Raw genomic sequence first — 72089 nt, 5'->3', positions numbered from 1 at the left:
CAAAGATGACTTATTGGACACGATCAACCTCAGGTAGTAGGCTACCTCATCGGTTTCAAAACGTTTTGTAACATTTTGTGCCAACTGAACAGGATCCTGTAGGGATTATTGGATGTTTCACCAAGGGGGTTGTTTCAAAGGAGAGAAACCCATTCAAAAACATGAAATACAGGATGAACTTGTACGCTAAACCCAAAGCTCCAGTACACATACAATTGGAAACAGAAACATTTATGGTCGATTAAATCCTCATTGAAGGCTTTACCAGAATATGTGAAGTATATAAAACATGCAGTACATAACATGGTGCCTTTTTTGGCGATATACTGTCCATTTCAACATGTTTATTTGCACCCAACGTGTGGGTTGTTGGCCTTTTGTGCTGAAATGGTCTCACATACTTGATTTTTTGTTTCGTCCCTTGTATATATAAAAAAAAATGACTATCTGATTTGGGCATTATTTATCCACAGACAGACCATCTATTACCAAAGGAAAACTGGCCTTTAGAAATGTCATCATTGTGTCTCATACGATCATTATCCTAATTTATTTAAACGACGTGCACATACCTATACGATAGTAATAATGTCCGTTAGCTCCAATCAAGCCTGTGATGTCATGAAAAATGCAAAAGAAACTTTTATTCTCCTACATCAATAAAAAAATTAAAAAAAGGAAATTCAAGTGTGTTTGTTGACATATTTACAGACACGTCCTGTTAGCCTTTGACCATTGTGGTGCATCTCCTGTTCTGTAGCTGCGTGTTGGCATCTATTTATTACCTTGAAAAAGATTTTTTTCAACTGTCAACCCATATTTAAATGACTGCGGAAATATGATGCACATGTTGCTAAGTCTGAACCCTTTTTAAATGTCTTTCGATATACAGTGCCTTGCGAAAGTATTCGGCCCCCTTGAACTTTGCGACCTTTTGCCACATTTCAGGCTTCAAACATAAAGATATAAAACTGTATTTTTTTGTGAAGAATCAACAACAAGTGGGACACAATCATGAAGTGGAACGACATTTATTGGATATTTCAAACTTTTTTAACAATTCAAAAACTGAAAAATTGGGCGACCAGACTTTGACTATGGTGTGTACGAGGGGGGTGATGTTTTTCATTTAAGTCTATTACAGGCTTTGCAGCACATGATACAATGCTATAGTTGATTTGAACTGTAGCACTTCGAAAATACTAAATGGAACATGTGATTAGTTCTAGACAAGAAGCACCAAGACTGATGAGGGATAGAGATAACTTCTTTTCTGATGAACAGAGCCAGTTCTGTAATATCTATATATATGACAAAGATGTACAGTACACGTCATCTGTCCCCCCAATAGGGATCTGGGTTGAGGGCAGACACACACACACACCACCTACCAAGTGGTGGGTCCTCGGAGAAGCTCTCCACACACATGGGCTTCCCGGGGACCATGGCAACGATGGCTGCGTCGCCAGACTTCAGGGCCTTGGGGTTGTCCTCCAGCTTCTTGCCCGAGCGCCGGTCAATCTTCTCCTTCAGCTCGGCGAACTTACAGGCGGTGTGGGCCGTGTGGCAGTCCAGCACGGGGGCGTAGCCGGCACTGATCTGACCTGGGTGGTTCAGGATGATGATGTGACTCTATGCTACTTGTTGCCTGTTTAAACGGGGTAGTAAGTGATGTGTGAATTGGACAAAAACAGGAATCAGAACACAGCATGTTAATTGGTGTCTCGTAATGACTCGTTTCAATCCAGACACACAATGTTCTCCACAGCGAACTCTCCTATCCAGACACACAATGTTCTCCACATTGAACTCTCCTAACCAGACACACAATGTTCTCCACAGCGAACTCTCCTATCCAGACACACAATGTTCTCCACATTGAACTCTCCTATCCAGACACACAATGTTCTCCACAGCGAACTCTCCTATCCAGACACACAATGTTCTCCACAGCGAACTCTCCTATCCAGACACACAATGTTCTCCACAACGAACTCTCCTATCCAGACACACAATGTTCTCCACAGCAAACTCTCCTATCCAGACACACAATGTTCTCCACAGCGAACTCTCCTATCCAGACACACAATGTTCTCCACAGCGAACTCTCCTATCCAGACACACAATGTTCTCCACAGCTAACTCTCCTATCCAGACACACAATGTTCTCCACAGCAAACTCTCCTATCCAGACCTGTGCAGTGAAGCTGGCCACCTCCATCGGCGGGTCGTTCTTACTGTCTCCAGCCACGTTCCCTCGCTGTATGTCTTTCACCGACACGTTCTTGACGTTAAAGCCCACGTTTTCTCCGGGCATGGCCTCGGTCAGCGCCTCGTGGTGCATCTCCACTGACTTGACCTCCGTGGTCACATTGACGGGGGCAAAAGTCAACACCATGCCTGGCTTGATCACGCCCGTCTCCACCCACCCCACCGGGACCGTACCAATACCTGGGAGGAGGGAGGTGAGAGGCATGAAACCTTTGAGGCAATCTTTCAAGTCTCTCTGAGGCCAGGATTGAATCCGATCGCACTTGTGGAAATTGTAGCATTTAATGGCCATGTTAACGCCTTCGGCAAAGATCACATTCAAGGCAAACGCTGCAGATGTCAATTCAATTGTAAATTCCAGTTAAATGTCAAGCGTGCTAGATCTCAGATCGAACGCAGCTCGGATTGAATCCCAGCCTGAGTGTATAACATCAAAAATAAAATGTATGTAAGAGCTGAAAAAACAACTCAAAACCCTTAGGCTTTCAGTGCTGCACAATAGCCAAATTGACTGAATTTAAATGGAATTGACCCTCGAGCCACTGGCATAGCACCAGTGGTGGGTTTGAACACCTCCCAGGGCCTCACCCCCTATCTTGTAGACGTCCTGTAGGGGCAGGCGGAGGGGTTTGTCAGCGGGGCAGGAGGGCGGCTGGATGGCGTCCAGGGCATGTAGGGGCAGGCGGAGGGGTTTGTCAGCGGGGCGGGAGGGCAGCTGGATGGCGTCCAGGGCCTGTAGGGGCAGGCGGAGGGGTTTGTCAGCGGGGCGGGAGGGCGGCTGGATGGCGTCCAGGGCCTGTAGGGGCAGGCGGAGGGGTTTGTCAGCGGGGCGGGAGGGCGGCTGGATGGCGTCCAGGGCCTCCAGCAGGGTGGTCCCAGAGGCGCTGCCGTCCTTACGGGTGATCTTCCACCCTTTGAACCATGTCATCTACAGGGACCAGACCTAACACTAGGAACAAGCCTAGCTTAAGCGTTATGGCCTGCATAAGTAATATGTAATAAGACCTTGTGAAAACGAACCACTTTTCATACCACGGCAGTAACACTAATTCTAATTCAGTGGAGGTGTGCGCGACTGCATCTGTAACTCTATTGTGTAATAAGGTTGCGTCCTAAGAATATAAAGTGTCCTCCTGCCTTGGAAAAAGATAAGGATAAGTATACAAAGAAGACTACTAACGTTAGGGCTAGCCTCCAGCATATTGTCCCCATTCCAGCCGGAGATGGGAACGAAGGCCACTGTATCCGGGTTGTAACCAATCTTCTTAATATAGGTGCTGACTTCCTTCACAATCTCCTCATAACGTTTCTGGCTGTAGTTGGGCTCGGTGGAGTCCATCTTGTTGACCCCTACGATCAGCTGCTTGACCCCTAGGGTGTAGGCCAGAAGGGCGTGCTCACGGGTTTGTCCGCCTCGAACTCGCCCACGCCTGCCGCTGAGCACGGTACAGTCTGCATGTGGCAAGGAGGAGACGGGGAGCAAACATGTTTCATTTTGTTTGCATTTGAAAGCCGTTTGAAAGCAGAAAGTGTTACATGGAAAAATAATCAATTCTTATTTCTTGTTTTATTAAATGGATTCCCAGAATAACCGTTTGATTTTCAGAGTAGCCAATGTAATCCTGGTCCAAAAAAATGTTTCTAATAGTATAGAAGACATGTTTAATATGTTTCATGTTCTTCCTTCTTCCAGTTTTGGGGCCCATACGTACAAAATAAGAAGGCCCTTGGCTAAACATTCAGTCAGGGTCCATGTTGAGTGACAGCTGGATACAGTAGTGTCTGCAGCCCATACCTGAGAGGTGCCAGTGATCATGTTCTTGATGAAGTCCCTGTGTCCCGGGGGGTCGATGATAGTGACCTGCTGGATATGGTAGTGTCTGCAGCCCATACCTGAGAGGTGCCAGTGATCATGTTCTTGATGAAGTACCTGTGTCCCGGGGGGTCGATGATAGTGACCTGCTGGATACAGTAGTGTCTGCAGCCCATACCTGAGAGGTGCCAGTGATCATGTTCTTGATGAAGTCCCTGTGTCCCGGGGGGTCCATGTTGAGTGACAGCTGGATACGGTAGTGTCTGCAGCCCATACCTGAGAGGTGCCAGTGATCATGTTCTTGATGAAGTCCCTGTGTCCCGGGGGGTCCATGTTGAGTGACAGCTGGATACGGTAGTGTCTGCAGCCCATACCTGAGAGGTGCCAGTGATCATGTTATTGATGAAGTCCCTGTGTCCCGGGGGGTCGATGATAGTGACCTGCTGGATACGGTAGTGTCTGCAGCCCATACCTGAGAGGTGCCAGTGATCATGTTATTGATGAAGTCCCTGTGTCCCGGGGCATTGATGATAGTGACCTGCTGGTCTCAAACTTCCACAGGGAGATGTCGATGGTGATGCCTCGCTCCCTCTCTGCCTTCAGCTTGTCCAGCACCCAGGCGTACTTGAACGAGCCCTTCCCCATCTAAAGACAGACCAAAGAGACACCAAATCAATGGCAAAAGTCTGTGCTGTTTGTTTGTCTCTTTTGTCTTTGTTATGTTGGAACAAAATCGAGAGGTAAATAAGTCAATGCTCAGTTCAATGGTATGGATTCAAAGTGGAATCATACCATATCCCTGAAATACCGAGCTTGGTGTAAAGTTTGACAATAGACTCTAACATATCGATCATGTATGACAACAGGCTAGACCTTAAACACTTTCCCAGCACAGAGTTAAGTCACTTGTGTCTGGCCACCTCCATACCTCAGCGGCCTCCTTCTCAAGCTTCTCAATGGTCCTCTTGTCGATGCCCCCACACTTGTAGATGAGGTGGCCTGTGGTGGTCGACTTGCCTGAGTCCACAAGGCCGATCACCACGATGTTGATGTGAAGCTTCTCCTTGCCCATAGCTGTTCGCTCAGGAAGACACCGGAGTAGATTGTGGCAAGAGGGGTCAACCAAGCTGGCCAAGTTATTAGGAATTACAATGTCATTAACCAAGCAAAATGTTTGACATTTTAGGGGGTATTGAGAAGACAAATATTTGTGAAATTGATTAATACTAGTGACTCGGTCATGGAGAACCATTCACACCCCATAAGATCTCTCTATTCCCTTCCCTGACAATGTGTATAAAGTTTCACTGAGTGGCTTGCCACCATTTTGAGAGTGAGGTCATCAGAATGAAAGAACAGGTGAAAGAAAAGCAGCCATTTCTCAACAACATAGCTGTTATTTTCCTTCCTGGTTCTAAAAAAGCCGACTCCACCATGTTCACGATGGCCCTGGAGACTGGTGGTTGGGTGTAACAGTATTTGGGGCGTTTAATATTTCAAGAGACAGTCACAGAAACAATGGCCAGTCAATCAATCAATATACACCCAGGTTACATTCCAAATAGCACCCTATTCCATATTTAGTTCACTGTGCTTTATACAGGGGATAGTACACTATAGCCTGTAGGGAATAGGGTGCCATTTCTGACGACTCCCAATTTTACCTAGGTAACCCCTCCATCCTCATATACTCCCCTAAACACCTGCTACAATTGACACTGAAACAAAGTTTATTTTTATTTTTTACATAACATGGCTATTAACAAGATAAAGAAATAACATATGAACACATAAGGAACATATTATGTGGCGGACTGCAATAGCATCGAATAATCGAATGCTTGCTGTTTGGGGTTTTAGGCTGGGTTTCTGTACAGCACTTTGAGATATCAGCTGATGTACGAAGGGCTATATAAATCAATTTGATTTGATTTGATTTAGTCCCTGCGATATGCAACTGTTCAGGGAAGTCAGGAACCAATACACGCAGTCAGTCAGGAAAGCAAAGGCCAGCTTCTTCAGGCAGAAATTTGCATCCTGTAGCTCTAACTCCAAAAAGTTCTGGGACACTGTAAAGTCCATGGAGAACAAGAGCACCTCCTCCCAGCTGCCCACTGCACTGAGGCTAGGTAACACGGTCACCACTGATAAATCCATGATAATCAAAAACATCAACAAGCATTTCTCAACGGCTGGCCATGCCTTCCTCCTGGCTACTCCAACCTCGGCCAACAGCTCCTCCCCCACCAAAGCTACTCGCCCAAGCCTCTCCAGGTTCTCCTTTACCCAAATCCAGATAGCAGATGTTCTGAAAGAGCTGCAAAACCTGGACCCGTACAAATCAGCTGGGCTTGACAATCTGGACCCTCTATTTCTGAAACTATCCGCCGCCATTGTCGCAACCCCTATTACCAGCCTGTTCAACCTCTCTTTCATATCGTCTGAGATCCCCAAGGATTGGAAAGCTGCCGCAGTCATCCCCCTCTTCAAAGGGGGACACACCCTGGACCCAAACTGTTACAGACCTATATCCATCCTGCCCTGCCTATCTAAGGTCTTCGAAAGCCAAGTCAACAAACAGGTCACTGACCATCTCGAATCCCACCGTACCTTCTCCGCTGTGCAATCTGGTCACGGGTGCACCTCAGCCACGCTCAAGGTACTAAACGATATCATAACCGCCATTGATAAAAGACAGTACTGCGCAGCCGTCTTCATCGACCTTGCCAAGGCTTTCGACTCTGTCAATCACCCTATTCTTATCGGCAGACTCAGTAGCCTCGGTTTTTCTGATGACTGCCTTGCCTGGTTCACCAACTACTTTGCAGACAGAGTTCAGTGTGTCAAATCGGAGGGCATGCTGTCCGGTCCTCTGGCAGTCTCTATGGGGGTGCCACAGGGTTCAATTCTCGGGCCGACTCTTTTCTCTGTATATATCAATGATGTTGCTCTTGCTGTGGGCGATTCCCTGATCCACCTCTACGCAGACGACACCATTCTGTATACTTCCGGCCCGTCATTGGACACTGTGCTATCTAACCTCCAAACGAGCTTCAATGCCATACAACACTCCTTCCGTGGCCTCCAACTGCTCTTAAACGGTAGTAAAACCAAATGCATGCTTTTTAAACGTTCACTGCCTGCACCCGCACGCCCGACTAGCATCACCACCCTGGATGGTTCCGACCTAGAATATGTGGACATCTATAAGTACCTAGGTGTCTGGCTAGACTGTAAACTCTCCTTCCAGACTAATATCAAACATCTCCAATCTAAAATCAAATCTAGAGTCAGCTTTCTATTCCGCAACAAAGCCTCCTTCACTCACACCGCCAAACTTACCCTAGTAAAACTGAGTATCCTACCGATCCTCGACTTCGGCGATGTCATCTACAAAATTGCTTCCAACACTCTACTCAGCAAACTGGATGCAGTTTATCACAGTGCCATCCATTTTGTTACTAAAGCACCTTATACCACCCACCACTGCGACCTGTATGCTCTAGTCGGCTGGCCCTCGCTACATATTCGTCGCCAGACCCACTGGCTCCAGGTCATCTACAAGTCCATGCTAGGTAAAGCTCTGCCTTATCTCAGTTCACTGGTCACGATGGAAACACCCACACGTAGCTCGCGCTCCAGCAGGTGTAGCTCACTGATCATCCCTAAAGCCAACACCTCATTTGGCCGCCTTTCGTTCCAGTTCTCTGCTGCCTGTGACTGGAACGAATTTGGAGACTTTTATCTTCCTCACCAACTTCAAACATCTGCTATCTGAGCAGCTAACCGATCTTGTCGGTAAATAGCCCACCCAATTTTACCTACCTCATCCCCATACTGTTTATATTTATTGACTTTTCTGCTCTTTTGCACACCAATATCTCTACCTGTACATGACCATCTGATCATTTATCACTCGTGTTAATCTGCAAAATTGTAATTATTCGCCTACCTCCTCATGCCTTTTGCACACAATGTATATAGACTCTTTTTTCTCTACTGTGTTATTAACTTGTTAATTGTTCACACTGCTATGCTTTATCTTGGCCAGGTCGCAGTTGCAAATGAGAACTTGTTTTCAACTAGCCTACCTGGTTAAATAAAGGTGTTTTCAACTAGCCTACCTGGTTAAATAAAGGTGTTTTCAACTAGCCTACCTGGTTAAATAAAGGTGTTTTCAACTAGCCTACCTGGTTAAATAAAGGTGTTTTCAACTAGCCTACCTGGTTAAATAAAGGTGTTTTCAACTAGCCTACCTGGTTAAATAAAGGTGTTTTCAACTAGCCTACCTGGTTAAATAAAGGTGTTTTCAACTAGCCTACCTGGTTAAATAAAGGTGTTTTCAACTAGCCTACCTGGTTAAATAAAGGTGTTTTCAACTAGCCAACCTGGTTAAATAAAGGTGAAAAAAATAAAATAATAATAAAGTTACAAAAACTGACAAAATAATGGTATTGTGGCCATCATGAAGCAATGAAAGACATTACGGGACATCAATAGGTAGGCTATTAAAAGACTACTGCCTTAGTGTTGCGTATATTGACTCCACTATCATGCATGCGTAGTGTAGCTTGCTGGCTTGGTAACTAATTCGCGTTTTCCAAACACATAGGCTACAGCGCAGGTTGATAACGAGATACCCGAGGTATTAACCTGCGCCGTGTAACCTTCGAGAGCAAAACCCCCTCATTGTTTTGCTAAGTGTCAGCCGCGTTGTTATTGTACTTTCCACATGGAGACTGTGTGCAATATATCCAAACCGTTGGACTTGCAGAACACTATTTCGTCCAGCGTTATAACGACCTCGTCAGACCATTCCACAGCACACATTTACAAAATGCAGACCATGATTGGTTAGTACTTTAGCCTGTTGTTAGCTAACAATGGTATCATACCTGGGTTTGTATAGATGCGCTCGCAAAAATTCGGGCATTGATCGTGTGGCAAAAGATGCTGTCTGATTTATTATTAGGGACCCAGTAGTGGGTGCTGCCGGTATTGGCTTCACATCCGACATTAGGTTACCCCCCCCCCTACACCCGTGGAGAAATTAATGTTTTTCGCCACCAGGTGGTGGTGATGTACCATAATCAGAGAATCAGACCACACCATCAATGTGTAACATTGTACCAATTTGTGAACATGATACATATGATTGTCAAACAGCTGTGAATTTGGTGTACATTTACACACAAACACAATAACAGAACACACATACAAGCGCACTCAAACAGAACTATGTCCCTCACAATCACACTACTCTAAAGGCACTTGTTTACCTTGAAATACAGCATCAACCAGACTGTTGCAGTTGCAGTAGGTGCAAACAGATCTGGAGACCAGACCTGAAACATATGACCAAAGTTGGAAAGGTTCTGAAGTTAAATCTCCCATTAGTACATAAAAAAAACAATTATGACCAATAGAAGTAGCTAGGTATATTTGGGTAAAATGTACATAACAATAGTAAATAAACCAAGAGTTGTACTACTGTATACATTTCCAAAACATTTGGTCATCTTAATATATATAAAAAAAAGCACTTTCAAAGAGAAATAAAATGTTTTTAAAAAATTGAAAAACAATACTATACTATGCTACCAAGGGCCTGTACCAGTGTTAAAATGAAAACATTGCATCATCCCTCAGAGACGCTTATAACGTAACCTCACTCCACCAAACTGATAGCTTTTCGCTACCGTAGTTGGCTAAGACGTTGTCAAGAGGCCGGTCACGTGTGTTTGAGCAGAGGCGCCCGTTACAAAGGCTATGCATTCTATCGTGTACATACCGATGTGCAAAACAATACTGTAAAGCTTCTGCAAAAGTTAAATGAGTCGATACTGTAGCAAGACCAGAGGAACGGAGTTAGTAACAGTGTGTGTGTGTCATTTTAGCCTCACTATCTGTTTCTAGGTAAATACTCTCTGGTCTTCCGTTCAAGTGTGAGCAGCCAGGATACTGGAAGGCACTTTACAAATGGTCAAAAGTCAGTGAACAAGTCCAGTTGGCTCAAAGCACGTCAAGTGCTGACGGTCGAGCTGAAAGTACTTTGTCGTAACTTGTTAGCCAATCGTTTCGTATCTTCACTCCAGAGTGTTCCCCATTAGGTAACCTCACTCCAGATTTGGGAAGAGGTCGAGCCAAGAACCACCTCCGGCGAGCAAGGCCACTCTCAATCGTTTATTCTGGAAAGAAGAATAACATTAGCAAATGGACTAATGATTACATTGCACTAATGTAGGCCTACAAATTATGACTACATAGACAAAAAACATATTGGTAACATTTCTCAAAAAAGCTAAAGCAAGAGGGCAGCATATCTAGAGTCTATCTAGAGAATATCTTTCAAGTTCGCAAAACAAATAAAAATCTCCTGTCCCACATTTTACACTGTTTGTATGGTAACATTAACAAGTAACTTTTCTGAGCTTTGATGGCACCAGGACTTACTCTAGAGTCTGTAGTTTGTAGTGTGGGTCATCCCTGATGCCGGAGAGAATTCTCAGTCCTTCTTCTCCCGTGTCGTTTCCCATCAGGCCCAGCTCTGTGACTTTGGAGCAGCTGGACTTCAGGGCTATGGCTAGGGAGGAGCAGCCCTTTACTGTGATCCCACAGCATCTCAGACTGGGGGGGGAGAGGGGACACACACACACACACATTCACCTTCCTCAACAATGCATTATAAATGAATTTGTGTGTGAATATGCTTAGAAGTATTAAAACTGTTAACATGTTACTTACAACAGTCTCTCCAGTTTACAGGTTGTTGAGGTCAGTCCCATGCAGAGTGTTTTCACACCGCTGTCTCCCAGTTCGTTTCCAGATAGATCCAGCTCTTTCAGGACGGTGAGACTGGAGCGGAGAGCTTCGACCAGCTCTGGACAGCATAGCTCTGTCATCTTACAGTCACTCAGTCTAGGTGTGTGTGTGTGTGTGTGTGTGTGTGGGGGCAAATGTTCAACAAATACGCACAACATTAGTATGTTATTTGATTTGAGTATACTGTCCCTGTCCCTGTCCATTGCAAAACTACCATTCCAGTATTTTACTTGCTATATTGTATTTACTTTGCCATCATGGCCTTTTTTTGCCTTTACCTCCCTTCTCACCTCATTTGCTCACATTGTATATAGACTTGTTTATACTGCATTATTGACTGTATGTTTGTTTTTACTCCATGTGTAACTCTGTGTCGTTTTATCTGTCGAACTGCTTTGCTTTATCTTGGCCAGGTCGCAATTGTAAATGAGAACTTGTTCTCAACTTGCCTACCTGGTTAAATAAAGGTAAATAAATAAATAAATAAATAAAATCACACATGATGTGCCTGTTGATGCCATTTCAATGTAAAAATCTATCAATCAACTAAACTATTCAATGGTGAACCATTAGGCCTTCTACAATTGTACAGTCTAATCGCAGTGCTCACCGTAGGGTCTCCAGTGAAAAGCGTACAGTTTTGAGGAACAGGAAAAACGCGACAACACCTGATCCCAGGTGGTTCCTGCTGATATCCAGCTCTTTGAGGAAGGTGGGGCTGAAACTGCACCCTCCAACCAGACATCGACAGCCTCCAGACGTGAAGCCACAGCTCGCCAGACTGGAGAGAGAAGGGCAACACTCATCAATTCAATGATTAATTAATCAATCAATGATTTTATTCTTTAATATGTATGTGTTGTATCCAAGGAGTTTGGAATAAGATAAGAAGGGTATAAATACATACGTCCTAAACAGAATTGGACAAGTTTGAATGTACTATTCAGCTCATATGGCAGGAAAAGCAAACGGGCAGCCAACGGGCCAAATTCGGCCCATGACTGATTTGTTTTTGAATCGCCAAAATTGTCTAATTTGTTTCATAGGGGTGTACATGGGATTGGGCACAACTCTCTGCGAGCTAGCTAGCTTACTTGAGTTTCTCCAGTTGACAGACAGGCACTCCGAAGGCTTTGCAGAGCATCTTGACCCCCTCGTCCTTCAGGTTATTGTTGCTCAGGTTGAGCTCCCTCAGACTGGGGATGTAGGCCAGACACCTAATCATGTTCTCACAGCATTTCTCAGTGAGCTGACAACAGTACAACCTGGTGGTGGAGGGAAAATGTATGGTACATTTACTACAGGGAACATTCCACTTTAGAATCAGTGAGGTGGAATGTGTGAGTGTACTACAATACTCCAGACAGTACTCACTCCAGTTTGTATATCTGGGTTGACTTCAGTATGTCCATGAGCAGCTTCACCCCCTGGTCTCCCAGGTTGTTCATGCTGACGTCCAGCTCTCGCAGGTGTCTGGGGTTGTCTATCAGCAACACCGCCAGAGCGCGACTCAGCTCCAGGCCCAGCTTGCAGTTTGAGAGCCTAACAGAGATTACAATCAAATTTGAAGACAACTATTTCCTTACAGAAGGGAACTTCATTTGCATCAAGTCACAATACTAATTCGAAGGAGAATTTTATTAAATGATATGACAAGTGGGGGTAAAGCAAGCAAAGACAAAATCAGAACAGGTTCCGTGGACATTTACTCACTTCAGGATCTGCAGTTCACACTTAACAACCTTTAGTCCGTCAACGAGATGAAACACCCCCGATTCTTCCGGTTCGTTGCCGCTCAGATCCAGCTCTCGCAGGTGCGAGGGGTTGGATTTGAGAGCTTTGGCCAGAGCTGCAAAGCCATTCTGTTTTACCCTGCAGCCGGACAGTTTCAGTCTCTCCAGTCGGCAGTGGGGCTTGGCCAAGCCGGCCGCCAACAGCTGCACTCCTGAGTCCTTCAGCGTGTTGAAACTCAGGTCCAGAGTTTTCAGATTGGACACCTTTGAGGTGAGCGCCGAGGCCAGACATTCACAGGATTTCTCAGTCAGGTTGTGATACGACAGCCTGGTGGGAAGGAGGGTTTATGGAATCAAGAAGCACATTACATACAAGTCATACTAGTAGCCACTTGAACCACCAAAACTGTAAGACGAGCCCAACAAACTTGAATTAACATGTGCGTTACCGACATGTCATATAGATATGTAATAGCTGGTCTTGTTAAATGACCAAGTACTTACGTGGAGGTGTGGGAAGCTTTGATCACTGGCAGCATCCTCAGAAGTTCCTCGTCTCCTCTCTTCTCTACATCCAACCCAAGCATGTCTATCGACCCAGACAACGATGCCAAAAAGAGAGTGGCCAGGTCGGACCAATGTGCAGGTGGATATTTGGCATCTGGGGGGATTCCCGTCTGGAGAAAGAGCACACTATCGTTGTCTAGAGAGTAGTCTTTCAGTTCCCTCAGGCAGTTCAGCAGGTTGAAGGTCCTCGGCGAAGTGGGATTCTCCAAGACCTTCTTCTTGATGTACACTAACATTTCCGGAAGGGCAGTAGACGGTGTGAAGCCAGCCTCGGAGAACATCTGGTTAAAGTTCTGAGCAATGCCGAGGAGGAAGCGAAGGAAGAGGTCCATGTGTCCGGTCTTGCTCCGCAAAGTCATGTCCACCGCGCTCTTGAGTTGGGTGGCATCTCCAAAAAACCAGAGAGTTCTCTCGATCTGGGTTTTCCGGTTGACAGCCCGGTTTTCGTCTTGGCTGCCAAAAGATTGAAGAAACCGCATTGCGGCAAAGAACTCCTGAATGGTGGTATGCCCAAAGTAGTAGATCTTCTTCTGGTGCAGCCCAATATCCTCCCTGAAGATGGGTATGCTTACTTTTGCATACACAGCTGCCACTTGGACATCAATGTTGCACTCTCGTAGGTCTTCCTCGTAGAAAACAGTGTTGCCTTTCACCAACTGCTTAAAGGCTAGTTCCCCCAATTCGTCAACTATCTTTACATTGTGGTTCCCCATTTGTAACAGGATGAGTAGGTCGTTAAATAATGGAGTTAGTGCGACAGGTTCGCATGTTTTGTCGGGTACATATGTCTGTTTCTCGAGTATTGACGCTGAGATTGAACAGATAAAAGGTATCTGGCACAAGTTGTAGAGGGCCTTCGAGTTCTTCAAGTAGGTGATAACTGCTGTGGCCTGGTTCTCATCATTGATTGCTCTCCTGAAGAACTCCTCTTTCTGGGAGTCGGTGAAGCCTTCAATTTCTGACATTCTGTCAATGTACTGAAGAGGGATGCGATGGACTGCCGCAGGTCTGGATGTAATCCATATGTGAGCGACGGAGGGAAGGAGATTACCGTTAATTAGGTTTGTCAGCAGTGCTGGCACGGAGGAGGGCTCTGTGAGATCGGTCACTATCGGGCTGTTCTTGAAGTCGAGAGGACGTCGAAATTCATCCAGCCCGTCAAGAAAGAACCCAACTCTGCAGTTGTCCAATTTGTAAATTCCAGGTTCTTTCAATTCTGGGAAAAACTCATAAAGAAGTTCAACCAGACTCAGTCTCTCCTTCAGCAAATTCAGCTCCCGGAAAGGAAGGGGAAATATGAGTTGGACTTCCTGGTCTCCTTTTCCCTCTGCCCAGTTAAGAATCATCATTCGCACATGACTAGTTTTGCCAATACCAGCAACGCCCTTCGTCAGAGCTGTTCTGATAGGCTCATCTGAGTTTAGGAATGAACATGTTCCTTGATGTCTTCTCCTGTAACCTGGCTCAGATAGAATATACTCATGTTGGTTCTCTTCACTACTTTTACTAGCTTGATAGTGGAGATCACAATGAATATAAAATGGATGCTCAGTTTCTCCCCCTGGTGGACTTTGGTACTTTTTCTTCAGGATGGCTTTTAACTTACTGCGGAGTTTTCCCACATGGGAGGCAGAAACTTTCCTGGCAAATTGGCAAATAAAAGTATATCTTATTTTCTACATGCAATATGAACGCTTCAATGAACATGCCCTACTGTGTATTCAAAATGATATGAATTTTCAATAGACTAATTTTGATCTGGTCCTCTGTTCTTACTGTGTGGTGAATGTGATTATCATACCTTTGTTCAGTCAATCGTTTTTTCCCCCCAGGGCAAAACATTTCCCTGGATTCAGAGGAGGTAGATCTGTTACTACCAACGTTTGTGTCCCTCCAATTTCTCCAGAGACAGAATCTGTGTAGAATGCAGTAAGACAGGCTAGCTGGTCCCTCATGTGATGACACCTGCAGGGAGGTCACACTACCAACCAACCATTGACCCGTAAAACACACAGAATATTGTGATTAGCAGTAGTGGTACTGCCTGCATGTAGGTACACTAGATCACTGATGTACTGTGTACTGCCATTACTCCCTAAATCGTACTGCCTCTCATATGGGAAATTATTCATTAACATGTTAAACCACAAATTATTCTAGCTAAGATTTCCACCTCAGCTTCTCATTGGTAACCTGGGTATGTGTTAACATTACTCTCCGTGACTTATGCCAAACAGTTTGGCATGACAAGGAGTGGCATGATGCCACAAACAGACTGCCACCCTAGGCTAGCTCGTCAGACGTGCTTTCAAACCTTGATTTTTTTTGTTGAATATTACCTTGTGAAATTAAGGCAAGTCTTAACTAGCTAGCCATTGTAGCTGGCTATCCATTGTTTTAGTCATGTAAATATCAGCTAGCCAAGTTAGTAAGTGCCTTGGCTTGTGCGAGCCAGAACGTCTCATAGGCTCCTGCCCTAACTCCTGTTTCTGTAGCGCGGGGCAGCTTGGACAGGACCCTAGTCTATCGCAGGGCCTTACCACCCAACTATCTCCTTAATATTGAGTGCCGAGCAAAGATGCATCAAATCCTATTTTTACAGTCTTTGGTATGACTCGGCCAGGGATTGAACTCACAACCGTCCAATCTCAGGGTGGACACTAACCACAAGGCCACAGCGTTAGCCAAGTTTGAGGACTGATCAAATCATTTGCTAACTTTAGGGACGGTATCATTATCGATGTGGCCTGTGTAGCTAACTAGCTGGTATAGCTAAATAGCTGACAAAACACCGAATCTGCTTTAGCTTAACTACAGGTCCTGTTAGGAATCAGTCTGGGCTAGAGAACTAAACTCAACTCCATAGCTAAAAGCTACAGTAAATGGCTTCGATAATGTACAGGCTAGCAGCATTCATCACATTCCACGTTTCGTTGCTGTAAATTACAAACAACCACCGAACTAATGCAATTCCATAGTTATGTACTTACATGCTTGCTTTTCTCCGTCTTATTCAATTTCACTAATTCATCTCGATAAAGTCATGTTTTTGAAACCTCGCAAATGGGAAGCAGCCATCTTCTTCTTCTGCTTCTGCTTCTTCTTCTATGATATCATGACGGTCCGCAAACAATCGTTTAAGCGCATGCCGCCACCTACTGTGCTGCAATGTACGATCATTCATGATCTTCCCAATTCTGCACTACCATGAAAATAAAATTCAAAACCAAATGAATCCCTAACTTCTACCATACCCTCCCCCCTCCCCCAAAACCCAACCCCATTAAACTTGATCTATATCATGCTGAAACACTCCGCCCTTGTTCAGCATGTCAACAACCATTTCAACAGTAACACCTGTTACCCTCAATATTTCTGGCATCTCTGCTCTCCACAACCCAAGTCGTATTGATAACCTTACCAATCAAAACTATGTAGTCATCTTTATTCATTATCAAAGTGTCCTTTGACAAGGCACATTCATGAGCACAAGATGTCTGAACAGGCCTGGAGACCATGCCAGGACCATCAGAAGTACCAGCCCTGACACTCGGTCCACTTACTACAGGAACATCCATGTAACCTCCACCAGTCTGCCCTGTAGTTCTACCAATCTGTTTCACGGCCTCTGCATATGATACATCATGACTTATCCCATATCTCTGAGCCTCTAGCCTCTCTCTGTGCCTGGCATCCACTAACAGCTTAGCCTAGGTAGCCTATACCAGAGGCGTCACCGCAGGACCCAGAGTGGGGTGGTGGGGGAAAAAAACATATGGGACCCATAGTTTTTCCTGATTTGCGAACCTAACCAGGTAAAACTCTGGAACGTCTGACGTCATGAATCTAAAAAGGTTTCATCTGGGCTATGATAGGACCCGAGTTTTTCTAATCAGGTCACATGTTTTTTGTTTTTTCATTTCTGAAAAAAATCTAATCAACGTGTATTTGTCACGTGCGCCGAATACAACAGGTGTAGACTTTACAGTGAAATGCTTACTTACGGGCTCTAACCAATAGTGCAAAAAAAAGGTATTAGGTGAACAATAGGTCAGTAAAGAAATAAAACAGTAAAAAGACAGGCTATATACAGTGGCGAGGCTATAAAAGTAGCGAGGCTACATACAGACACGGTTAGTCAGGCTGATTGAGGTAAAGAACTTGACGCTCTCCTGGACTTTGAGGGGGATGAAACCCCTGTCAAAGTCCAGCAAACGTGTACTTCATATGAATTATATTTTAAAGAAGGACTAGGGGGTTTCTTATACACAGAGAAAGCAACTTGATGGACAATAAAACGCACAGGGCTGAGCTTGCTTTATGCAAGTTTGCATCGCATAGTTCTGACAATGAAACTGCAGACATTCTTTTTTTTTTATGTACTCAGTCAGCTATCATGTTTATTGATTAATTCAAGTTAATCATTTTGGATTGAAAAAGTCTTGGTGGCCCAAGAATATAAACCACATTTTATCCCATTCACATTTTCTCACAAACAAAATGGACTATACTGTATTTGAATAAACTAAACCAAAATATTGAAATGCGCTGCGGCAAATGTCGCCTCTCCACACGTTTTCTGGTGACCCTGTTATAGGTCATGCTGCTTGACAACATTTAGAGTTTTAGACCTTTATAATAGCCTAGGTTGTTCTGTTTTAATTGAGGGAAAGAAACACCAACATGTAAATGGTAATTCCATTTTATCTGTAGATTTTAGCGAAAAGAACGATACAGAAATCACATTCACCGTAATTGAATGTAGAAGCATCTTTTTATAACATCCGCTCTTATGTTAGACTAAGTGGTCAACCTAGTAGGCTTATAGGTGTTCCAAAATTCGCACTGTCAATAGGGCTAAATGGGCCGAGAGTCATCTCAATGGAGTGTACAACGAGCAAATGTAAAACGATAACGGTATTATAAAATAACATATCAAGCATATAACAAGTGTCAGTCATATAAACAGCCTGTACTGGTGCCAGTCATTGTGGCCTCTCTCCGGCACGTGCGCCTTTACGCTCAGCAGCAGTTATTCCGTTAAACAGAAGAATATCTTACAGTAACATGGCATGACATTCAACACAAATCTTCGACAAATCTTTATTCTGGATTGAGCACTTTCCGCAGACAAATTTCTTCCCGCAGAAGTCGCAGTTTTCTTTCCGTGCGCATCCGTCCACTGTCTCTTCTTCTCGGGAGAGCGGTGGTGCGTCATTTGGCAGGTCGTGCGCTGCTGCCTTGCCCCTGGCGCTCATGTGGTTCTCACGAAGCGCCAATGCCAACTGCATGATGAAATCTCTCCTCGTGATTGTCTTACTGGTGCACAGGGTGAACAAAACGTGCGCGTTGATTGCAGCCAGGCCAAGCAGGTTGTAGAATACGGCAACGGGCCAGGGCTAGTACCCCCTTTCACCGTGAACTGTCTGGCCATCGTATCCACACCAACCTGGAATAGAATACAATACCTTAGAATTGTTTTGTACAACAGAAGAGCACCGTGCATGGCAGCTGTATGCCAAGATGCGTAATAGCCTAAGTTATAACATACCTGTGTGTTGTTTTAGGTCGTCAGGGTCTCTGGTTCTCTTTGTGTCACCGCCAATGGCAACTGTCAGATGCATAGTACTCAGGATACAGACGTTCTCTCTTGGCTTACATCTGTAAACCGTAAGTGTTGCTTTGTCGTGCTTCAGCACCGCTGTGGATAACAGCTCTGCTTGTGACTGGTTGCATGCAGATCGAGGCAGCTCCCGTATCAACTTATTCACCCCCCCTCGTCTCGTCTGTGTTTACTTTCCTACCCTCGCCAAGGTAAGGTTCTACAAGCCTCATCACCACATTTCCAGGACGCTAAGATTCATCTTTCCCCAGATGTGGAAAGACATTCAGCACGTACTTGCTGTCGACGTCAGCTGCCAACCGAAACTTCATGCCCCACTTGTCTTGCTTGTAGGGGATGTCCTGCGTAAAGTTGCACTTAGCGTTTGCGGGAACCATTGCTCCTCAACGGTAATGTTAACTTCAGGCTTGTAAGAGGAAACACAGTTCTGTACAAACGTTCCCCACACTTCTGATACCAGGGTTTCCAGGCGCATGCGTCGGGTCTCTCTTGCTATCGCATGATCTCTCTGAAGCGGTTCCGTGGCATCAACCCATATTTTTCGTTCTAGGAGCTCTCCAAAGGCGTGTTCATTCCGCCGTACAGTCCTCGGACCAGCCCAGCCTCACATCCAATTCGCGCATATATGTACAAAATCTATTTCAGCAGATTTCGTGCGTTTTTGTGCATTTTTTTGTGTGGTTCAATTCGCTCGAAAATACACGAATTTATGTGCTACTTAATTCGTGCGCGAAGACACGAATTTAACCAGTAGGCACACAAGCCTTTGCAACAACCATATACGCGACTATACCTTACCCTAACCTTAACCATTCTACTAACTATACCTAACCCTAACTCCAACTGGAACTTTGGCCCCTCCGGCCTACGCGCATATGTGTGGAGTGTACCCCCTCCCTTCCCCCTCCGGTTTCCACGTGTCAGAGATGGAAGTGGATCAACCGACTCAAAACCAGAAACCAAACTCCTAGGTTGCACTATGTTTTCCACATCCGTTGACAAGCGGACCTAGAAATCATGACCACACCACTCGATATGGACACATGGCAACCAACCGAGGACCAAACCTGCATAAGGTGTGCAACTCAAGGGATTTTGCCTGATCCTACATCGAGTTTAAGAACAAAAACCAAATATAAACTATCGCGTCTATATGGTTGTTGAAAAGGCTTGTGTGTAGCCTACTGGTTAATTTGTGTCTTTTCGCACGAATTAAGCCAGAAAAACGCACAAAATTTGCTGACATGCATTTTGTACATATATGCACGAATTGATTGTGAGACTGTGTTGCTCGGACCTATAGGAGCGTAATGAACGCTTCCAGCTTATCCACAGACATGTCCCACGTTGTCTCCTTTCGCCTGGTGCGCCTCAGCTACAGTACAGTCCTTGATGTGCTGCAACATCATACTGCATGTCACATTCCAATGGGGTGCCATTCTGTGCTGATAATCGACCTGTAGCGTTGTCAACTCGCTGTTTTATCCAAACCAAACCGTTCCGTCCTTCCCCTTCTCCTCTCGCTCCATCTGAGTTGTTGACACCTGCACGGTGGGCATCGTTCGGGCTCTCTTGCGCCGAAGCTGAAGCAGATCAGGCTCATAATCAGAATCGCAGCCAGCATCGTAATCTATTGAATAATTCACCCCATTCATCATCATAGTCGATCTCAGCATCAAGTTCCTCCCTTCCATCTGACTCCATTCCATCCGAATCTCGTAGCGTTATCAGCGCTTCTATCACCTCAATTCGCGGACTTGCTGTAGCATATGAATTACGCACGCTTCCGCTTCCAGGTCACCTCGTTCTCTTTTCCCTCTGGAGGCTCTTCTCAAAAGGATGTCGCCAGAGTGAAATTTATATAGGCTACCATTCCCAGACCCACTTTAGTTTAGAGATTATAATTAAAAGAATTATTAGCCTAAGTGTTAACTACTACAAAACGAAATACTTATGCACACTAGTTTAGAGACAGTTTATTAGTTATTATTCATGACAGTTAAACCTATATAGCTAATACATTTACGTGTTATAATTATAAAGTTCTATGAAGTTATTATGACGTCTGCTCCCTTCACGTCTAGGATAATGTAGCCTTGTAAACTTACCTTAGCCAGCCTATCTGAAGTCATGGATGTAGTAGGAAAAAGGTGGGTAAACCTTCATCACAAATAAAAGGTGACTAAACTGAGTTTCCTTGCTTCTTACAGTTTTACTATCCTATATTATAACACTATATAACAGTGTTTGTTGTCTATCATAACTCATGCATGACTAAATGCATGTCTGGAGCAGCATTCTGGTCATTGGGGGGAGTGGAAGAGGAGGGCAGGAGAGAGAGGAGGGGAGGAGAGAGAGGAGGGGGAGTGGGGAGTAGGGGTGGTGGTAGGGAAAGATGATAACGTTAAGGAAGTGCCAATGAACTATAGTAGGAATGAATGAATCTGATAGATGACTAAAATGTACGTGAAATTTAAATGAGAGGTTATCACCACCTCCCAGATACACGTACATTTACTGAGACGCAGTGATGGACCAGAATAAAGTGAGACAATCAAAGTAACTATGGAATTGCATTATGTGTTTGATATTAAATTAGAGTTAATACAGTTGCAATTGGATGAATGCATGGCGTATTTTAGCTAGTTATTTTCTGTCTATTCGTGGGCTAGCCCAGCACCAAGGAACGGATGTAAAGACACGCGGAAGCGAGTTCAGTGTTTTGACGATGTAGTCAGAGGTATTTTGGCATGTATACATCATTTGAGATGATTTTCCCCCCTCTACATAATCCACTGCTAGTGTTGAAGGCCAGGGATTACACTGCATTCGTGTACCGTTAAAGCTCCATGTTTTTAGTTTGCAATTCTGTTTTTGAGCTGATCCTAAACGACCTTATTTAAAGAAAAAAAATAGGGCCTAAATGGATAGGTCCTCCGTGTTTTTGTCAGTTTGTGTCTTCTTTAGGTAGCCTATTTAACTGAATTGATTTATTAGCAAATCATTTCTAATCTGTGAGCAGACTTTGAATTGAGGCAGTCTTGCCAGTGCATTACTGTAGCACCATACACACGTCACTATTGCTAATACAGTTAGGAAGACAATATCCAATATCTGTGTTACAGGTCTATGGTTGGTAGTGGGATCTTCCCTTCTTCATCACACGAGGGAGGGGGTAGCCTGCCTTTACTGCCCTCTTCACAGATACCTGCCTCCTCCTTGGAGGGAAACAATCCTCAAGTCATAGGAAATCCGCCTCTCCTGATTTGAGGAAAATGTTTCACCCTGGGAGAGAGAACCATCAGACGGGACCAAGGTAAGACAATTAGTCATTTGAACAGGCCATGAAAAGTCATCGGGACGAAGCCCAAAACAAACACTTATACAAAAACACAGGGATGTAACCCAAACAAAAGAGTGAGGTTAAACCTCTAATAAATACACAGGACAAGACCCGTAATAACAAGTGCACAAAACACGCAGCACGAAAGCTGGAACAAAGCACAGGTAGGAGAGAGCGAGGTAAGTTGTCAAACTGTTCGTACCTCCAACACTAGAGGCGCTATCTCAAAAATCTCATTTGTAATTTCTATTTTACCTTTATTTATACAAGGTTTTTCTCATTGAGATAATATTTCTTTTCCAAGAGTGACCTGGTCCAATAGCAGCAGGGGGAACAACGTTTCAGACAAAACAACTTGCATACACTAACATAACATTAAACAAAACTATAAACACACATACAGTACAACAATTACATATTACATTAAAAACACAAACATCTTGACTAAAAACAGCTGGCCTAAAAACAATTACACATCGATCAAGTGTTTAAACTCCACCAACTAAACTAGATCATCACATTTTAAAATGTTCAGGAGAGAATTCCAGGACCACGGTGCTAAGTAACTAAAACTATTTCTACCATAACCTGTTCTAATTTTTGGTACTGTTAGAAGCAAATCAGAATGGGACCGTAATTTTTATTTATTTACTGACCTGACTAAAAATGAACAGAGATATAATGGCATTTTACCAAATATGGCCTTATAAATCAGTGTATACCAGTGTTTAATCCTATGTGACCGACGTGAAATGGCTAGCTAGTTAGCGGTGGTGCGCACTAATAGCGTATCGATCGGTGACGTCACTTGCTCTGAGACCTTGAAGTAGTGGTTCCCCTTGCTCTGCAAGGGCCGTGTCTTTTGTGAGAGTGATGGGTAACGATGCTTCGTGGGTGACTGTTGTTGATGTGTGCAGAGGGAACCTGGTTCGAGCCCAGGTATGGGTGAGGGGACGGTCTAAAGTTATACTGTTACATTGATGCTGTTGACCCGGATCACTGGTTGCTGCGGAAAAGGAGGAGGTCAAAAGGGGGGTGAGTGTAACGGATGTGAAATGGCTAGCTAGTTAGCGGTGGTGCGCGCTAATAGCGTTTCGATCGGTGACGTCACTCGCTCCGAGACCTTGAAGTAGTGGAAGCTATACTGTTACACCTACGCAAGGTCAATGACGACCAGCCAATGATGTGTTAGACGTTTCTGATTTGTAATGAACCTGAGGGCTGCATGATACACTGATTCAAGTGCTCTCAGGGTAGTGGCTGAGGCCTACATATACAGTGCCTTGCGAAAGTATTCGGCCCCCTTGAACTTTGCGACCTTTTGCCACATTTCAGGCTTCAAACATAAAGATATAAAACTGTATTTTTTTGTGAAGAAACAAGTGGGACACAATCATGAAGTGGAACGACATTTATTGGATATTTCAAACTTTAACAAATCAAAAACTGAAAAATTGGGCGTGCAAAATTATTCAGCCCCTTTACTTTCAGTGCAGCAAACTCTCCAGAAGCTCAGTGAGGATCTCTGAATGATCCAATGTTGACCTAAATGACAAATACAATCCACCTGTGTGTAATCAAGTCTCCGTATAAATGCACCTGCACTGTGATAGTCTCAGAGGTCCGTTAAAAGCGCAGAGAGCATCATGAAGAACAAGGAACACACCAGGCAGGTCCGAGATACTGTTGTGAAGAAGTTTTAAGCCGGATTTGCATACAAAAAGATTTCCCAAGCTTTAAACATCCCAAGGAGCACTGTGCAAGCGATAATATTGAAATGGAAGGAGTATCAGACCACTGCAAATCTACCAAGACCTGGCCTCTAAACTTTCAGCTCATACAAGGAGAAGACTGATCAGAGATGCAGCCAAGAGGCCCATGATCACTCTGGATGAACTGCAGAGATCTACAGCTGAGGTGGGAGACTCTGTCCATAGGACAACAATCAGTCGTATATTGCACAAATCTGGCCTTTATGGAAGAGTGGCAAGAAGAAAGCCATTTCTTAAAGATATCCATAAAAAGTGTTGTTTAAAGTTTGCCACAAGCCACCTGGGAGACACACCAAACATGTGGAAGAAGGTGCTCTGGTCAGATGAATTGAACTTTTTGGCAACAATGCAAAACATTATGTTTGGCGTAAAAGCAACACAGCCCATCACCCTGAACACATCATCCCCACTGTCAAACATGGTGGTGGCAGCATCATGGTTTGGGCCTGCTTTTCTTCAGCAGGGACAGGGAAGATGGTTAAAATTGATGGGAAGATGGATGGAGCCAAATACAGGACCATTCTGGAAGAAAACCTGATGGAGTCTGCAAAAGACCTGAGACTGGGACGGAGATTTGTCTTCCAACAAGACAATGATCCAAAACATAAAGCAAAATCTACAATGGAATGGTTCAAAAATAAACATATCCAGGTGTTAGAATGGCCAAGTCAAAGTCCAGACCTGAATCCAATCGAGAATCTGTGGAAAGAACTGAAAACTGCTGTTCACAAATGCTCTCCATCCAACCTCACTGAGCTCGAGCTGTTTTGCAAGGAGGAATGGGGAAAAAATTCAGTCTCTCGATGTGCAAAACTGATAGAGACATACCCCAAGCGACTTACAGCTGTAATCACAGCAAAAGGTGGCGCTACAAAGTATTAACTTAAGGGGGCAGAATAATTTTGCACGCCCAATTTTTCAGTTTTTGATTTGTTAAAAAAGTTTGAAATATCCAATAAATGTCGTTCCACTTCATGATTGTGTCCCACTTGTTGATTCTTCACAAAAAAATACAGTTTTATATCTTTATGTTTGAAGCCTGAAATGTGGCAAAAGTTCAAGGGGGCCGAATACTTTCGCAAGGCACTGTATATATATATATATATATATCACATCACTAAAATCTAAAACCGACAGTAATGTACATCGTACCAGCTCCTTCCTGGCCTCAAAAGAAAAACAAGCCTTATGCCTGTAATAAAGTCCTATTTTCAGCTTGAGCTTCCTTATCAAGTTCTCCACATGCACAGTGAAGCTCAGCTTATCATCAACCCACACACCCAAATATTTGTACACTTTAACTTGCTCTATAGTATGTCCAGCCAATGTAGCAATGACATGATTTGTAACATGCCTGGCATTTGAAAATACCATGCATTTTGTTTTACCCAAATTTAGAATCAGCTTTAAAATCATACAAATTCTGTTGTATGATGTAAAATGCTCTTTGGGCATTTTCAAAAGCTAAAGATAATCTACTACCACTTGAATAAAGAACAGTATAATCTGCGTAAAAATTAACATCCGCTGTTTCAATAAGATCCCCAATGTTGTTGATATACAAAATGAACAACAGTGGGCCCAAAATAGAACCTTGCGAAACACTTGAGCACACCTCTATGGACTCAGATTTACAACCATCCGCCATTACACATGGTGTATGATTTGATAGGTAATTTATAAACCAGTCTAGAGCATGACCAGTAATTCCACAACATTTTAACCTTTGCACTAACACAGCATGGTCCACGGTGTCAAAAGCCTTCGACAAATCAATAAAAACAGACACACAATGTAACTTCTTATCAAGAGCACAGTGGATGTCATTTAAAACCTTCAATGTTGCTGAAACAGTGCTGTGGCCAGACCTAAAACCTGATTGCATTCCATTTAAGATGTTGTTTTCTTGGAAGTAGGTCTTTAGCTTTAGCTTTTCTGCATTCCAAACCTTTCACTACTTGCCAACATTTGGATGGATTATTTACATTTTGTGAAGTAGATTTCAGGTAGTGGTCTGCTTTCAATTTACGGATCATAGCCACACCCATATTTCGAAGACGTTTAAAAGCCATCCAATCTGCCAAACCAGTCCCTCTTGCTTTAGCCCACATAGCATTGTGTTCCCTTATGGGTTTTGTAAGTTCCTTAGTAAACCGAGGGTTCTCTCTGCCCTTAATCCTGAATTTTTTAAAAGGGGCCTATTGTATACATCCTGGAATGCATTGTGGAAGTAAGAAAAGGCTAGTTCAACATCAGGGATCAATTCCATTCAATGCTAGATACTTCATGTAAAAAACCTTGAAAATCAAACCGCTTCCAGTTTGTTTCATAATGACACGGTAAAATTCCTAAGAAATCTCCACATCTCTCACACAGGCAGTGATCACTAATGTCATTTGCAAAAATACCAGAAGCATTAAAACGATGAGGAGTATTGGTTAAGATCAAATCAAAGAGGATTTCAGAGGATATTTTATATTCAACCTAGTTACACTGTTGACAATCTGAGTGAGATTGTAGGTAATTGCACAGAATTTTGAGTTGATCAGAGCTAGATCTTAGCCGGTCCTGATTCAGATCACCCATCAGGACAAACTCAGAGTTGACATTCTGTGATAACAATTTGAAAATACAATCCAGAGAGCCAACAGTAGCAGATGGAGGTCTATAACAACAAGATACAACAATATTTAAAGATGAGCCAAGGTTTAGGTTCAAAGACAGATGTGCAAATTGCTTAGGTTTAGTAACAGAAGTCAAAACGACCACAGAGAACTTCTCTTTTACATATTCAGCAACACCACCACCCTTCGATTTACGATCTGTACGAAAAACATTGTAACCATTTATGCCAATATTTTTGTCTGTAATAGATATTTTAAGACAGGTTTCAGAAAGCATAAATACATCCGGGTCGGCAGTTTTTATCCATATATTCACAAAATCAAGCTTTCAGCAGAAGACTTCTTACATTCATATGCAAAAACTTCAGGCCACTCTGACTACTTAATTCGGCAGGGGTAAGAATGTCAGGACCTGGGTTAGACTGGACATTTCCAGACAATAGAAGCAGCAAGATAATGGCAAGTCTAGATCGAGGGTTACAACATTTGGAGTTAGACGCGAGAATCCATAGTCTTTAACGCCACATATGTCAGGAGATGTGTGAAGTCCAGAGACATGGTTAAGTACCAAGAGAACAGTCCTGACATGTATGCGCATGAGTCCCATTTCTCCCATATTGTTCGGGAGAAATGTGCATAGTTCTCATGTGCATTTCCGGAGCAAGCGTGGGGTTTCTCACAACACTCGAGGGCGTAAACAATCATATATTTCCTCATTCACAGTGCAACGGGCTCTAAATGTATCGCCAACATTGTAAAAGCCAAGGGTAGAAATCCAGCAAAATGAACAACAGCATATCATGTTTGTTAAATGGCCTAAAAGTCACTAATCAAATAGTTCAACTCGCTGATCAAAAAAGTCAGCGATGTATGCGGATGATGTAAACGAGCAAAGGTCCGGGGAGAGTGTGAGAAAGTGGCGAGGGAACCTGTACAATAATGGGAGAGACAGACCAAATAGCTACTTGGTGGGACATGTTCTTTGTTCAACTTCCTGTTCACATGTGGTCAAGGTCACTCTAATCTGAGGTGGGCACAAGTTTCTTATTTTCCCCCCTCAAAAGTAAAAAATGGTCACTTTACATTGTATGCAATAAACTTTATTAGGTGTGAATGTTCAAAATGATAGTTTTGCACAGAGTAGAGGAGACAAGATACTTTAGCTGCAGTCCTTTGTTGAGCTAACCTTGAGATTTAGCCAACATTAGCACACATGTCAGTTTGGGGCAAGTTGTCTCAATGACCTTGGTTCAAGTCTTGCCCCAGTATACATAGACGTATAGAACATGCTCAAAAAACATTGATATTGTGTAATCAGCTCTGATAATAGTATTAAATGTTAGTGTAAATGGATTATCATATATACACGTGTAGTTTAGAGCAGCAGACATATCCCTGGACTACACAAGACAGGCTCTGGTGTCTGTGTGTGTCTACTAACACACTATATGCCTACTGAATGAGACAGTACTGTATATCCACACACACACACACACACACACTACTTCATACAGTGTCATGAATTTCGTGTGGTTGTTATGAATTGCATTGTGGCCACAAGGATAGTAGACATGGAGGTGGGCGTAATAAGCCTGTAATGAATACTTCATTTCAATGAGGAAATGCGTTTTTGAGGGAAAGAAGAAAGGAAGGAAAGAAAGATGGTTGGAAATGATAAAAGAAAGACAGAGAATGGCAGCACACCACCTGCCATAATGTTAAAGGCAGTGAGGCAGGGTGAAGTTGCAGAACAAATCAATCAGGAGTACAGTGAAGGAACTTGACATAAATGACTCTGACTCTGTATTGTCAAAAGGTTACCAGAGAAGAAGTTGAAAATCAGACAGCCGCGCCAACAGTGGTTGGCTATACAAAGCCACGGCAGGTTTTTTACACCTGATTTGGAGATGAAGATTGTTCAGTATATTACTAGGTCAGCTGACATTTATTTTGGTCTTTCGCCAAGTGAGGTCAGAAGACTTGCCTACCAGTTTGCTGTGGCACACCAGGTGAAGTTCGCGCCAATGTGGGCAGAAAAAGAAAAGGCCAGCTCGAGGTGGTTTACAGGCTTCTTAAAGCGCCACCCAACGCCGTTGCTGAGAAAGCCAGAGGCAACTAGCCTTACCAGGGCAAGTAGCTTCAACAGAGAAAATGTTAACGCTTTCTTCGACAATGTAGCAGAAGTGATACAAAGATATCAATTTGGACCAGAAGACATATGGAATGTCGATGAAACTGGGGTGACCACTGTACATAAACCTGACAAAGTGGTGGGCAGACCTGGATACAAATAAGTAGGGTCACTGGTCTTCGACGGGACCGCTGGAGGTTGTCCAAATGGATCGCCATGCGGATGAGCTGGTCGAGTGACAGGTTGTCATCATGGCAGTACAACTCCATCTGTACCTCCTTCCGCGGTCCACTGCGGAACACAGTGATTAGAGGCGACTCGTTCCCTCCGGTGGAGGCCGCGATGTTCCGGAACTCCGAGGCGGTCCTAGATCCCTGGCGTAGTCGGAGTAGGCAGTCATCCCCTTCTTGGCCATCCACAGGATGATCAAACACCGAGCGGAAGAGGAGGGTGAAGCGCTCGCAGGACTTGACCTCGGTTCCGCCCTTTTCCCAGACTGTGGCACCCCAGTCCAGGGTCCGTACGGTCAGTGCCGAGATGGTGGCAACCCTATCTCTCCCGGAGACAGCCAGGTCTCATTGCAGAAGGAATCCCTTGCATCTCGCTGGAGCGCCGTCAAAGTGCTCCGAGAGGGACAGGGCTATTCCGTGGACCGGCTCAGATGGGACGGAGGCAGGTAGTGGTGTTGTGAGGGCTGGTGCAGGATCCGGTGCTGGAGACTGGAGGGACTGCACAATCCCCTCCAAACGCAGGATGGTTGCCAGCACGCTGTCCGTGGCGCTGCCGAGTCTGGAGAGACATTCCTTGTGATGCTGAACTGTCTCTACGATGGTCGTCAGCTCGGTCTTTCCTGCTGTCTCCATTTAGATAGGTTGGCTATTCTGTCACACTGTATAATGATAGGAGACAAGCGCAGGAATACGTAATAGGGTCTTTTATTTCTCTATCCTAACTAAAGAGTAAGGTGTAAACCTCTAAATAATACACAGGACGAAACCCATAAAACAAGTGCACAATAACACATAACATGGAAGCCGATACAACATAGCACAGGTACTTACAAGACCAACGGACATGGGACAATAACCGACAAGGACAGTGGGGAACACAGGGCACATTTATACACATACTAATCAGGGGGAATGGGAACCAGGTGTGCGTAATGAGACAAGACAGTCCGGGGTTGGTGGTAATGAATCAAGTTCAGTGACACCTAGAAGGCGGCAGGGTAGCCTAGTGGTTAGAGCGTTGGATTAGTAACTGGAAGCTTGCAAGTTCAAATCCCTGAGCTGACAAGGTACAAGTCTGTCGTTCTGCCCCTGAACAGGCAGTTAACCCACTGTTCCTAGGCCGTCATTGAAAATAAGAATTTGTTCTTAACTGACTTGCCTAGTTAAATAAAGGTTAAATAAAAGAAGGCCGGTGACGTAGACCTGGTGAGCGGAATGAGCAGCAGTACCGGGAGGATCCGTGACAAAGAGGGTCAACTGGTGTGCTCTCACAATAATAGACTATACAGTTAACATACAATATGGTTAAAACCCTTCAGAAATTACATGTACCATTTTGTCTATTTAACAGGGATGTCTCTGACTCCAATGTGGTAAAACTCAGCAATAAGCTCAAAGCCATCCTGAAGAAAAAGTACCAAAGTCCGCCAGGGGGGGAAACTGAGCATCCATTTTATATACATTGTGATGTCCAGTATCCACCTGGTGAAAGTGGAGAGGTGAACCAACATGAGTACATTCAAATTAAGCCAATTTTCAGGAAGAGACACCAATGGAGATGCTCACCCTTGAGCTTATACTTTGATTCTGAACTAGACGACGAGCGAGTCAGAATAGTGCTGACAAAGGGCGTCTCTGGTATTGGCAAAACAAGCCAAGTGCGGATGATTATTCTTAACTGGGCAGAGGGAAAAGGAAACCAGCAATGTACTCTCATATTTCCCCTTCCTTTCCGGGAGCTGAATTTGCTGAAGGAGAGACTGAGTCTGGTTGAACTTCTTTACAAGTTTTTCCCAGAATTGAAAGAACCTGGAATTTACAACTTGGAGAACTTCAGAGTTACGTTCATTCTTGACGGGCTGGATGAATTTCGACGTCCTCTCGACTTCAAGAACAGCCCGATAGTGACCGATGTCACAGAGCCCTCCTCCGTGCCGACACTGCTGACAAACCTAATTAACGGTAACCTTCTTCCCTCCGCCGCTCACATATGGATTACATCCAGACCTGCGGCAGTCAGTCGCATCCCTCTTCAGTACATCAACGAAGTGACAGAAATCGAAGGCTTCACGGACTCTCAGAAAGAGGAGTTCTTCAGGAGAGCAATCATTCATACGGACCAGGCCAATGCAATTATCCACCACTTGAAGTACTCAAAAAGCCTCTGTTTTGTGCCAGATACCTATTATCTGTTCGATTTCTGCATCAGTCCTCGTTAGACAGACATGGCTATCCGATAAAGAATATGACCCCGGAGCTCTGACTCCAATTTACACTGACCTACTCACCCTGTTGCAAACACAGAATCAGAATACACAGAAGATGGCTATTAAATTGGGGGAACTAGCCTTTAAGCAGTTGGTGAAAGGCAACACGGTTTTCTACAGGGAAGACCTACAAGAGTGCGACATTAACTGTGATGAGGGGTCAGAGTTTGCAAAAGTAAGCATACCCATCTTCAGGGAGGATATTGGGCTGCACCAAAAGAAGATCTACTACTTTGGGCATACCACCATTCAGGAGTTCTTTGCTGCAATGTGGTTTAATCGGTCCTGCAACAGCCTAGATGAAAACCTGAGGAATGCAGTGGACATGGCCTTGCAGAGCAAAAACGGAAAGCTGGACCTCTTCCTCCGGTTCCTCCTCGGCTTCTCGCAGAGCTTCATCCAGTCAATCGCAGAGGCCGGCTACAACTCGTCGGGGACACTGACGGAAACGGTAGAGTATATCAAGAAGAAGGTTATGGAGAATCCCGCTTCACCGAGGACCCTCAACCTGCTGAACTGCCTGACGGAACTGGGTGACAGCTCTTTAGAAACGGATGGTGTGAGCTTTCTCAATACGGGAATCCCCCCAGATGCCAAATACCCACGTGCACATTGGTCTGACCTGGCCGCTGTGTTATTGGCATCGGAGTCTGGGCCAATAGACATGCTTGGGTTGGAAGTAAAGAAGAGAGGAGACGAGGAACTTCTGAGGATGCTGCCAGTGATCAAAGCTTCCCAGACAGCCACGTAAGTACTTGGTCATTTAACAATACCAGCTATTACAGTGAGCTCCAAAAGTATTAGGAAAGTGACACATTTGTTGTAGTTTTGGCTCTGTACTCCAGCACTTTTGGATGTGATATAATAACATTTTCATCACCCAAATTACAGCACTTTTTGTACATAGGCTATTCCCTCCATTTTATAGGACTAAAATGATTGTGTTTAGAAACATTTTCTATTCTTATTTACAATGAAAGTGACTCCAAAATGACACAATACATTATTTACCATGCATTTCTATTGGACACAAAATCATCTGAAACAACCAAAACAGACAGCAAAAACATCCTATGTCCTATGAATATGGGACCAAATACTTCACTTTTGACTACTTCAAGTCACAAAAGTGAATTCGGCCCAATACTTTTGGTCCCTTAAAATGGGGGGGGGGGACTATGTACAAAAAGTGCTGTAATTTCTAAACGGTTCACCCGTTATGGTTGAAAACACTCTTAAAGTAAAGCCGACCGTCTGCACTTTAGATTCATAGTCATTGTATCATTAAATCCAAAGTGTTGAAGTACAGAACAAACAAAAAATGTGTCACTAACTCAATACTTTTGGCGCACCAATATTAAATGTCTATAACACAAGATAATTATCTTCCCTGTGATGTAATTCAGGTTTGTTAGACCCGTCTTCTGGTCATTACACAGTTCTGTTGGTTTAATGTTATTTTTTATTCCCTAACCCTCCTTCTTACCAGGCTGTCATATCACAAACTAACAGAGAAATACTGTGAATGTCTGGCCTCGGCGCTCACCTCAAAGGTGTCCAATCTGAAAACTCTGGACCTGAGTTTCAACACGCTGAAGGACTCAGGAGTGCAGCTGTTGGCGGCCGGCTTGGCCAAGCCCCACTGCCGACTGGAGAGACTGAAACTGTCCGGCTGCAGGGTGAAACAGAATGGCTTTGCAGCTCTGGCCAAAGCTCTCAAATACAACCCCTCGCACCTGCAAGAGCTGGATCTGAGCGGAAACGAACCGGGAGAATCGGGGGTGTTTCATCTCGTTGACGGACTGAAGGTTGTCAATTGCAAACTGCAGATCCTGAAGTGAGTATTGAGTCAATGGCTAGGAAACCCGTTCTGATTATGTGTGTACACAATTGTAACATCATTGAATTCAGTTCCCCTATGGGTTTATGGAAACCCCTGTGGTTTGATGCAAATTAAGTTATTCTCATAAGGAAATACAGTTTATCTTCTAAACTAATTTACATAAATATATTATTTAAGGGTATAATGTATTTTTATTGAGATAGGACAGTGAAGAGGAGACAGGAGAGTTATGAGAGTTTGCAAGTCAGAATGGCGTGGGTCGGATTTAAACTCATGTCGACTCTGGTAGCCTAGGCTGTACATCTGTGCTGGGGTTTGCAGCACTAACCGTACCACGTCTTCTAAAGTATTATAATCTTCGTTAGGCTCTCAAACTGCAAGCTGGGCCTGGAGCTGAGTCGCGCTCTGGCGGTGTTGCTGATAGACAACCCCAGACACCTGCGAGAGCTGGACGTCAGCATGAACAACCTGGGAGACCAGGGGGTGAAGCTGCTCATGGACATACTGAAGTCAACCCAGATATACAAACTGGAGTGAGTACTGTCTGGAGTATTGTAGTACACTCACACATTCCACCTCACTGATTCTAAAGTGGAATGTTCCTTGTAGTAAATGTACCATACATTTTCCCTCCACCACCAGGTTGTACTGTTGTCAGCTCACTGAGAAATGCTGTGAGAACATGTTTAGGTGTCTGGCCAACATCCCCAGTCTGAGGGAGCTCAACCTGAGCAACAATAACCTGAAGGACAAGGGGGTCAAGATGCTCTGCAAAGCCTTCAGGCTGCCCGCCTGTCAACTGGAGAAACTCATGTAAGCTAGCTTACCCCACCAAGAGTGTACGGGCCAATCTCCCCTAGCCCCTACTCCATGTAAGATGACAGACTTTGGTTCAAATACTATTTGAAATTAGTTCAAATACTTGTCAATACTTGATTGACCTTCCTTGGCACAATGGAACCAATAGAATAGTTGCAAAAGTACAAACCCTGTCCGCGCATCTAGCTCTCCAGGCAGTCTGAAGGGAACGCTTAAAGTCTCTGAAAGATAGTATTTGAACCTTGAATATTGAAGAGTGTTTATTTTTCTTTACCCTTGTCTCTCCAGTGTGGCGAGCTGTGGCATCACCCTAGTCAGAGGGTTTCATTTCAACTCTATCCTCAAAGAGCTGGACATCAGCAGGAACCATCTGGGCAACTTGGATGACTGGGCCGATGTCTTGTTCTGCTTGTCTTCACTTGAGACCCTCAGGTGAGTTCTGCAAGCCTAGCACGTGTGTGTGGGGGGGGGGGCAACTTTCCAATGTAATTACCTCTTCCCACCTAGGGTGAGTGACTGTAAACTGACAGAGAAATGCTGTGAGGAGCTGGTCGAAGCTCTCAGCTCCAACCTCACCAACCTGAAAGAGCTGGAGACCGCGGTGTGAAGACTCTCTACGTGGGACTGACGTCCAGGTGTTGTACACTGGAGAGACTGTTGTAAGTAACAGCATTAGAGAGAGTTATAAAGCTCATGGATTGGTCTATGATATCACACAGCACACTCTTCAAACAATGAATTATTATAAGCATATTCACAAAATGACTTGGTCATTTGTTGACTTATAAATCACTCGTACAATTTATGTAGTCTTGTTGACCAAAACAAATTGAAGGTCTTTTCTCCCTCTCTGGTGACCTTCTCCACTCTCTTTCTCTCTATCCCCATCTCTCTCCCCACATTCACCCTCTCTCTCTTTCCACCCTCTCTCTCTCCAGTCTGAGATGCTGTGGGATCACAGTAAAGGGCTGCTCCTCCCTAGCCGTAGCCCTGAAGTCCAGCCACTCCAGCATCACAGAACTAGGCCTGATGTGAAACGACACTGGAGAAGAAGGACTGAGAATTCTCTCCGACATCAGGGACAATCAACGCTACAAACTACAGACTCTAGAGTAAGTCCTGGTGCCATCAAAGCTTACAATGATGTTAGTCATTTATTTATAATGACTTTTCTGGCTCTTCACTGACTTTCCCCCATCCCTGTGTGTGTGTGTGTATGTGTGTGTGTGTGTGTGTCAACTTTTCATAATTGGACACTGTGGCCCCTCAGTGGAAAATTCTGTTAGAATAGGGATGGTATGAGAACATTATTTTGTTGTGTTATATGTCTATGGTGGTAATACTATTCTTTGTTCTAGAATCAACGATTGAGAGAGGTCTTGACTCGCTTGATGGGGTTCTTCTTGGCGTCTCAATCCTCAAGTTCTGTACTCGCTCCGGTCAAAAGTGCTTCACTGTAAAGGGAACAGGATGCTATCTCAGACACAGACTGGGATTTGCATTCAGATGACTGAATTGATCGCTGTGCAGACTGGGATTTGCATTCAGACGACTGAATTGATCGCTGTACAGACTGGGATTTGCATTCAGACGACTGAATTGATCGCTGTACAGACTGGGATTTGCATTCAGATGACTGAATTGATCGCTGTACAGACTGGGATTTGCATTCAGACGACTGAATTGATCGCTGTACAGACTGGGATTTGCATTCAGACGACTGAATTGATCGCTGTACAGACTGGGATTTGCATTCAGACGACTGAATTGATCGCTGTACAGACTGGGATTTGCATTCAGATGACTGAATTGATCGCTGTACAGACTGGGATTTGCATTCAGACGACTGAATTGATCGCTGTACAGACTGGGATTTGCATTCAGACGACTGAATTGATCGCTGTACAGACTGGGATTTGCATTCAGACGACTGAATTGATCGCTGTACAGACTGGGATTTGCATTCAGGCGACTGAATTGATCGCTGTACAGACTGGGATTTGCATTCAGACGACTGAATTGATCGCTGTACAGACTGGGATTTGCATTCAGACGACTGAATTGATCGCTGTACAGACTGGGATTTGCATTCAGACGACTGAATTGATCGCTGTACAGACTGGGATTTGCATTCAGACGACTGAATTGATCGCTGTACAGACTGGGATTTGCATTCAGACGACTGAATTGATTTCTGTACAGACTGGGTTTTTGCATTCAGACGACTGAATTGATCGTTGTACGGACTTAAAGAAGTGCCTAAACTTGAAAAAGTGAATTATATAGAATTTTAAAGAGTAGGATGCCCTTTACGATGTAACCACATAGTCTGTACCAAACTAAAGGATGTTACTCAGTACCTTTAACCTCAATCATGCTCAGTAACCTCGAAGTCCATGCAGTACTTTTTGCACATCAATGTCAAGTCAAGACGTTACAGTATACGATGTAGCCTTTACTGAAGAGAAGGGTGATGCTATGTTTTACATAATGACCTTATTCTGTTTTCTTGTTTAACCAAGGATGTGTCATCATTGGGGGACTATGGTGGGACTGAATAAATGAATAAGCCATTTGAAGACGTTTTCACCTTTACCAACCCCCCCCACCCCCCAGACTACCCGCACAGTCTTCAACGATACAGGTTCAATAGAACCCTTAGATTGGTGTGATATGAACATGCTAATGAACAGAATGCTACCCCAGACAGCATAGATACAATTGGATTAATAAAATGAGGATCTCTATGGTTAAATCTATGGGCTCCTGAGTGGCGCAGCGGTCTAAGGCACTGCATCTCAGTGTTTGAGGCGTCACTACAGGCACCCTGGTTCGATTCCAGGCTGTACCACAACCGGCTGTGATTGGCCCAGCGTCATCCGGGTTTTGCCGGCGTAGGCAGTCATTGTAAATAAGAATTTGTTCTTAACTGACTTTCCTAGTTATATAAAAAATAATTGTAAAAAAAATCTAAATCATCTTTCCTACCTTTGTATTTAGTGAATAGTGTTGACCAACTTTAACTGCAGATAAGTAAAAACATGATATATTGTTTTTTTTGCATTAGTGATTTATGCATTTACCACCACATCACTGAATATCAGCCTTGCATGATTCAACATAGGTTATAAGTTACTGTATATACCACTACAAGCACAGGCTGACAGTTTTTTGGAGTGTTTTGTGTTTTTTAAACTCATTAAAACGTTCTAAAATTTATGAAAACATGCATTAATAAACTGTATATTTTATATATTGTACATGTATTGATAAATAAGTATTAAAACATTAACAAAAAATATTACATTGAATAAAATAAACTGTACTATTAGACGTTAGTGGGGCTCTTTTTTAATTTACTCAGAAATACTGAGTTGGGTCGGAGGATTTAGAAATGTGGAGCTAATGTTGTAAACCGTGATTGACCACAAACTCCTGCTCAGTAGGTGGTGAAATGCACTTTTCACGTTTGTTTGCGGACCGCCATTATCACAGAAGAAGAAGATGGAGAAACGAGAGAGGGGTGGCCTGGAAGCGGAAGCGTACGTCAGTCATACAATAGCGAAACCGAGCAGTGATGCCAATTTAGCAATATAGATTTAGATCTAGATTTAGCAACTTTTCAGACTACCCTGGCAATTTTCTTTTCAAACAGCACCTAGCAACAAATTTAGCTAGTTTTAAAAATATATTTGGAACTTTTACCAACTTTTGAAAGGTGACGCAAACGCTAAAATGCACGCACTTTCCCTCTAAATGACACAAAAACGATTTTCTCTGTAACACGTGCCCGGCTGCAAAAGTGCATTGTGAGTGACGTCAGCAGCAGGCGCTCAGCTTGTGCACAGGCAGCAGCAATTTCAGCAAATTGAAAATCATTGTTGGCTGACTGCAGCAGCAGTTCGACGAGCCAAACCCAATCAATATAGTTGGTCACGAATGTTTGATGTTGAACAGAACTTTCAACATCAATCAACATGTCTCAATGAAAATTGTACAGAAAAGAGTGGGAGTCTGTACCTGAACAAATGTCAAATCATATTTTTTGCCGAGATGGCCAGGCAATTTGAGTAACGTTATTGCGTATTCTACGTAATGACACAGTTTTACGTTATCACACAATGACATCAAAACGTCATTTAGGACCTTTTAGCAACAAATCAACCTGCCTCTAGCAATTTACCCTGAAAATGAGTTGGCAACACTGAAACCGAGACGTACAATAACAAAACCGAGAATGGAGGTGCGAGAAGCGCTGACAACGCTACGAGATTTGAATGAGATGGAGTCAGGTGGAGGGGAGGAACTTGATGCTGAGATCGACTCGGATAACGAAAGGGGGAATACTTCATTACATTCTGATTCTGATTAGGAGCCTGATCTGCCTCTGCGCAAGAGAGCCCTAACGATGCCCACTGTGCAGGCGTCACTAACTGAGATGGAGAGAGAGGAGACGGACGGCACGGTTTGGATAAAAGAGCCTGCTGACAATGCTCCGAGTCGATTATCAGCACAGAAGGGAATCCCAGTGGAGTCGGGCCCTACACCTTACGCAAAACCCTAATTGACAGAGCATTCGACTGCTTTCATTGTTTATGTGACATGGAGATGTTGCAGCAAATCAGGGACCATACTGTGGCTGAGGCGCACAGAGCAAAATGAGACAAAACGTGGATGAGCTGGAAGCATTCATTGCGCTCCTGTATGTCCGTGGACTGTTATCTGGAGCTGTTATCCACAGCGGTGCTGAAGCACGACAAAAGCAACACTTACGGTTTACAGAAAGAAGCCTAGAAAAAAAGTCTGTATCCTGAGTACTATGCATCTGACCGTTGCCATTGGCGGTGACACAAAGAGAAAACCAGAGACCCTGACGCACTATAACAGCAGAAATGTAGGCTATTAGTCCTATACATTTAGGCTACACATTTAGGCGCACCTTGCCATATTTCATGCATTGTGCTCTTCTGTAACAAATAGTAATTTAGTCCTGTTACTGTGCAAATGTTTAGTACTTTATTCCAGGTTGGTGTGGATACGATGGCCAGACAGTTCACGGTGAAAGGGGGTACTCGCCGCTGGCCCGTTGCCGTATTCTACAACCTGCTCGACCCGGCTGCTATCAACGCGCACGTTTTGTTCGCCCAGTGTACCGGCAAGACAATGCCGCGGCGGGATTTCATAGAGCTTCGTGAGAACCACATGAGCCAAGACGAAGGCAGCTGCAGCCGCCAAGGAAGCAGCCAAGGCCACACCGCCTCCTTCCAGGGCACCCATCCTGCTGGGAAGATAACACAGTGCCAGGTGAAGACGCAGTGTGCACGGAACCAGGTCCATGAAAGCTGTGCACAGTGCCACCGATTTATTTGTGGGTCTTGCACCCACAAAGGTCCGAAGGGGTGCGCTGACTGTGGATCAGAGCAATAGAGGAGAGGAGGAAGAGACTGATTAATGCATGAAAGGCGCATATCCCACTGAAGGCAAGGGCACAATATTGTGTTCAACTCCAATCTAATGACAAATGTTTTATGTCATGGATATTTTGGCACTGCATCTCAGTGCAAGAGGCGTCACTACAGTCCCTGGTTATAATCCAGGCTGTGTCACATCCGGCGGTGATTGGGAGTCCCATAGGGCGGCGCTTAATTGGCCCAGCGTTGTCCGGATTTGGCTGGGGTAGGCCGCCATTGTAAGTAAGAATTGTTCTTAACTGACTTGCCTAGTTAAATCAAATTTTTTTAAAAATTGACCGTGCTTATCCTGAGGGAGATTATTCGATTATTTCTCTGTGATACTTTTAGCTAAATCTACTATGCAAGTGAAATTGGATAAATCATGTTTTTCTCACAAAATGTTATCATTCTTATCATTGATGTGGTCCTCTATGGTTATTTTTTGTACTCGTGCTTTTCCAATCCTAGAAATTATTTTTTAACCCCGCACAATTTAATACATTTAATCAATTGTACTTGTGAATGTAGCTAAAAGTATCCCACAGAAAGCAAGAGGCCAGGCCACTAACAATTTAAAGAGCCATTGCAGTCAAAATGTAATTTTCCAGTGTTTTATATATATTTCCAACCTATGAGGTTGGAATCATAAGGGAAGCATCGCGCTGTCCCAGAATCTTGGCTGGTGTGTAAAAGCAGTGAATTTAGACAAACAAAAAGGTGTAGCAGGAAGCTTACTCCTACTTCATTATTCTATTTAAAAAATACTTTTCACTGCATTAGGAATAGCGTACACAGACTTTTGGCTTTACATCCTTCTTCAGTGTATAGGTGCAATTTTATTTGATTTCAAAACCGCTTTCTTTTTTTTAGGGAACAACTGATGATAAATAACATTTGATTTGATGAGTAGCGGGTGCTTTTAATCAGGGTTGCCTCTCATCTGCCAAAGAGGGATTTGTGTTTTTCTGGTCTACCTGTATACAAACAAGTTAGTCACAAAGGAATACAGAATTATAAGGTAAGAGAGTGGGCACCAAGGACAATTCAATTGCCTTAGGTGTCTGCTCACTTGAATACATTGTGTCGATTCACGAGATACCTTACCACAAAGGATATCAGGCTCAGCCGTCCATAAATATGTGGGGCTAACTCACAAATTTGGCCTATAGGAAGGAGGTGAAATATAATTATTTGTTTAAACCGTGTGGAGATACAGAATGTAATGTATATATCCACATTGTAATGGGTGCGTGCTGGTGACAGGGAAGTCAGGTTCAGGAGAATGAACTTGGTATAAACGGAGTCGTTTTAATAAGTGCTCACAAAACTCTGAAAACCCATCGCACACCAGAACTGCACATAACATACAATCAAACGATCACCAACAAGGACATGAGGGGAAACAGGGTTAAATACACAACATGGAATTGATGGGATTGGAATCAGGTGTGACGGAAGATGAGACAAAACCAATGGAAAATGAAAAATGGATCAGCGATGGCTAGAAGGTCGGTGACGTCGACCGCCGAACACCGCCCGAACAAGGAGAGGGACCGACTTCGAAGTCCTGACAGTATCCCCCCCCCCCCCCCCCCCCAACGCGTGGTTCCAGCAGCGCGTTGACACCGACCTCAGAGACGACCCGGAGGGCGAGGCGCAGGGCAGTCCGGATGGAGACGGTGGAACTCTCACAGCATTGAAGGATCCAACACGTCCTCCACCGGAACCCAGCATCTCTCCTCCGGACCATACCCCTCCCAGTCCATGAGGTACTGAAGGTGTCCTATGGGCGGCGTCCTATGTTTCCTCCGCGCGCCGGAACCAGTCGTCCACCGCAGGAGCCTCGGTCTGACTGATGCCAAGGAGCCAGAACCGTCTGATACCCTAATACACACTGGAAGGAAGAGAGGTTAGTGGAGGAGTGGCGGAGCGAGTTCTGGGCCATCTCTGCCCAGGATACAAACGCTGCCCACTCCCGCAGCCAGTCCTGGCAATAAGACCTCAGAAACCTACCCACATCCTGGTTAACTCTCTCCACCTGCCCGTTACTCTCGGGGTGAAAACCTGAGGTAAGGCTAACCGAAACCCCAGACGTTCCATGGACGCCCTCCAGACCCTCGATGTGAACTGGGGACCCCGATCAGACACTATATCCTCAGGCACCCCGTAGTTCCGGAAGACGTGTGTAAACAGGGCCTCCGCAGTCTGTAGGGCCGTAGGAAAACCGGGCAGAGGGAGGAGACGACACCGAGCAGGAGGAAACATAACATTGTTGTTTGAGAAATGTTAGAATATTTTGAGAAAAAAAGAAAATAATTTCCCCCCTTAATTGTGATGTCTTGAGCTAGGCAGCATGTAAAGTAAAGCCTGGAGTGCCGTACCCAGGCCTGGCATGACCCCTGATCGATGTCTCCACAAGCTTCCTCCAATGCCTGTAGAAGGGCTATGCGTTGGTGTGGCTGGCGATCACACACTTTCCAACGCCATGCTGAGAATAATTATTCAATAGGGTTCAAGAACGGAGAGTATGGGGTAGATTGTGTGCAGTGAAAAGTGGGTAGGTGACCTGTGAACCAATTGCGGACCACAGCAGCCCGGTGAAAACTAACATTGTCCCAGATGATAACATACCTGGGCTGCTCTGGCCACTGGTCATCCGGGATTAGTCTGTTGTGGAGGGGGTCCAGAAATGTGATACGGTGTGCAGTGTTGTATGGGCCTAGGATTGCATGATGGTGAAGGACGCCATTTTGACTAATAGCCGCACACATTATGTTGACACCACGTTGTCCCGGGACGTTGATAATGGCACGGTGTCCGATGATATTTTACAAGGTTGAAACCTGCCTCGTCCACATATATTAGCTCATGATGCACTGCATCTGCTTCTCGCTCCATGTCTCTCTGAAAGAGACAAAACAATGTAGCACAGTACGAAAAGACAGGGATCAGTCAATATGATGTAGCACCATACACTTCCACATCCAGTACCAATGATAGGATTCATATCTCAGTTGTTTTACAGGTTTCTGTACAGCTGCTTCATCCTAATTCTATTGCGTTTCAGTAGACGAGACCGTGCAGAGAGACTCGCGCTGTTGACGTTTTAGAATATGGTGTTATCTACCATTATGTGGTCCTGCAGTTCTGAGTCTGATGCATTTATTTGCAATGATCATATTTACAATGTGAGTCTCCTGCTCTGGGGTGAACAGTCAACCTCTTCCACCAGATACTGGTTTTCTTGCAGTGCTGTAAAAACATTTGAATGGTTTTAGTGAAGATCCTTCTCATTATGAAAGTACAGTACATATTACTGTACCAGTAAGACTACAGCCCTTACAGATACTTACCGGTTCTCATCTCGAAATATCCGGATGATACCTGCAAGAGTATAGAGACTCAGATTTGGATGGACCCTTTGCCCAGCCTCCCTCATGCTCATGCCATGGCTGACAACATGATTTCATCAGTTGTGTTCCTGACTCCACTTCCTCTTCCCCGTCCTCTCCTTCTCCCCCGTCCTACTTCACCTCTTCCTTCTCTTACTTCTTCACCTCCTCGTACTCCTCTAGTTCTCACCCCTCTTACTCTCTGTCCAATATTGGCCTCCATTGTTGTCCAAACCAAATGTTTACCTGTGGCCTATTTATAGTGCTCAAGCTCTGATTTGTAAGTTAACTCATTATCTAAAAGTGTTTTCATGTGTCAATGTGGAAAGGCAATTGGCGAAATAGTGTAGCAATATAGAGACCAATGTTTACAGTTTTGCTAGAAGTGTGTTATTAAATTGCAAACTGAGTGTAAAGCAGTGAGTTGTGTTCACAGTTTTGCAAAAAAGTGTGTTTATAAAATTACAAACTGAGTATAAAGCAGACAACGTGCATTCAGTTTGGCACACTTGGTAAATTCATTGGCTACAAGTGTTAATGTTTTCAGAGATAGTGCTTCGAGAATCACTGTTAGAGTTTAAGCATTCGGAAAAAAACTGTAATCACACATTGGAGTCTGAAAAGGCTCTAGTCTAAAGTCAAGACACAGTTGAAGTGTTGGCCACCACATGCTTATGGCAAACAACACCAGATCAAAAACATGCAAAAGGACGGAGAGGAGATTGATTCATGCGTAAAGGGCGCATACCCCACTGAATGCACCCAGGAGGATAACACCGTCTCCGATCGAGCTTTAACAACTTGTTTATATCATGGATATATTTACACAAATACTAATTTCTGCATTTCATGTTTCACATTTGTGATTTGCTAAATGTAATCGACAAATAAAACTGCTAAAATGGATTACATTGTGGTGTTTTTATTCAAAGAAAAAAAACGACAGTAACTGTAGAGTAACATTTGAAAATGCATCGTATTTCTTATTAAAGTATATTCATTCCTACTTTAGTCCAACATGGCAACAAATGGTCACTAAGGTCAACAAAAAAACACCATAATAGTGAGTTTTAGTTGTAATGGGTGCAATAGTCAAAGAAAGGCTACTACAGGGCTTTTGGGAGAGGACACCCAACACCATCTCACATATTTTAACCCCCCCCATCATTTCATCAACTTTCTTTGCATAAAAATTCAAAAAATAAATACAAAATATCCCCCAGAACATATACAAGATCAAAAAGACAGTTTGGCTGGTTTAGCAGTAGTGTTTTAAGCATTGCGTTAAGTGTCATAATATTAATCGAACACACTACTCATCCGTTTCTACTTGTCAGATTTGAATAACAGCAAAACAGTGATGGAAAAATCATACAGGTTTTAGCAATCACAGTATCACAATGGTTAGAAATGGTTATGTTGTAACCAAATAATTACCATTATATCAACTGACTGTACAATACGTATCTCAATAAAACTGTTGACCGTTCTCTTCTTAGAGATCACCAACCTCTCTGAGTAATACACACTAATACTGACTGAGATGAGATTGTACTTTAATCATCCTCAAGGGGAAATTAGTTTAGATTGTCATTTCTTCTCAATAGCTGATAAGGAATCAGCCAGTGACCCCTATAGATAACAGACAGAAACAAAAATAGTATATTCCCATCAGCCAATACAATTTCAACTTTCTAGTACAACTTTGAATACAGTCATTCCCATTTGCTGAGGCAGTTGATATAGACAAAAGTTTAGTTGAGTCAATTCAGATTCTGTCTCCAAAATATTTATTGGTTTAATTTACTGGCATATAATCGAACAACATGTGGGGGAAATGATCTCAGGAACACACTGGTTACGTTTTCAATCCAAATAAAATAGCATTTTCCTATAAAAACACAATCTACACTCTTACGTTGTCTACAGATGACCAGCAACTGCAGCAAAATAATCAGACAAAATGCTACAGGAAGAAATATATTCACTTATATAATTTGATATAATTGCATTTCTTATTTCAAAAAAGCACTCGCACATCTGAGTTATCTGGTTGCAGGTGCGAGGGAATTACGATAACCTCAAAGAAAAGAGAAACCTGCACATTGCTCTTGCTCTTATTAAAGCATAATATTTCAAAACAATTAATACCAGCAAGAGCAGTGTGTATTTTTATTTTTTAATATAATGGCGTTGAAAATGGCAGTTCGGTTGTAGACTTAAGAGTACGCAAGTTGACATGATGTCCATACTGCTGCAAGCCATTCTTCAAATATCTTATAGGGGTCGCCAAATCCACATGAAAAGTCCAGCCAACCTTCGCAAAGCATCTGTTTAGCTTCTTCACACATCCCACCAGGACAACTGGGCACAGCCCTCAATTCGTTGTCTATCCACGTTGTTTCAACGTATTTTTTTCGTTTTAAAATAACGTGGAAACAACATTGATTCAACCAGTTTGTGCCCAGTGGGGTGGCTCGATTCAATCCATATCGCTGAAGTTCAAAGTTATAGCACAATTTACATTTAATGGCAATGTTCCCACGTTTATGGAGACTGCATTCACGGTAAATTGAATTTGTCGGCTCAATCAGAAATGCTAAATGTAGCTTGGCATTTATTGTCATGAATCTTTCCCTGGAGTCAGCTCTGCAGAGTGGTCACTAGCTGACTCGACACTGGACTTGATCAACCAATTCCTGACACTCACGTGCCGTATCCCTAAAAAGAGAGTGAAATGCATGCAGACACCAGACACTTCTCTCCCTAACTGCTTCCTCTTTCTGTCTCCTTTAAGAAGAATAGAAACTACTTTTTCCATTGAGTAGTCTAGGATCCCTTCACAACACACAGCAACATTCTCTGACCCTATAGTTGAAACATACAGTGCAATTTTTCAATTTCCGCCATTCACTATCATTCTATGGATACACGTCCATATTAGGACATCCTCAGTATCACCATTCAGTATCACTCCATCATACCCGTGTGGTGTCCATATTAGGACTGCCTCAGTCTCAGCAGTCAGGTATTGTACTTGTTCCACCATCCATCAGTGCTCTCTCAGGTCTATGTGTTCTGATGTATGAGTCTGTCCCTGTATGCGTTTGTACACTAGTGAAAAATCTAATGTCCCCTCTAGGGATCAATAACGTTTTATTTCTTTTTAATTCAGTTTAATTCATCCAATTGGCTAGGCAGTTGCCATTGTGCTGGTTAGCTGGGATAGCTGGTATACACAGGTTAAGGTTGGGCACTCTGCGGTAGACAAAATGGAAGGGTTGCGAGTTTGGGTGGCTGTGTATCTCCGCTTTGATTCGCTGGGGGTGTGTGTCCGGGGCAAGCTGCTGACTGGTTGCCTCAGTGATGAGAAAGAGGGCGTGGTTCTCGGGGTCATGAACATTGAACTTGTAGGTGCAGAGCGAGCATACTTCTTCGGTGGTGGAGTACGGGTGGACTAGGAGGGTTTTGGCTGTGCAGCCGCTGTTGACTTCTTGTAAGGCGACTCGCAGGTAGTTCTGAAGGAGAAGGGATACAAGGAATGTAATACAGGTATCATTCATACAAAAATACATTTATGCAAACATGCAAAACAGATATAAAATATACTCATGCAAAAACACATGGGAGAAAATGACACAAAGAGAGACAGAGAACACGGATATCAGTTATATGCAGGTGCTCATGCAGGATCAGAGCTGAGACACAAATACACAGGAATGTTTTTGTTTTTTGAAGACACACAGGGAGAAAGATGAAGGAGCGCTGGTACGACTCTATAGCCTCTATTCTTTGTATGGCGTTTACAGGAAGACACAGCCATTTCAGAGCGAACAGAGAAAACCAAGACAACGCGTCATTAGTACACAATCACATGCATTAGATTAGTCCTATCTCATCTACCTTTCAGCTTCCTTCTCAATATCACTCCCTTCTTGACCGTCCCTAACCCGGAAATCAAGCACATTTTATTCTGCCAAAAGTGTCTTCATAGTTCCAGATCATTTTTGAATACGGATCCAAATACAGAGGGATAGTCTCGGCATGTCACCACCGGCGCTTCTCATGCAGATTGGTGTTGAGTGAAGTTGCCCCTTGACGCTAATCTTGGGTCAGTTATGCATTTCCTCCCACTAATGGTTAAGGATTGGGGGAAAGAAAGCTGATCCTAGATCTGTACTTAAGGGAAACTTCACACTGGAGCCATGCAGATTGTCTCCCCCGTCTCGGGGAAGGCATTTTAGGGGGGCGTTCTTTCAAACTCACTGCCTGGGGGTCAGATGGGGTTCAGGGCGATACCTGGAAGTCGTCCACGGAGGGTGCCGTGCGCTGGGCGGTGCGTCGGCGGTGCCACTGGTGCAGGGTGTCTCTGGCCTCAGAGCTGAGGACCCTGGCTGCCTGTTCCTCCTGGAAGTTCTTGATGAGAGCCATGGCCCCGTACGCACTGGTCAGGTAGTAGCCACCTTTGAGAGGGAGGGTTGGGGAGAAGAGGAGAGCAGGCAGGGAAGGAGGAGACCCAGGAAGAGAAATATAATACTGTCAATATGGGCATGCTGTGGGTTTGACTGTGGACGTGTTAATGTCTCAACGAGGCCATACGAGGTAGAAAATGACGTATACATTTTGCATGTTGGTGAAGAATACATTCTGGTGTATACGTGAGTATATCGCAAACTGTATACTGTGGTATTGAATCCAGTTTCATGACGTGATGGGAGACCTACCCTCTCCATGCAGCAGTGAGGGGTCCAGCAGCTCCATCATGTAGAGGATCTCAGTGTCCAGCTGAGGCATGTCACACTGGGCCAGGACATAGGTCAGCATCGGTAGGAAGTCATCTGCTCCGTACATCCTCCCTGAGCGAGAGAGATTATTATACATTTTTATGTTAATACTGTAAATCTCCAAAGTAAACTTTGGCAATATGTACATTGTTACGTCATGCCAATAGAGCAAATTGAATGGAATTAAAAGGAGAGAGAGAGAGAGAGAGAGAGAGAGAGAGGTGAGAGAGAGGTGAGAGAGAGAGAGAGAGGTGAGAGAGAGAGAGAGAGAGAGAGAGAGAGAGAGAGAGAGAGAGAGAGAGAGAGAGAGAGAGAGAAGAGAGATGGAGAGAAGAGGGAAGAGAGAGCGACAGAGGAGAGAGAAAGAAGAGAGAGCGAGAGAGAGAGGCATGTCACAATGGGCCAGGACGTAGGCCAGCATGGGCAGGAAGTCATCCTCCCTGTACAAAGGGGAAAGGCAAGGTGAGGTATAGGAAAGTTGTGGTCAGATGAAAACACACACATGAACACACAAACACACATACTCAAAAACATGCAGATAAAAAAAGGTTGGGGGTCAATAGAATTTAAAAAACGTTTTAGCAAACAAAATAATTAAGAAAAATTAAGAAATTCAGTTTCCTTCCTGAATTTACTGACTTTAAATGGAATTGATCCCAATCGTGTGTAATACACAACCAGATACATTATAGACAAATATGTGGAACTCATCCACACTCCACACACTGGCCAAAATAATTGAGAATGACACAAATATAAATTTTCACAAAGTCTGCTGCCTCAGTTTGTATGATGGCAATTTGCATATACTCCAGAATGTTATGAAGAGTGATCATATAAATTGCAATTAATTGCAAAGTCCCTTTTTGCCATGCAAATGACCTGAAAAAAAGGGCTTCACAGGCAAGGATATTGCTTCTAGTAAGATTGCACCTAAAAATCAACCATTTATCGGATCATCAAGAACTTCAAGGAGAGCGGTTCAATTGTTGTGAAGAAGGCTTCAGGGCACCCAAGAAAGTCCAGCAAGCGCCAGGACCGTCTCCTAAAGTTGATTCAGCTGCGGGATCGAGGCACCACCAGTACAGAGCTTTCTCAGGAATCGCAGCAGGCAGATGTGAGTGCATCTGCATGCACAGTGAGGCGAAGACTTTTGGAGGATGGCCTGGTATGAACGGCAGCAAAGAAGACTGATATTCTGCAAAAGGTACAGTGATTGGACTGCAGAGGACTGGGGTAAAGTCATTTTCTCTGATGAATCCCCTTTCAGATTGTTTGGGGTATCTGGAAAAAAGCTTGTCAGGAGAAGACAAGGTGAGTGCTACCATCAGTCCTGTGTCATGCCAACAGTAAAGCATCTTGAGACCATTCATGTGTGGGGTTGCTTCTCAGCCAAGGGAGTGGGCTCACTTACAATTTTGCCTAAGAACACAGCCATGAATAAAGAATGGTACCAACACATCCTCCGAGAGCAACTTCTTCCAACCATCCAGAAACAGTTTGGTGATTAACAATGCCTTTTCCAGCATGATGGAGCACCTTGCCATGAGGCAAAAGTGACAACTAAGTGGCTCGGGGAACAAAACATCGATATTTTGGGTCCATGGCCAGGAAACTCCCTAGACCTTAATCCCATTTAGAACTTGTGGTCAATCCTCAAGAGGCGGGTGGACAAACAGAAACCCACAAATTCTGACAAGCATTGATTATACAAGAATGGGCTGCCATCAGTCAGGATGTGGCCCAGAAGTTAATTGACAGCATACCAGGGCAGATTGCAGAGGTCTTGAAAAAGAAGGGTCAACACGGCAAATATACTCTTTGCATCAACTTCATGTAATTGTCAATAAAAGCCTTTGACACTTATGAAATGCTTGTAATTATACTTCAGTATCCATAGTAACATCTGACAAAAATATCTAAAGACACTGAAGCAGCAGACTTTGTGAAAATTAATATTTGTGTCATTCTCAAATGACCATGACTGTACATGTACCCTCCCTCCCAAAACACATCCTCCCCCCAATCCCACCTACCTGAGTTATCCTGCATGATGGTGTAGATGAGTTTACACACTCGGAGCAGCAGCGACACCTTCTTATCCGGGGAGTACATCTTCCTCATGTTGTGGAACTTGTGGCGGATCTTCTCGATGGCCATGGGGTCAGGGGGCACAGCCCCGTCCACACCCAGGTCCTGGGGCCTCCGGGTCTTAGCCAGGGCCAGGTTCTCCCTCAGCTGCTGCCAGCCTCCACTGCTCACCTAGGAGGAGAGGAAGGAGAAGGTTATGACCGTAGAAATGTAGTTATTAGAAGTTACAAAGCCCCAGTGCTTAAATGGGAGAGTAGAGAGAGGAAGGTCAAGGTTGTGATTATAGATATAGAATTACTAGACAAACAAGGTTATGAATCATCTTCATGGTCATGATCGCCATCTATTCATTATATTTCTATGATCATTGTTCCTTCTATTTATTATATTTCTATCATAGAAATGTAATTACAAGAAGGGGAGAAAACCTCTCAGACCTGTGGTTATGATGACATCAACTTCAGGATTCTCCTTAGTGTAAACACTGCATATAAAATATATCCTGTTAAAAGACATGAGCTCCTTGACTGACGTTCTACTAACTTTCCGAATCAACTATGATTCTATCAGGTGCTGCAATGGAAGACAAAGCTCACCTGGAAGTCGTGCAGGGCCACTTCCACTACGCCCTTCAGCGGCTTCAACACACATTTGTGCATGGCCTTCTCCAGGACAGAGTCTAGAGATAAAACACACAGACACGTTGGGGGTTAGTGACTGCTTCCCCAAACTGGCTTGTAACCTAAACTGGATCAAGATACACTGCTGTGTGCAGGGCTTTCTTCGTCTTTTTGGAGTTCGATCAATGTTTCACACAATTAGGAGGATGTGGTAAAACTCTCCGTTACGTAAGAGCTTTACGTTTAAAACCTTTTAGAGGGATAAATCTCATGCAACTGAAAATGCTTTTCCGCAATGAAACGGTAAACGTAAACGCTGTAAAAAACGTCATGCAGTAAAATAAATACCATCCACAAGCATTAAAAAAACACCAACTGACCCAGATGCAGTTTGACCAATGGCATTTTATTGTACAATACGCTGTGAAGAGTTACTGCCTCGCCCTAAAACAGCCATAACCATAGCTGAACCTGCACACTAACGGACATCACCCCAAGATCCTCAGGAGAATAATACATGCTTGAACACAAACTACACAGTTAGATAAAACAATAGCCTACATCCATCACGTAGCCTATTCTATTATTTTTCGTCTAATCCCAAACTGTATAAAATCAGAGTCAAGCAAATAGTCATTGCTGCTGGTTAACTAGCGGTGACAGAGCCCGTGAACCGTAGCCGGCAGCTGGGTACTGAACCGTAGTTTTGATCGTCTCTTATTTCAACTGGTTATTCTTATGTTATAACCTCATTGACATTTGTATACATTTTCATTTGTTACTGCCACTTTATCATGCAAAGCCTTCATCCAAATGAATCTAGTGGCCTATTGTGTGGAAAACCTGAGAGTAGCAACAGTCTAGAGGAGGACAGCTTTTTGGTGTTTGACATGAGCAATGCTGGGTTTTCCAGGAAAGGAGAGCGAGAGAGAGAGAGAAAGAGAGAGAGAAGAGTACAGAGAGAGAGGGGAGTGTACAGAGAGAGAGAGAAAAAGAAAGAAAGAAAGAAAGAAAGAAAGAGAAAAAGAGGGAGGTTTGGGGAAGTGTAAGGTTAGAAAACTCCCCACTCCCTACAGACTACACAGCACTAAATTCCTATATGTAAATGAGCAAGTTTAGCAAAGCAATGTCAACCAAGGTAAAAACTGGGTAGTGTTTTACTGTCGGCTACGACTAATAAAATAAATATGATTCTGAATACATGGAGAGGTAGGTAGAATATTAACATGGACTCGAGAGCTGGATAAACACACACACAGGTTAATAGTTCAAAAACATGAAGTAAACACACACACACACACGTCCCTCTACACTTCCTTACTGCTGGTTTCCTGTCTCCTCTCAGGACTGGCCTTGACTCCTTTGTATGTTGGGCAATGTTTGTTATGTTGCTATACCTCCTCTGTAAGCCTTTACAATGGGCTACACCCCTTAGGAAAAATAAAGTTCCAAAAAGGTGGAGAGATAGGGTTCTACCAAGAACCAGTTGGATCAGAAGAACCCCTTTTGGAAGACAAGGGTCCTTTGTTAGGCAAATGGTTCTATCTAGAACATTTAACATCCTTTACTGTTTTTGGGTAAAAGGGTTCTTTGATGATTCTTTGGAAGACAAGAAGGGTTCTACATAGAACCAGCCGACTTTCATCATTTCATGTTACGATTTAAAATGACAAGTTAGCATCCCGTTCACAGGGCTGGTTAACTCTGGGGAATCCTTTGGCGTCTAGACAGTTAGGTAGAATGAACTACAATGCTCTTTAAAATGGGTGGAATTGGTGCCTCTGGGGCATCTCAGATGGTTGTTAGGGGACCTTTATACTGAAGAATGTGTCTAGTTATTTATGATTTTCTTTTGGTGTGTTGTTGTGTATAATAACACATATGTTATTGTGTATATGAATATGTGGTCTATTGTGTTTATTGTATTCTGATGTGTATTGTGGTGCTATACAGGGCTCATCTGGAAGAGAGACCTTGGTCTCAGCATTTAAGGTATAAATAAATAAAAATACAAGAAATAATAATATACTATTTCCCAGCATGCTCTGTTGAAGGGAGATTTTCAGAATGGTTTGTTTTACTGTAATATCTGTGTTTTTGCATGTACATTGATTGGTTGATACATTTTATGCTACACAAAGATAAATAACTGACAGTTTTCTAAATATCCAATCTGTTGGATTTATTGCACCCGTTACTGAGATGGTTGTTCCAGTTTAGATGATTGAGGTACTCTCAGTATTCAATCTTCCCTACCCTAGCAGTCATTCTGAATGCAGGTTGCAGGTGATTAACAATTCCACTTGTTGGAAATCCTAACTCTGGCTGGATTCCAATAGGAATTACACATCACTTTGCAAGCCATCATAATGTGACTTGCAGGCCTGGTGTGGCCTGTAAACCAGGAGATTCTTAACACCACTGTGTTAGGGTATAACGAGTCCCTCAATGAAAGGCCAAAGATTTTTATAACTAACCCAAGATAGACCAGAGCCTGTCGTTTCCAATAGGAGCAAATCCATCATAGTGTGCAGAACAAACAAGGAGGTGGGCAGAGGCAAGCATGAGCTAGTGAGATCCTATTGGCGCGTTCTAGCATTTATTTGCATATTTCCATTAGGGAACGCCTACTCCGTGAAGTGCGTGTGTGCAATAACTTGAATTCACCCTTGCACTCCTTCTAAACAACAACTTATTTTACAACTTTAGCAAATGGTAAAGTCTACAAAACACAGTCCACTCTGTTTGTTACAGATTCTAGTTTTGGAAACAGAAAACTGTATGGAGATCAAATGTTTCATCGATGACAAAATTTGCAGAATGTCGGCCAAAATCCATCTGGCGTTATCTTCTCCCACTGCCGACCACTCGGCTTCCTCTGATCACCATATTTTGTAGTGAGTGGAAACGCCAACCGGATGCTTCACATTTATACCTCAGGTGAAATATCTGACTCATTGTTCTATTTGTGGAAAGGCCTTATGATTTACACTACCGTTCAAAAGTTTGGGGTCACTTAGAAATTTTTCACATTTTTTTGTCAATTAAAATAACATCAAATTGATCAGAAATACAGTGTAGACATTGTTCATGTTGTAAATTACTATTGTAGCTGGAAACTACAGATATTTTATGGATTATCTACATAGGCGTACAGAGGCCCATTGTCAGAAACCATCACTCCTGTGTTCCAATGGCACGTTGTGTTAGCTAATCCAAGTTTATAATTTTAAAAGGCTAATTGATCATTAGAAAACCCTTTTGCCATTATGTTAGCACAGCTGAAAACTGTTGTTTTGATCAAAGAAGCAATAAAACTGTCCTTCTTTAGACTAGTTGAGTATCTGGAGCATCAGCATTTGTGGTTCGATTACAGGCTCAGAATGGCCAGAAACAACTTTCTTCTGAAACTTGTCAGTCTAGAAATTGCCAAGAAACTGAAGATCTGGTACAATGCTGTGTACTATTCTCTTCACAGAACAGCACAAACTGGCTATAGAGTTAGGGTTAGGTTTAGTTTTAGGGTTAAGGGGTGGGGGTAGGGTTAAAATAAGATTTTGAATGGGAATACATTTTTTGGTCCCCACTTGGATAGTAAAACCAACCTGTGTGTTGTATGTGTATGTGTGTCGGTGGGCGTCTGTGTGTGTTGACAGTCTTTCTCTGGTTCCCTTTATGAACACACACTTGGTTACTCTACCCCCATGCTCACTCTTTACCTCAATTACCAGTAAAACTATCAATTTTACCCCCCCCCCCTCCCCCTTACCTCAATAATAATAATAATAATACTAGTAAATTGATCCAGTTTGGGCTTTTAAATGACATTACGATGACCTACACCCATTTCTTCGTAATGCATCTTATATATACAGTATACAGTCTACACTGACATATTATGTCAACAGTGAGTGTAGGAGAGCACAGTCCAAGCTTCACTTCTCTATTCCTGAAAGCCTTCCATAGCCTGCGTCTTTTACCATTACGTCAGTCTGTCTGTCTATACAGGAATCCCCTTTGTCTTACTAGTCGAGACTTAACTTTGTAAACATTGTATCTGGTGGCAAACACAGAACATCCTAGCCTATGTTACTGTCCTTTGGGTCGTAGAATGTTACTGTGCCTGGTTTAGTAAATGCATGCATATGCCTATCGAGAGCATTGGTAGTCTTTTATTGTTGTGTTTATTACCTTGCATACTTCTAGGAAGATAATAATGTCTCTGTAAGACGTTGGTTTATATTATACAGTCGTCTGCCCCATGACCTAAGTTTTCTGTTTCTAGACCCCTAAGCTGAGAGAGAGAGAGAGAGAGAGGTCAGCTACCACTCCAACAACCACTTCTTCTCTGAACAATGCTTGGCTGTTGTTGTTTACAAAGAACAAGGGACAAGAGCCGAGTGTAAAATTAAGGCTACATATTCATGCAAATACTTATTCAGCCCAAACTCAATGAAAACCCTCTTTGACAACATTGGCTAAGTCAGCCTCCATCACAATTTCATTGTCAAACATTAGCACTTGCTTGCTTCAGCTCAGTGTTGTCAAAATGAGGACTACGTATTGTAGTCTCCTTCTCTAACAAGGCCTATTTTCTGTCACTAGTAAGTTCATACCATATTTGGTCCCACATTAAAATAATCCCTGACATTTATGGATTTAGGTTGGGAGATAATTGGCATTTTTGCCATTCCAATTGAACCACAAATGTAGCTTGGCAGTTGGCACCACTGTGTGAATTTGTGCCAAGCTCGAGAGGCCAGGAATAACTGACTGTAGGGAAGGGAGGGTACACTGGCATCTCCGTAACCCAACACTGGTTTCTATAACCTTTCTGTCTTAACATGGACTAATAGGGAGTTCTTCAAATAGCTGGGCTAATTTGTACAGGCTAAGTCTTGACAGTTTATCATGGCAAATATGGATTAGGTCACTGTGAAACTAGTTTTTAGATGTTACTTCCCTATTAGAGCTGAAGTGGTTGAGAGAGAGACAACATGAGCAAATCACTCATACAGACATTCATGTGAAGTACGTATGTATCTACCCACACACCAGCTTCCTTGTAGTCTGAGTTTCACACACACACACACTCACCTATCTGATCCTCGGGTATGAGGGATTCGATGGGCGGGTCCAGTTCGGAGCTCTGCGTCAAGTAGGCCTTCATCTGGGTCATGAACTGTCTGAGGGTCTGCAGGAGGTCTAAGCCTGACGTATGACACCCCTTATTCTCCTGTACAAAACTGATATAATCCTGAACCAGGCATCCGAAGTAGGAACTCTTGTCCCTGGAGAGCTCCGCTATCCTCCTCACGGCTCGCCTTTCTGGGGTCATGAAGGTGCTGAAGACTCCAGAAACTTTCCGGAAGCTCAGCGCAACTTTGACCCCGACTCTGACCCCTCTCCTGCGGGCTTTGAAGGGAGGACGGAGGCCCTGTTCCAGGTCGTTCTCCAGGCTGACGCCGTAGTCTTCCTCTTCTTCGTCACAGAGGTCTTCGTCGTCGCTGCTGTCCTCGTTGTTGCCAAGGTGATGCCGTAATCTGAGAGGGGGGCTGGCGGGGAGGGAGAGGGGAGGGTGGGAGTAGTCCAGAGAATCTGAGGAAGAGGTGGAGATGGACATGTCGCTCAGCCTCCCCTCTTGTCCCTCTCGCTTGGGGGTCTTACCCGGAGGGCTGGGGGGGCTACCAGCACCATTTCTCACTATGGAGGGAGCGGGTATGGCCGGTGCCTGGCACGGGGGAAGCTTGGCACGGGACAGAGCCTTGGCGATAGTCTCGTCATCAAGAGCGATGTGGCACCGGTGGGCGTCGATGTCAGATTTTTTGGGGCGTGGGGGAGGAGGGTGTTGAGGGTGTTGGTGGGGCACAGGGATGGCGGTGCTGCTCAGCGTCTTTTTGGAATGGCTGCTGTGCCTGACACCCATGGGAGGGCGAGGGGTGGGGTGAAGGTTCTGATTGGATGAGGGTTGCAGTGGTTGTCTGGCGACAACAATGGCTGTGGGCGTTTCGGGCATGCTGCTCTTGGGCTTCTGGGGAAGAGGGGTGGGGGGAGGAGGAGCTTGGCGGCGCTGGGAGAGGGAACGGGGGGGGCGGGGGCCTAGGGGGGCGTGACTTCCTTTTCACGTTGGGGTCCGTGACAGGGGCCGAAGACGCCCCACCGGTAGTTCCCGGGCTGGGGGTGGAGTGTGTGACGTAGGGGGAAGGAGAGGTGGAAGAGGATTGAGGGTCTTCCTCAAGCCGCCGGTGAGTCTGGAGGAAGAGGGGGTTGACGAAGCAAAGAGCCCCGTTGGACTGGCTTCTCTCCAGGCGAGAGGAGGAGGAGGAAGGGGGACGAGCTGGAGGAACGCTGCTGTGGCGAGTCGCACTCTGTTTCTCTTGTGTCCTCTCTGCACCCTGGATGTCACCGTCTCTGTCAGGGCGCTGTGGTGGAGGGCGAGAGGGAGTGGTTGTCCTTCGCAGGCTGCCTAGAGCAGAGTGCCAGAATCCTAACAGGAGAAAAGAGATTAGGAATCATTAACAGAGTCCACACACTGTATACATTGAAAAACCTCCAAGAGCTGCCTAACCACAACCTGACCCAATAACACTCAAAGTCATGGTAATCATTCAAACACACAGACAGACACCTTCCTACCTTCATACACAGACTCATACCCTCATGAACAGACACATACATACATACCCTCATACACAGACATACATACCCTCATAAACAGACACATACATACATACCCTCATACATAGACATACATGCCCTCATAAACAGACACCATACATACATACATACATACATACATACATACATACATACATACATACATACATACATACATACATACATACATACATACATACATACATACATACATACATACATACATACATACATACATACATACATACATACATACATACACAGACATACATACATGCCCTCATAAACAGACACATACCCTCATACACAGACATACATACCCTCATAAACAGACACATACATACCCTCATACACAGACATACATACACCCTCATACACAGACACATACATACCCTCATACACAGACATACATACCCTCATAAACAGACACATACATACCCTCATAAACAGACACATACATACCCTCATACACAGACATACATACCCTCATACACAGACATACATACCCTCATACACAGACATGCATACACCCTCATACACAGACATGCATACACCCTCATACACAGACATGCATACACCCTCATACACAGACATGCATACACCCTCATACACAGACATGCATACACCCTCATACACAGACATGCATACACCCTCATACACAGACATACATACACCCTCATAAACAGACACATACATACCCTTATAAACAGACACATACATACCCTCATAAACAGACACATACATACCCTCATAAACAGACACATACACACACCCTCATACACAGAAACCTACAAAACGCCTAGCTCGAACCTTGACCCAAACACACACAAAAAAATGCATAAACACCCACAGGAACTACCATCAACACCCCTTTCCCACTTACTTTATCCTCCTGTTCCCTGACACATCCACAATATAGTGCAAGTAGCACTGTAGTTAGGCAGTCAACCTTTTTAATATCCCTCTCTCTCTGTTCCTCTGTGATCCTACGCTCTTCTGAGGCAGCGGAGAACGTGGTGAGCTCAGCCCTGCATCGCCCAGCACTGATTCAAGAATGCTGTCCTGACAGACACACACCCAGAGAGACAGAGAGACGGACAGGGAGTCACACATGCAAATTCCACAGGGGTGGTGGGAGGAGTCTACACACTGGACAGGCCTACAGTAGTGTATAGGCCCTCCTCTTTCCTGATCGCCCTCCACCTCCCTTCTCTTTGACCGAGTTTCCTGCTGCGATGCAGGACATTGGTTTCCGTTACGATCGTCTCTTCTGTTTTTTCACTTGTATCCACTGAATCAGTCTATTGTTTGCTGGCACTTGGTGCACAAGTCTCTGAGCTAACTCATCCAGACAAACAATCACACACTAAGAAATACTTTACAGAATAATGGCATTCATGTAATAGAATCTACAGACTGTTATAAATGATTCCAGAAGTTACTTTAGAGGACTGTGAAGAACGTTCTGTACGCATTGAATTCCACAAACACACACACACCCTCAGCACAGCAACACATCTGGGACGGTAGAGAGCGACGGAGCTATGTCGGGCACCGCTTCAAAGGTCTCGTCACACCTCTCTAGTCTAGGGACGGAAACAACTCGGTGGTATTGATGAAATGCCCACTTGAGAAACATGACCTCTGGAGCTAGACTGAGACAGGCAACCTCTCCCTGCTCTTTACCCCACCCAGAGTGCACTCATCCTGGGCTGGGTTTAGCAGTAACCCCACAGGGAATAGCCTGGATGGATCTCCTGCAGAGAGCTTTTACTGATAGTTCAAAGGATATTTCTTCCTCCACTACTTTCTGAGCCTTGGACAGACTCTGTACCCAGGACTAAATTGTGTGTCAGTAATGTATTCATAACCTTCGGTAATGGAGTATACTGCAACAAAGTGTGTCTGTAGTGAGTGAACTAACTCAATTCAGTAGGAGGAACCATGTCTGCCATTCCCTTCATGACCTCGTAGTTAGTTGAAATGACTTAGCCGAGCCAAAGTCCGCTTCCCTTGGAAATAACATAGACACAAATATCCATTTGAAATAGAACCTGTCCATTGGGAAAGAGTTTCCCTAAATGATTGTGTCAGCATGCTAAGAAAAGATCCTCATGTATTTTCTCTCTCTCTCTCTCTCTCTCTCTCTCTCTCTCTCTCTCTCTCTCTCTCTCTCTCTCTCTCTCTCTCTCTCTCTCTCTCTCTCTCTCTCTCTCTCTCTCTCTCTCTCTCTCTCTCTCTCTCTCTCTCTCTCTCTCTCTCTCTCTCTCTCTCTCTCTCTCTCTCTCTCTCTCTCTCTCTCTCTCTCTCTCTCTCTCTCTCTCTCTCTCTCTCTCTCTCTCTCTCTCTCTCTCTCTCTCTCTCTCTCTCTCTCTCTCTCTCTCTCTCTCTCTCTCTCTCTCTCTCTCTATATATATATATATATATATATATATATATATATATATATATATATATATATATATATATATATATATATATATATATATATATATATACACACACACACACACACGAGGGGTCAGAGTAAGCCTGTGACTGATGTGTGTGCCTGTGTTCGTGCCTGTGTGTATAATTCTCCAGTCACCACACCCTCCTCCTCAGCCGTGGAGGAAACTGACTCACACACTGGAGTTTCAACAGAAGGAAACTAAGAATATCATGACAGAGTGACTAACTAAACCTGCCATGAAACCAGACCGCACCGGTCAGCATGAGTTAACTAACGTATAAAGTTAATAGATGGTATCGGTAGCCTGGAATGAGGGGCTTTTTTGTACATTATGCATGTATGTACTTAAGGAGACACAGCCCATTTGGATATATTGCCTTCAACAATATGATATACATGTATAAATAAATACAATTATGCTGTTTCCTTCTATATCAATTTACTATCGGATAATTGATGTGGATATCATTTTTATGTCTCTGTGTCCAGTAGTTTCACCAGCTAATGCTAATTTGCATTAGGGCAATTGCTAACTAGAATTAGTGCAATGACTGGAAGTCTATGGGAACAGCATGCTAACTGTTTTTGTCGACTTCCAGTCATTGTGCTAATGCTAGTTAGCATTGGCTCGCGAAACTACCTCTAACTTCCTTCAAACTGGACGCAGATACATATAAATGGTATCCACGAGTTCATCTGACTCTGGGGAAGTAGATAAAGGGCCTCATTGCCAGAATCCCTAACTATCCCTTTAAGCAGAGAAGAAAATAGAGTTGATAACATTCTACCCATCTATTACTGTAGTACCTGCTCCTAGTTGGGCCACCTCCTCCAGGTCCTTCTGAGTCTTGGAGGCTGCAATGGCTTCTGGGAGATTCAGGGTGAAAGGAAGGACGTCCCTGAAAAGAGAAGAGAGAGAATGATCCAACTATGTCTATAATGTCCAACAGATATTCTGGCGATTCCGAGAGTGGACTTTCCCAGTCTGTATCTGGACCTGTGTTCTGTCCTCAGGGTGGGTGATGTCACAGGGTGGTAGAAGGGGTTTGTCAAAGCAAACACAACAGCCTGAACACCAGAGCGACCGGAGCAGAGAGATGAGGAAGAGAGTGACATCACTGTGCTGTTACTGTCAACTCAATGCCAACTAACAGAGCCTTGAGGCCTCAGCTGGTGAATCTCTTCACTATCAATCACAATATGCTGACTAAAACATTCCTTTTACTGTCAAATTGAATATGCAAGTTATTGAGGATATTTTCCCGACTAGGTCTCTGGTTATTAATGAACTATAACTTGAGCCTGGAGGTTTTTCCTCGTCACGTCAAGTGAATAAGAAAAACTCCTACCGCTAATGATAGTAAAGTATATCATTATATTCTGTGGTTTTTTATGTTTAGGTTTTATTTCACAGATTGAAACTGTGTTGTGTTGTGCTGTGTTGGGAATTACTGGAAATGACTGGGTATTACTGGACATTACTGGATATTACTGGATTTTAATGGATATTACTGGGCATTACTGGATATTACTGGGTATTACTGGACATTACTTGATATTACTGGGTATTACTGGGCATTACCGGATATTACTGGGTGTTACTGGACATTACTGGGTGTTACTGGACATTACTGGGTATTACTGGGTATTACTGGATATTACCGGGTATTACTGGATATTACTGGGCATTACTGGGCATTACTGGGCATTACTGGATATTACTGGACATTACTGGATATTACTGGACATTACTGGATATTACTGGACATTACTGGCACACTTTTCTTTAATCTACTTCCCTGACCACAAGGGTTTTATGTCATTCCACTTGTGGGGTATTGTTGTATGTTTACTGTAAGTTGGTATTTTGTCATTATTGGACATTACTGACGTTACAGTTGTTCAATGTTTTGGTTTCTATTTCTCAGTTGAAACAAAGTTCTGACGTGTCTTTCGCTCTGAGCTGTCTGTCTGCCCAGCTGGCATGAAGCTGGTCTAAAACCAGAAGTGAGAAGAGGGCAGTTGAGACAAGCTATGTCCTGAGTGCTCACCTCTTACTTAACACATGGTACCCGATAGTAAATCTACAGGTTATGATCTTATGGACAATATTTTTACTTCGCTATGCTGCAACCCAGATTGCAGCTCCCCTGAAATACATATTTAATTGGTCACTGGAAAAAGGGATGTTTGCATGGAAGCATGCGAAACTGTCCTATTCCGAAAGACAGCAAAGAACCCATTACTCCTGCCAATAGTCAACCAGTTAGTCTACTCCCTTCACTCTGTAAGATATTGGTGTGTATTGTGAGTAGACAAATATGGGAGTACATGGAAAATAATGATCTGATTACAGCCAATCAGCATGCTTATCGTAAAAACCATTCCACTACCACTGCATTGGTTGACATGACTGACCAACGGCTCAATGCTATGGATAATGGTAGATTTGTGGGTGTACTATTTTTTTATTTTAGTGCAGCATTTGATTTAGTGGATCATAAAATAATTTTGATGTAATGAATGCATTATGGTTTTAAGGAGGGTAGCATTGAATTGGGTACAGTCATATCGAACTGACAGGAAACAGTCCACCTCTATCAATGGTTAATTTTCTTCCCCTCGTGCTTTAAACTGTGGAATACCGCAGGGCAGCTGCCTTGGGCCACTTCTTTATTTAATATTTACCAACGACCTTCCTTATGCCTTATCTGAAACTCAAGCTATTATATTTGCAGATTATACTACAATTTACACAGCAAGACAATCGGTTCAACAGGAACAGCAAGCTGTACAAGGAGATTTGGAGAATATCAGGGAGTGGGTTTGCTGGAACAAACTTGTTTTAAACACCAAGAAAACCAAAGTTATGTTGGTCTGTTCCAATAGGAAAAGGGAGTACAAATTGAGGAAGTGGCAGAAACCAAACTACTAGTAGTGCAGCTAGACAACTGCTTATCATGGTCGTCTCAAATAACTCATCTATGTAAAGAAAATTTTAAAACAGCATGCATGATCAGAAGGATAGATAAATATTTACCGGGAAAGATTCTTAAGCAAATAACACAAGCATTAATTGAGAGTCAGGTGAACTACTGTTCTGTGGTCTGGGGAAATGCATCAGCAAGTGAAATTAGGAGGCTGCAGATTGCACAGAACAAAGCAGCAAGGATTGTTTTAAGGTGGAGATATGGTTCTTCTGTTGTAGTCATGCGCAATCAACAAGATAATTGAAAAAAACATGCTTATTTTATTTCACAAGCGGCAGGGTAGCCTAGTGGTTAGAGCGTTGGACTAGTAACCGAAAGTTTGCAAGTTCGAATCCCCGAGCTGACAAGGTACAAATCTGTCGTTCTGCCCCTGAACAGGCAGTTAACCCACTGTTCCTAGGCCGTCATTGAAAATAAGAATTTGTTCTTAACTGACTTGCCTAGTAAAATAAATAAATAAAAAAGTATTATTTAAAACGGCCAAATTCTATTCATAACGGTTTTCAGTTGGTAAGAGACAGACATTCAGTAAATACTAGGAATAGATTGTCCACCATCACCAACAGAAAAGAGAGAGAGAGAGAAAAAAAAAACTTTGAGAACATGACTGTACCTGCTGATACAGTAGAAGGCCACCAGGCGAAACAGGTCTGCAAAACTGATCCCAGATCCTTCCAGAGAAAAGGCTGCAACCAGAGGAAGAACACAAAGAATACATCAAAACTGTTCAGACTTTATTACGAGGTACAGCCAAATCTAGTCTTGGTTAGCTTCCATCTTGAAATTTATGAGGAATTTCTCCCAATAGTTATGTTAGGTTAATGTCCATTCTATTATACTACTTCTCCATAATGTCATCATTCACCTGGTATGTCATCATTCACCTGGTATGTCATCATTCATCCAGTATGTCATCATTCACCTGGTATGTCATCATTCATACAGTATGTCATCATTCACCTGGTATGTCATCATTCATACAGTATGTCATCATTCATCTGGTATGTCATCATTCACCTGGTATGTCATCATTCATCCGGTATGTCATCATTCATCCGGTATGTCATCATTCACCTGGTATGTCATCATTCACCTGGTATGTCATCATTCATCTGGTATGTCATCATTCACCTGGTATGTCATCATTCATCTGGTATGTCATCATTCACCTGGTATGTCATCATTCATCTGGTATGTCATCATTCATCTGGTATGTCATCATTCACCTGGTATGTCATCATTCATCTAGTATGTCATCGTTCACCTGGTATGTCATCATTCATCTGGTATGTCATCATTCATCCGGTATGTCATCATTCATCTGGTATGTCATCATTCACCTGGTATGTCATCATTCACCTGGTATGTCATCATTCATCTGGTATGTCATCATTCACCTGGTATGTCATCATTCATCTGGTATGTCATCATTCATCTGGTATGTCATCATTCACCTGGTAAGTCATCATTCATCTAGTATGTCATCATTCACCTGGTATGTCATCATTCATCTAGTATGTCATCGTTCACCTGGTATGTCATCATTCATCCGGTATGTCATCATTCATCTGGTATGTCATCATTCATCTGGTATGTCATCATTCACCTGGTATGTCATCATTCACCTGGTATGTCATCATTCATCTGGTATGTCATCATTCATCTGGTATGTCATCATTCATCTAGTATGTCATCATTCATCCGGTATGTCATCATTCATCCGGTATGTCATCATTCATCTGGTATGTCATCATTCACCTGGTATGTCATCATTCACCTGGTATGTCATCATTCATCCGGTATGTCATCATTCACCTGGTATGTCATCATTCACCTGGTATGTCATCATTCATCCAGTATGTCATCTGCTATGTCATCATTCACCTGGTATGTCATCATTCACCTGGTATGTCATCATTCATCCAGTATGTCATCATTCATCTGGTATGTCATCATTGACCTGGTATGTCATCATTCATCCGGTATGTCATCATTCACCTGGTATGTCATCATTCAGCTAGTATGTCATCGTTCACCTGGTATGTCATCATTCATCTAGTATGTCATCATTCACCTGGTATGTCATCATTCACCTGGTATGTCATCATTCATCCGGTATGTCATCATTCACCTGGTATGTCATCATTCATCTGGTATGTCATCATTCACCTGGTATGTCATCATTCATCTGGTATGTCATCATTCACCTGGTAAGTCATCATTCATCTAGTATGTCATCGTTCACCTGGTATGTCATCATTCATCTGGTATGTCATCATTCACCTGGTATGTCATCGTTCATCTGGTATGTCATCATTCACCTGGTATGTCATCATTCATCTGGTATGTCATCATTCATCTGGTATGTCATCATTCACCTGGTATGTCATCATTCATCTGGTATGTCATCGTTCACCTGGTATGTCATCATTCATCCGGTATGTCATATTCATCCGGTATGTCATCATTCATCTGGTATGTCATCATTCATCTGGTATGTCATCATTCACCTGGTATGTCATCATTCATCTGGTATGTCATCATTCACCTGGTATATCATCATTCATCTGGTATGTCATCATTCATCTGGTATGTCATCATTCATCTGGTATGTCATCATTCACCTGGTATGTCATCATTCATCTGGTATGTCATCATTCATCCGGTATGTCATCATTCATCCGGTATGTCATCATTCATCTGGTATGTCATCATTCACCTGGTATGTCATCATTCATCTGGTATGTCATCATTCATCCGGTATGTCATCATTCACCTGGTATGTCATCATTCATCCGGTATGTCATCATTCACCTGGTAAGTCATCATTCATCTAGTATGTCATCGTTCACCTGGTATGTCATCATTCATCTGGTATGTCATCATTCACCTGGTATGTCATCGTTCATCTGGTATGTCATCATTCACCTGGTATGTCATCATTCATCTGGTATGTCATCATTCATCTGGTATGTCATCATTCACCTGGTATGTCATCATTCATCTAGTATGTCATCGTTCACCTGGTATGTCATCATTCACCTGGTATGTCATCATTCATCCAGTATGTCATCATTCACCTGGTATGTCATCATTCATACAGTATGTCATCATTCACCTGGTATGTCATCATTCATCCAGTATGTCATCATTCATCTGGTATGTCATCATTCACCTGGTATGTCATCATTCATCCGGTATGTCATCATTCATCCGGTATGTCATCATTCACCTGGTATGTCATCATTCACCTGGTATGTCATCATTCATCTGGTATGTCATCATTCATCCGGTATGTCATCATTCATCTGGTATGTCATCATTCATCTGGTATGTCATCATTCACCTGGTATGTCATCATTCATCCGGTATGTCATCATTCATCCGGTATGTCATCATTCACCTGGTATGTCATCATTCACCTGGTATGTCATCATTCATCTGGTATGTCATCATTCATCTGGTATGTCATCATTCACCTGGTATGTCATCATTCACCTGGTATGTCATCATTCACCTGGTATGTCATCATTCATCTGGTATGTCATCATTCACCTGGTATGTCATCATTCATCTGGTATGTCATCATTCATCTGGTATGTCATCATTCACCTGGTAAGTCATCATTCATCTAGTATGTCATCATTCACCTGGTATGTCATCATTCACCTGGTATGTCATCATTCATCTGGTATGTCATCATTCACCTGGTATGTCATCATTCATCTGGTATGTCATCATTCATCTGGTATGTCATCATTCACCTGGTAAGTCATCATTCATCTAGTATGTCATCATTCACCTGGTATGTCATCATTCATCTGGTATGTCATCATTCACCTGGTATGTCATCATTCATCTGGTATGTCATCATTCATCCGGTATGTCATCATTCATCCGGTATGTCATCATTCATCTGGTATGTCATCATTCACCTGGTATGTCATCATTCATCTGGTATGTCATCATTCATCCGGTATGTCATCATTCACCTGGTATGTCATCATTCATCCGGTATGTCATCTGCTATGTCATCATTCATTCGGTATGTCATCATTCATTCGGTATGTCATCATTCATCTGGTATGTCATCGTTCCCTGGAGCTATTACTATCCCATTACTCATGAAGTTGTTTTCTTGTAACCCCAACGGTGCAGTAAAGTACCAAAACTGTACATGTCTCTGGAAAGAGAACACACCCAATAGATAATAGCCAAACGCTACATGAGATTTTCCCTGCAATAAATACAGTGTGTGTGTGTGTGTGTGTGTGTATGTGTTTGCGTGTGTGTCTGTGTGTGTCAAGGCATTACTGTTTTATAATCAAGATTAGCCCTTTGAGCAATGTGAGAGTCACATTTTTCAGCAGTGGTGGAAGCGTGAAACAAGTCAAAAAGGAATCATCTATGGAACGCAAACATAAACGAGAGAGTGTGTGTGTGTGTGCGTGTGCGTGTGTGGGTGTGGGTGTGGGTGGGTGTGGGTGTGAGTATGTGTGTGTGTGTGTGGGGGGGGTGTGGGGGGGGGGGGGTGTGGGTGTGGGTGTGGGTGTGGGTATGTGAGTGTGTGTGTGTGTGTGGGGGTGTGGGTGTGAGAGAGTTTTGAGGTAAAGGCCGAATGTGACATGGTTAAAGGTACACTACCGTTCAAAAGTTTGTCACTTAGAAATGTCCTTGTTTTCCAATATTAAAACATACAAAATTAATAGGTAACATAGTCAAGACGATGACAAGGTTATAAATAATGATTTTTAATTGAAATAATAATTGTGTCCTTCAAACTTCGCTTTCGTCAAAGATGACAGGTGACTGTGCTGGCCACTCCATTATAGACAGAATACCAGCTGACTGCTTCTTCCCTAAATAGTTCTTGCATAGTTTGGAGCTGTGCTTTGGGTCATTGTCCTGTCGTAGGAGGAAATTGGCTCCAATTAAGCGCCGTCCACAGGGTATGGCATGGCGTTGCAAAATGGAGTGATAGCCTTCCTTCTTCAAGATCCCTTTTACCCTGTACAAATCTCCCTCTTTACCACCACCCAACCCCCCCTCGAACCATCACATTGCCTCCATCATGCTTGACAGATGGTGTCAAGTACTCCTCCAGCATCTTTTCATTTTTTGTGCATCTCACGAATGTTCTTCTTTGTGATCCGAACACCTCAAACTTAGATTAGTCTGTCGATAACACTTTTATCCAATCTTCCTCTGTCCAGTGTCTGTGTTATTTTGCCCATTCTCTGATCCACCTCTACGCAGACAACACCATTCTGTATACTTCTGGCCCCTCTTTGGACACTGTGTTAACTAACGTCCAGACGAACTTCAATGCCATACAACTCTCCTTCCGTGGCCTCCAACTGCTCTTAAACGCAAGTAAAATGAAATGCATGCTATTCAACCGTTCGCTGCCCACTCCTGCTCGCCCGTGCAGCATCACTACTCTGGACGGCTCTGACTTAGAATACGTGGACAACTACAAATACCTAGGTGTCTGGTTAGACTGTAAACTCTCCTTCCAGACTCACATTAACCATCTCCAATCCAAAATTAAATCTAGACTCGGCTTCCTATTTCGCAACAAAGCATCCTTCACTCATGCTGCCAAACATACCCTCGTAAAACTGACCATCCTACCGATCCTCGACTTCGGTGATGTCATCTATAAAATTGCCTCCAACACTCTACTCAACAAACTGGATGCAGTCTATCACAGTGCCATCTGTTTTGTCACCAAAGCCCCATACACTACCCACCATTGCGACCTGTACGCTCTCGTTGGTTGGCCCTCGCTTCATACTCGTCGCCAAACCCACTGGCTACAGGTTATCTACAAGTCTCTGCTAGGTAAAGCCCCACCTTATCTCAGCTCACTGGTCACCATAGCAGCATCCACTCGTAGCACGCGCTCCAGCAGGTATATCTCACTGGTCACCCCCAAAGCCAATTCCTCCTTTGGTCGTCTTTCCTTCCAGTTCTCTGCTGCTAATGACTGGAACGAACTGCAAAAATCTCTGAAGCTGGGGACTCATATCTCCCTCACTAGCTTTAAGCACCAGCTGACAGAGCAGCTCACAGATCACTGCACCTGTACATAGCCCATCTATAAACAGCCCATCTATCTACCTACCTCATCCCCATACTGTATTTATTTATCTTGCTCATTTGCACCCCAGTATCTCTACTTGCACATTCATCTTCTGCACATCTACCATTCCAGTGTCTAATTGCTATATTGTAATTACTTCGCCACCATGGCCTATTTATTGCCTTAACTCCCTTATCTTACCTCATTTGCACTCACTGTATATAGATTTATTGTTTTCTTTTGTTCTACTGTATTATTGACTATGTTTTGTTTATTCCATGTGTAACTCTGTGTTGTTGTATGTGTCGAATTGCTATGCTTTATCTTGGCCAGGTCGCAGTTGCAAATGAGAACTTGCTCTCAACTAGCCTACCTGGTTAAATAAACAATAGTAATTTTTTTCAATCTTATCTTTTTATTGGCCAGTCTGAGATATGGCTTTTTCTTTGCAACTCTGCCTAGAAGGCCAGCATCCCGGAGTCGCCTCTTCACTGTTGACGTTGAGACTGGTGTTTTGCAGGTACTATTTAATGAAGCTGCCAGTTGAGGACTGGTGAGGCATTTGTATCTTGTGAGACACTCTAATGTACTTGTCCTCTTGCTCAGTTGTGCACCGGGGCCTCCCACTCCTCTTTCTATTCTGGTTAGGGCCAGTGTGCGCTGTTCTGTGAAGGGAGTAGTACACAGCGTTGAACGAGATCTTCAGTTTCTTGGACATTTCTCGCATGGAACAGCCTTCATTTCTTAGAACAAGAATAGACTGACGAGTTCCAGAAGAAAGGTCTTTGTTTCTGGACATTTTGAGCGTGTAATCAAACCCACAAATGCTGATTCTCCAGATACTCAACTAGTCTAAAGAAAGACAGTTTAAATGCTTCTTCAATCAGAACAACAGTTTTCAGCTGTGCTAACATAATTGCAAAATGGTTTTCTAATGATCAATTAGTCTTTTAAAATGATCAACTTTGATTAGCTAACACAACGTGCCATTGGAACACAGGAGTGATGGTTGCTGATAATGAGCCTCTGTACGCCTAGGTAGATGTTTCATAAAAAAATCTGCAATTTCCAGACACAATAGTCATTTACAACATTAACAATGTCTACACTTTATTTCTGATCAATTTGATGTTATTTTAATGGACAAAAAAAACAAGGACATTTCTAAGTGACCCCAAACTTTTGAACGGTAGTCTAGGTTACCTATGAATACAGTCATGGTATGATTCATTGTATCGGCTGTTTGTTGTCTGAGAAATGCACAGCTGGGTGAACTGAAAACATGTTGAGTCATGCATCTGTTGATAAACAATGTACAGTAGCTAAATGTGCTATAGGGAAGCACTCATTTTGCACTACAGCCAATCAGGAGTGTTAGCTGGGCTTTGGGACATCACTGCTGGATGAATAGAGGTTTAGTAAACAAAATAGTCTGCACGCTGTTCCATTATGACACTCACTGTACTGACTCTCTCTGACAGGGAAGTCACAGACGCCGGCTCCTCCTGAGGCGTCATCATCACTGACCCTTAGAGACAGAACTTTCCTCTGAAGAGTGGATGACTTCCTCACCAGGAATACCTGGACAGGAGAGAGAGACAGACAGGCTCATTAAGGGTTAACCTTTCAAAGAGTCACATCAGTGACATCACTAATCCATATACAAGCCCAACAATAACAAAGGTCATACTGTGACCTTATGACGCTTGAACCGTGACCCTCTCACCCCTGGAGGCTGCTGCAGCAGTATACGCGTGGCCTCCTTGTCACTGAGCGTGAGAAGTAGCCACACGGGGTGTGTATGCCTCAGTCTGTCCAGCACGCTCATCCGCCTACGCAGGGAGTCGTACCCAGAATCCCTTTCACCACTGGCGCCAGCGCAGGGCGAGGACTGGAGGTAAACCCCGCTCACCTCCCCCTCCAACCTGAGAGAGAGAGAGAGAGAGAGAGAGAGAGAGAGAGAGAGAGAGAGAGAGAGAGAGAGAGAGAGAGAGAGAGAGAGAAAATATATATATATAAGGCACTGTCTCCATCTTCTGGTGAAAGAGTACATGTTGCAGGGTCCCACAAAGATCCATCTAGGATGTGAATAGTGACGCAAAATAATGTAGTCTACTATCCCTTTCTTTTGCCTCACGCAAGTCTTCCCATCACTAAATGTCTGTATTGTTACTCTATTCAACTACATTGTTGAAGCAAATCACAACACCTTATATTCAAACATTGACAAAAATGTGTACTAAGAGTCCTAATAAGATAGATAAGATAAAGAAGCAAGAAGAAGAGAATGAAATGAGGAGAGGAGGACTTACCCCTGTAGAACCATAGGGTATGGGTCCCTGTCCTCTGTTGGGGAGGTCTGGACCATCTCTTGCTTCAGCTCCCCTATCTCCAACGCAAATGTGTCTATCAGCTACACACAGAGGAGGAGAGAAAGAGAGGGAGTGAACGAGTGTACATGGGAGAAGGAGAGAGGGACTAGGTCAGAGACAGAGAAGGAGGAGAGAGTGAGAAAGTGAGAGCAAACGAAACAGATTTTGTGAGTAAGACGGAGAGAGAGATAGAGAGTGATCAAGGTGGAGGTAAAGAATGAAAACAGACATTGAGAAAGGTTGAAAGTAGAATGAAAAGCGAGAGGTAGAGAGAGAGAGAGCTAATGGAGCAGTGTCCCTCACAAAGAGATAGGGAGGCACAACATGAGAAAGCCAGGAGCAAGGAAAGGGTTAGTCACTTTTCCTGTGAATACCTCACTTCCCTCCCTGGGACAGGAAACACAGACACACACACACACACACACACAATCTCTCTATCTCTCACAGATACAATAAACACATGTTAGTTAACAAGGCTAAACGTCTCCTAATCTAATCCTTATCTAGGGAAGACAAACTTCTGGATGATAGCTAGCTATGCTAACACAAGGTGCGTCCCAAAATGACACCCTATTCCCTATGTAGTGCACAACTTTTGACCAGAGTCCAATGTACTCTTTTTCCCCATTACATAGGGAATAGGGTGCCATTTGGGATGCAGACAAGGAGAGGGACACAGAGGAAGGAGGAAGTGACTCAGGCCAACATAATTGATTGATGGATAAACCTCCATCTTATATGACAAGCTATTTCCATAGTGAAGATAAATCTTCCCCCCCAATGGCGCATTGGACTACGATGACAAAAAAACTAAATATGTTGATGCTTGTCAAACTACACTGCTCCAAAAAATAAAGGGAACACTAAAATAACACATCCTAGATCTGAATGAATGAAATATTCTTTTATAAATACTTTTTTCTTTACATAGTTGAATGTGCTGACAACAAAATCACACAAAAATGATCAATGGAAATCAAATTTATCAACCCATGGAGGTCTGGATTTGGAGTCACACTCAAGATTAAAGTGGAAAACCACACTACAGGCTGATCCAACTTTGATGTAATGTCCTTAAAAACAAGTCAAAATGAGGCTCAGTAGTGTGTGTGGCCTCCACATGCCTGTATGACCTCCCTACAACGCCTGGGCATGCTCCTGATGAGGTGGCGGATGGTCTCCTGAGGGATCTCCTCCCAGACCTGGACTAAAGCATCTGCCAACTCCTGGAAAGTATGTGGTGCAACGTGGCGTTGGTGGATGGAGTGAGACATGATGTCCCAGATGTGCTCTCAATTGGATTCAGGTCTGGGGAACGGGCGGACCCGTCCATAG

General features: G+C 43.6%; 4 protein-coding genes across 6 annotated transcripts in view; 1 reads left to right on the top strand and 3 right to left on the bottom strand.

Moving 5' to 3' along the window:
* LOC109877967 (potassium voltage-gated channel subfamily KQT member 5) overlaps positions 1-670 on the top strand; it is a 145960-nt gene extending 145290 nt beyond the window's left edge. For both annotated transcript variants that reach the window (XM_031798961.1, XM_031798962.1), the window contains one exon: positions 1-670. This exon is cut by the window's left edge and continues 2908 nt beyond it. The gene's annotated coding sequence lies outside the window, so the exon portion shown is untranslated.
* Positions 671-1015: 345 nt separating this feature from the next.
* On the bottom strand, positions 1016-5295 carry LOC109877974 (elongation factor 1-alpha, somatic form-like). The gene is made up of 8 exons (XM_031799875.1): positions 5013-5295; positions 4623-4729; positions 4067-4151; positions 3452-3727; positions 3068-3199; positions 2860-2878; positions 2195-2451; positions 1016-1632 (listed from the first exon to the last, which is right to left on the bottom strand). Exons 1-8 carry the CDS (start codon positions 5154-5156, stop codon positions 1333-1335), a joined length of 1320 nt encoding a protein of 439 aa, XP_031655735.1. The 5' UTR covers positions 5157-5295; the 3' UTR covers positions 1016-1332.
* A 3730-nt stretch (positions 5296-9025) lies between these two features.
* On the bottom strand, positions 9026-16356 carry LOC109877964 (NACHT, LRR and PYD domains-containing protein 12). 2 transcript variants are annotated; one of them, XM_020470200.2, is made up of 10 exons: positions 16197-16356; positions 15008-15187; positions 13144-14847; positions 12620-12967; positions 12281-12448; positions 12001-12171; positions 11517-11687; positions 10829-11002; positions 10538-10711; positions 9026-10272 (listed from the first exon to the last, which is right to left on the bottom strand). In XM_020470200.2, the coding sequence occupies exons 2-10, from the start codon at positions 15046-15048 to the stop codon at positions 10260-10262; spliced, it is 2964 nt and encodes a 987-aa protein (XP_020325789.1). In that variant the 5' UTR covers positions 15049-15187; positions 16197-16356; the 3' UTR covers positions 9026-10259. The 2 variants fall into 2 exon arrangements, with proteins under 2 accessions (XP_020325789.1, XP_020325790.1); XM_020470201.2 differs by having other exon boundaries at positions 15008-15121.
* Positions 16357-43605: 27249 nt separating this feature from the next.
* LOC109877966 (ras and Rab interactor 2-like) lies at positions 43606-71085 on the bottom strand. The gene is given in 12 exon segments (XM_031799342.1): positions 43606-46221; positions 47003-47166; positions 47428-47559; positions 49524-49749; positions 50175-50257; positions 55296-56163; positions 56165-56685; positions 60115-60206; positions 62911-62983; positions 69843-69963; positions 70109-70307; positions 70695-71085. Coding segments are annotated over 12 exon segments (2877 nt in total). The 5' UTR covers positions 70751-71085; the 3' UTR covers positions 43606-45879.
* Between the last annotated feature and the right edge of the window lie 1004 nt (positions 71086-72089).

The sequence above is a fragment of the Oncorhynchus kisutch genome, linkage group LG20, assembly GCF_002021735.2.
Source record: "Oncorhynchus kisutch isolate 150728-3 linkage group LG20, Okis_V2, whole genome shotgun sequence".
Taxonomy (NCBI): Eukaryota; Metazoa; Chordata; class Actinopteri; order Salmoniformes; family Salmonidae; genus Oncorhynchus; species Oncorhynchus kisutch.
This window is presented reverse-complemented; position numbering and strand designations above follow the sequence as displayed.

What these genes read in the sequence shown, in the direction of transcription:
- LOC109877974 (XM_031799875.1), bottom strand. Translation starts at nt 5,156, where the DNA reads ATGGGCAAGGAGAAGCTTCACATCAACATCGTGGTGATCGGCCTTGTG. An exon ending in TGATCACTGGCACCTCTCAG is followed by an intron (nt 3,728 to 4,066) that starts GTATGGGCTGCA and finishes TCCTTGCCACAT; the next exon opens with GCAGACTGTACCGTGCTCAG. An exon ending in TGGCCAGCTTCACTGCACAG is followed by an intron (nt 1,633 to 2,194) that starts GTCTGGATAGGA and finishes CAAGTAGCATAG; the next exon opens with AGTCACATCATCATCCTGAA.
- LOC109877964 (XM_020470200.2), bottom strand. Translation starts at nt 15,048, where the DNA reads ATGTTTTGCCCTGGGGGGAAAAAACGATTGACTGAACAAAG. An exon ending in AAAGCTTCCCACACCTCCAC is followed by an intron (nt 12,968 to 13,143) that starts GTAAGTACTTGG and finishes CCTTCCCACCAG; the next exon opens with GCTGTCGTATCACAACCTGA. An exon ending in TGTCAACTGGAGAAACTCAA is followed by an intron (nt 11,688 to 12,000) that starts GTAAGCTAGCTA and finishes TTCTCTCTCCAG; the next exon opens with TCTGGCGAGCTGTGGCTTCA.